Source organism: Haematobia irritans, chromosome 1 (genome assembly GCF_050003625.1).
Source record: "Haematobia irritans isolate KBUSLIRL chromosome 1, ASM5000362v1, whole genome shotgun sequence".
Lineage (NCBI taxonomy): Eukaryota > Metazoa > Arthropoda > Insecta > Diptera > Muscidae > Haematobia > Haematobia irritans.
In genome coordinates, this window is record NC_134397.1 from 106,440,736 (window position 1) to 106,512,824 (window position 72,089).

Below are 72,089 nucleotides of genomic sequence, written 5' to 3' on the forward strand. Positions count from 1 at the left end.
TAAGTTACAAGCTAAAATGAAGGATTAAAAAATTATATTTCATTACATGGTGTTAATTTTTAACAATTTTCATTATTGCTTCCATTTTTTTCCAGCAAGATATGTGAAAAAATTACCTACGATGAATAAAAAAAGGATAAGTCAAAATGTCCAAACAGCGAGTTCAAATGAACTACTCTCTGTTCCACGTGGTCATAATTTTTATTCACAAAAAACATTGTATTAAGAAATTTCATCATAAGTTTTTATAATAAAGTACTTTTGCTTAAAGAAAGTTTAATTTTAATGTATGAACATTTTCATAATAGTAAAACGATTTGTTGTTCCTTTAATTATTTAATTTCTCTGTACTGTGGAAGGATTGATCTAAAAATAGTTTAGTTGTCGACATTTTAAAGAGACTGTAAACCAATTATTATTATCGGGTTTCCCACAAAATAAGCATGTAAACCAAAATAATATTGACTTTTTAACTTGGTAGGGGTATATAAATCTTATGGTGTTGTAAAAATGAACTAAAATACAATGTTATAGATGAACTAAAATTTAAGAGAATTATAAACTAGACAAGTTGAAAAAAATCTTAAGGGCTAAATCATGGTCAATATTACTACAGTTTAGTTCATTTTGCAATGGAAATGGGTTCACTGTTTTTTCAGTGTACTTGACCACAATGATTCTTTTACAACTATCTTAAAATGGCGTCGTTCTAAATTTATCTGAAAAGGCACCTAATAATTGCACTCATACGATACTTTTTTGTAGTAACTTGGCGTGGTACAACTTCTCAATAGTGACGGCACTTTTGCGACGAGTTTTGGATATCGTATACGTGGGGGGGATTCTCAGAAGTGCCATCAAATTCGAGAAATGTTGGCAGGGCACACCCAGAGATGGAATTTGATCACCTCAAACATGTTCCAAGAGCAAAATGTTGTTTTCTCGCCAAACATAACATCCTTTCCGAAGACAGATACATACATGTAACATCCATCCAAATTTTGCTCTTAAAACTTCGAGACGATCTGTGTGTAGTTACCTTTGCTTATTCACTGTTATAAAATGCCGTGAGTCAAGTGAATTGTCGTGAATCGTGCGTGAGTCATAAAAAGTATTTCGTGCGTGAACGTGCGGGAATACTACTTTTCATTTCGTGAATGTGCGTGAGTGTGAGCAGCTACCACACATATCGTGAATGAGCGTGCGTGAATAAACATTTGGCTTCGTGAATGTGCATGAGTGTGAGTGAAATTGCATTCACACCTCTAGTTGAATTACTTTCATGAAGGAGTGAGGGGAGAATGAAAAAAAGATAACATAAAAGCCAAAGTACAAAATTGGTTTAAAAATATGTATTTTCGAAACACATTTTTGACAAATGTTTGTTTGGTACGGTTTTGATAAGGAGACAACTTTAACTAGAAAATACAAAAAATTACTTTTTTGAATTCAACATAAATTATGTCAACCTACGCGGAAAGAAGGGAGCCACCGTGGTGCAATGGTTAGCATGCCCGCCTTGCATACACAAGATCGTGGGTTCGATTCCTGCTTCGACCGAACACCAAAAAAAAAGTTTTCCAGCTGTGGATTATCCCACCTCAGTAATGCTGGTGACATTTCTGAGGGTTTCAAAGTTTCTCTAAGTGGTTTCACTGCAAGGTGGAACGCCGATCGGACTCGGCTATAAAAAGGAGGTCCCTTGTCATTGAGCTTAACATGGAATCGGGCAGCACTCAGTGATAAGAGAGAAGTTCACCATTGTGGTATCACAATGGACTGAATAGTCTAGTGAGCCTGATACATCGGGCTGCCAACTAACCTAACCTACGCGGAAAGAAGAGTTTTCTGAAGAACGAACTTTGAAACAAGCAAAGTGTTCTTTTGACACTAAAAACTTTTTCTATAAACATTAGAGAGTGTCGTTGAACCGCTTATCGTAAACTAGGATTAATTTGCTCTAAACGAAAATACTGTATACCGTTTGTCTGAAATTACGTTCTATGTTCGGTTTTTTGACCAAAAGACTAAATTAAAAGTATGTATAAATATATTTATGAAGACGATAATATTTTAATCAAGTCATGCCAAATAATGGATGGAAAAAATCCAAAGAATTGATTGTAATTAATTTTATATTTCTAACCCCCATTTTCATGAATCTCCATTAGTGCTAAATTAGCTAACGAACTTTTAAACCGTTCTATGGAACTATCTGTCATCATGTCTATATAACATATTCCATATGTCAGTTAGGAATTTAACTGCTGAAAATTTTTCAATTAAAGTTAACCGGAGGAAAGATATTTGCAATTTATTTCTTTTAACTGGTAGTTAAAGCCTAACGGAGCTACATGAAAATGGCCGTAAATTAATTAATTAAAAAAAGTAACCACACTATGTTCAGCTTGAAAACTCAGCTTATAACGATAATTGCCTTTGATAACAGCTACTGGGCCACTAGCCCAGTGGATAGTGTGTTGGCTAGCAAACTTATGGTACGCGGTTCGATTCTTGATCAGGACAAAAGGTACAATTTGAAAATTTTGTTTGTATTATAGGAAAAAGTGCTGACAAGTAACTAAAGTGAAAAATATACAGTGGGGAGCAAAAACGAGTGCATGTTGACCACTTAGGGGTATGCTTTATTTGTTCAATAAAAACCGTCTATTGAGTCCAAGTGCTACAAAATTTATTTCATTTATACTTTATTTGATGATAAACAAGACTGTACATTGCGACAAATGATATACCTATTGTAAACAAATAAAACTCCTTACACGATTGAGTGGTTGTAAGTCACTAATTTATTCTAAAAAATATTCAACCTTATATGTTAAATCTTAAACTACCTATAATTTAAATATTCTTAAAAAGTAAATATAAACAAATACTTATACAACCCTATCTTGTATTTGTTACCCCTTAGATAAGATTCTATGGCCACACATGTGCAGCACATTAGTGCGTTATCAGCCACCGCTGCATAGCCCAAAAATATTATATGCTTGGAAAAATTCTCCCCAAAGAAGATTGTGCTCATTCCCTCACATAATTTTCAATTCCACGAAATTTTTAAGTTCTTGGCACATTTATCTGTAAAACAAGTAATGTTGAAAAAATTATTCAATTTTATACATTTTTTAAATTTTACCTTTCGCCTGGACGGAGAATCGAACCGAGAACCATACAGATTGTAACCCAACACACTATCCACTGGGCTACATAGCTGTTATAGTCACCATTAGACAATTATCGTTATAAGTTACATTTATATAGCAGCGCCCACGAGCCCATGCAAACATAACATTATTTAACAGAAACATACATTTGTTGGCCACGTGGAGCAGTGGTTAGCATGTCTGCCTTGCATGCAAAGGGTCGTGGGTTCAATCGCTGCTCCGACCGAACACCATTTTTTTTTAATTTACACATTTTTATTTATATTATATTAAATTTTTATAATGAAACTTCGAAATGTGGGTTATTAAAGATTTACAGTCAGAAACCGTGATATAAAAGAAATGGACTGAGCTTTTAAATAATATATTATTTTTTTATTGCAAAAATAACAATAAAAGTTTGAAATTCTAGAAGAAATTCAAAAACTCTAACAAAAGAAGAACGTGGAGTCGAATATAAACATAAAGGGTGATTCTTTTGAGGTTAGGATTTTCATGCATTAGTATTTGACAGATCACGTGGGATTTCAGACATGGTGTCAAAGAGAAAGATGCTCAGTATGCTTTGACATTTCATCATGAATAGACTTACGATCTGCCACAACGTCGAATTTTCAGTGAATGGGCCCTAGAAAAGTTGGCAGAAAATCCGCTTTTTTATCGACAAATTTTGTTCAGCGATGAGGCTCATTTCTGGTTGAATGGCTACGTAAATAAGCAAAATTGCCGCATTTGGAGTGAAGAGCAACCAGAAGCCGTTCAAGAACTGCCCATGCATCCCGAAAAATGCACTGTTTGGTGTGGTTTGTACGCTGGTGGAATCATTGGACCGTATTTTTTCAAAGATGCTGTTGGACGCAACGTTACGGTGAATGGCGATCGCTATCGTTCGATGCTAACAAACTTTTTGTTGCCAAAAATGGAAGAACTGAACTTGGTTGACATGTGGTTTCAACAAGATGGCGCTACATGCCACACAGCTCGCGATTCTATGGCCATTTTGAGGGAAAACTTCGGAGAACAATTCATCTCAAGAAATGGACCGGTAAGTTGGCCACCAAGATCATGCGATTTGACGCCTTTAGACTATTTTTTGTGGGGCTACGTCAAGTCTTAAGTCTACAGAAATAAGCCAGCAACTATTCCAGCTTTGGAAGACAACATTTCCGAAGAAATTCGGGCTATTCCGGCCGAAATACTCGAAAAAGTTGCCCAAAATTGGACTTTCCGAATGGACCACCTAAGACGCAGCCGCGGTCAACATTTAAATGAAATTATCTTCAAAAAGTAAATGTCATGGACCAATCTAACGTTTCAAATAAAGAACCGATGAGATTTTGCAAATTTTATGCGTTTTTTTTTAAAAAAAAGTTATCAAGCTCTTAACAAATCACCCTTTACATAGATAATTTTATAATATACACATACATTTATTTAGGCGTGAACAGCTTTTTACTACCATTTAATACCATTTTAAATGCATTTAAAACTTATCGTGTTTTGTACTTAATTTTATTTTTACCTTTATTGCCGGTATTAAGTTGGCATTATCGCTTTGAAATGACCCTGTTTTGCCTTTAACTTTTCTTTAATAATTAATTTTAAACTTAAACTTTAAAAACTCGCACTTAATGCCTTACTTTATTTCAATAAATGCATTATTTTATTGCAAAAATAACAATTTTGTAACAAAAAACTGTTTTTGGTATAAAAGTTTGAAATTCTGGAAGGAATTCAAAAATTCTAACAAAAGAAGAACGTGGAGTCGAGTATAAACATATATAAACAATTTTTTTATATACACATAGATGGCGTTAGCAGTTTTTCTAGCATTTAACACCATTTTAAATGCACTTATCGTGTTTTGTACTTAATTTCATTTTTACCTTATAGACCGGTATTAAATGGGCATTACCGCTCTAAAATGACCCTGTTTTGCCTTTCAATTTTCTTTAATAATTCATTTTAAAGAAAATAAACGTTTTCAATTGTTTTAGCTGCAAAACTCGAACTTAATGCCCGCTTTTATATTTGAAGGTGTTGACGGACACCTCTCCTCTTGGACTACTTATTAATAAAGACGAACTAAACTTTGTTTTTATACATTTTACTATTTAATTTTTCACTATTTCCTCCTTTTTTCATTTTACTGTCCCAACTCATTTTTATGAAGATCCCTTTGTAATTTTTGTACGTATTCCACAGTCTTTTTTCTTTAATGTCCTTTGCCTGAATATTTTGACTTACTGCTCGTACGTTCCGATTTCTTTTAACGAACCAAGAAAAACATTGTGCCCATAATGCCAAAATGATAAACAAAACACCTATCCACTCATACATAAAATGCTGCTCTCAAGGCGAAAACACATGCTGTTTTTTCAAAAGTCTATTTTCTTGGTTCCGAATGTCTATTCTCTTTACTCCGAATACTCATTCTAATATTCAAATTAAATAATATTTAAACTTAAGCATATCAACTGTTTGGCCTTATCATAAAACAGTTTTCCGAAACAACATACAAGCAGTTTCACAGAAATTGCTCTTTTTTGATTATCTCGCTGTGTTATGTTGATATCTTTCGTCAACCCTCCTGGTTTCCATTTCTCCAATTATGGGCACACTGAAAAAAAGCATACTCGGTTCCAAAGATTTTGTCTTTACTTTAAAAAATTTGGTATTGATTCCGAGCCAAAGAAGCGGAGAATACAAGTAAGGATACTTTTAAGACACAATTCTCTTTTAAATTTAGGTTTTGTGTACTTGCTTCTAGGAAGCAAATTTTAATTTTTCGCTTTCTCAGCTTTTTTTCTTCATATGCTATCAAAGTCCTTTAAAAACGAGTTAACGGCAACTTTATTTTCCAAATTAGGACTCCACTTCCAGTAGAAATTATGCTATGTTTGAAGTAAAAAACTTCTTTAAAATAAAGTTTTGAAAAACATGTCCTATATTTGAACGATTTTTTGCTTTGTAGTAAAGATGCAAAAAGACAACAAATTTAAAGACAATTTCATTAAATTTAAAGAATTTTTCTGAATTATTAAAGTCAAGTTGACCTTAGCCTATAAATTTTTTCTTTCATGTTAAGATACCCATTTTTAAGTCAAATCACTTAATTATAAGGACAATACGACTTCATTGAAAAGTTTATCGACTTTTGGACAAGGAAAATAACTTTCTTTTAGAGAAATGCGTCTTCTATGCTAAGCAAAATTAGTATTCGTATTTTAAAGACATGAAATCTTTGACCTCACGACAATATTTTTTTCAGTGCACAATCTTTTTCTTGGTTCGTTAAAAGAAATCGGAAAGTACGAGAAGTAAGTCAAAATATTCAGGCAAAGGAAATTAAAAAAAAACAACGGTGGAAAATATACAAAAATTACAAAGGGATCTTCATAAAAATAGCGAAAGGGCACTATAACATACTCTTGTTAGAGTTGGGACAGTTAAATGAAAAAAGGAGGAAATAGTGAAAAATTAAACAGTAAAATGTATAAAAACAAAGTTTAGTTCCTCTTTATTAACAAGTAGTCCAAGAGGATTTGGCGGGCACCTTCAAATATAAAAGCGGACATTAGGTTCGAGTTTAGCAGCTAAAACAATTAAAAAAAATGAATTATTAAAGAAAAGTAAAAGGCCAAACAGGGTCATTTTAGAGCGATAATGCAAATTAATACCGGCCTTAAAGGTAAAAATGAAATTAAGTACAAAACACGATAAGTTTTAAATGCATTTAAAATGGTGTTAAATGCTAGTAAAAAACTGTTCACGCCTAAATAAATTTATGTGTATATTATAAAATTATTTATGTATGTTTATACTGGACTCCACGTTCTTCTTTTGTTAGAGTTTTTGAATTCCTCCCAAAAATTTCAAACTTTTATACCAAAAACAGTTTTTTGTTACAAAATTGTAATGTTTGCAATAAAAAAGTAGTATTTTATCCAAAAACTCAGTCCATTTCGTTTATATCAAGCACTGTTTCTGACTGTAAATCTTTAATAACACACATTTCGAAGTTTAAGGCAGACATGCTAACCACTGCTCCACGTGGCCAACAACTGTATGTTTCTGTTAAATAATGTTATACTTCCATGGGCTCGTGGGCGCTGCAAACTATGCTATATAAATGTAACTTATAGCGATAATTGTCTAATGGGGACTATAACAGCTACGTAGCCCAGTGGATAGTGTGTTGGTTTACAATCTGTTGGTTCTCGGTTCGATTCTCCGTCCAGGCGAAAGGTAAAATTTTAAAAATGTATAAAATTGAAAAATTTCTTCAACATTATTTGTATTCCAGAAAAAGGTGCCAAGATCTAAAAAATTTCGTGGAAGGGAAAATTATGTGAGGGAATGAGCACAATCTTCTTTGGGGAAAATTCTTCCAAGCATATAATATTTTTGGCCTCAAAATGCTTCCAAGCATATAATGTGTTTACATAAAACAAACATATTAATGTTTCGGCAGTATCCAATAATATATGTGCTTCCTGCAAAATATGTTTGGAACATATGTTAGAAAAGTGTTTTTTTTTTGAGGGTGTAGTAAAAATTACCACGATTTATACCTTAAGACAGTTTTACCGACAGTAAGTTCATTTTTTTATTATGGTGCACAAATTTTTACCAATTTTAAATAATTTTTTTACGATTAAGTATGTCTCCAACATTTTATGAACTAAACGTTGGTATAAAGTTCAATGAACGTACACATAAGTGATGTCAAACATCATTTTTAGTAATACTTTTAATTCATTATCGTGTTAGGTTAGGTTAAAGTGGCAGCCCGATTAAATTTCACGCTCACTTAGACTATTCAGTCCATTGTGATACCACATTTAACTAAAAGTACCTATTACATATGGGCACTTCTAGTCTTAACCACTGAACCTTCTCTATTATTAACTTTTGTGGAACCAACCAGATTGCTCCAAAAACATTAACAAACTGCTTAAGTTAACGTTTTCCAGGTCAGCCAGTAATCTAAAGCTATATGCTCCTAAAATTCGCTTACGCCTTACACAAAAAGCAGGACACTCACACAAGAGGTGTTTAATTGATTCCTTTTCCTCCACGTCATGACAGCTTATACAATAGTCATTATACTTCGCACCTATAGTTTTTGCAAATTCGCCTATCAGGCAGCGATCCGTTATAGCAGATATTAGGAGTGCTATCTGACGCCTTGAGAACACTAGCATATCTAGTGTGCGGTTTAAGTTTAAATGGGGCCATATTTGCTTGGTGTCGTTACAACCCTTGCAATTTTCCCATCGAATATTGGCCATCATAACAGCCTTCTCACGCAGTAAGAGCTTGCAGGTGGCCAGAGGCATACCAACAGATTCTAGTTCCCCTGGAATATGTAAGGTAGTTCCTAGCCTTGCTAACACATCTGCTTCACAGTTCCCCGGTATGTTCCTATGACCAGGCACCCATATTAGGTGAATATTGTACTGCTCAGCCATCTCGTTGAGAGATTTGCGGCAGTCTATGGCCGTTTTTGAGTTAAGGAACACAGAGTCCAAGGATTTTATTGCAGGTTGACTGTCTGAGTATATATTAATGCCAATATTTGTTGGAACATTACTTCTCAGCCAATTCACCACCTCTCTTATTGCCAATATTTCAGCCTGAAAAACACTACAGTGATTAGGTAATCTTTTCGCTATTCGAATTTCCAGATCTTTAGAATATACTCCGAACCCCACTTGTCCATTCAATTTGGAGCCATCAGTATAGAAATCTATATATCTTTTATTCCCCGGGGTCTGTGTACACCACGCCTCACTGTTGGGAATTAGAGTTTCAAACTTTTTGTCGAAAAGTGGTTTTGCCAGGGTGTAATCCACTACGTTAGGCACATCTGGCATTACTTTGAGGACCGAACTATGACCGTACATTTTTTCCGACCACAGCGATAGCTCGCGCAACCGCACAGCCGTTGTTGCAGCTGACTGTTTGGCCAAAATGTCTAAAGGCAATAGATGTAGCATGACATTAAGGGAGTCTGTTCCTGCCTTACTAAATGCGCCTGAGATACATAAGCTCGCCATACGCTGAACTTTATCTAAACAAGTCGGTTTCTGAAGTGCCGGCCACCAGACTACAACACCATATAGCATTATAGGTCTAACCACTGCCGTGTATAGCCAATGCACAATTTTTGGTCTTAGTCCCCACTTTTTCCCTATTGCCTTTTTGCACGAGTACAAAGCTACCGTGGCTTTTCTCGCCCTCTCTTCAATATTAAGCCTAAAATTCAGCTTCCTGTCCAAAATAACGCCAAGGTATTTTGCACACTAACCAAAGGGAATTTCAGTACCCCCTAAGGAAATGGGCCTAACCGTGGGAGTTTTGCGATCTTTGCAGTACATGACTATTTCTGTCTTTGCTGGATTTACACCAAGACCATTATCTTGCGCCCATTTCTCAGTCATCCGGAGAGCTCTCTGTATAATATCTCTGATTGTGGATGGGAATTTTCCCCTGACTGCTAGCGCCACATCATCTGCGTATGCCACCACTTTTATCCTTTCTTTTTCTAGAGAAACCAGAAGGTTGTTTATAGCAACATTCCAAAGAAGAGGTGATAGAACTCCTCCTTGGGGAGTGCCTCTGTTCACATACGTCTCTTCATTAGAAGTTCGTCTAACAGCCTAAGAATACCTGGATCAACATTCAGAGTTGTCAGTCCATTTAATATCGAGCTCGGATGGATATTATTGAACGCCCCTTCGATGTCTAGAAACGCCACGATTGTGTATTCTTTGACAGATAGTGAGCTTTCAATAAAGCTGACCAGTTCATGCAATGCGGTCTCAGTAGACCTGCCCTTCGAGTATGCATGCTATCGTTTCGAGAGCAAACCTGAATCCACGCTAGTTCTAAGATACATGTCTATCATCCTCTCCAGGGTCTTAAGTAGGAATGAGGATAAGCTGATTGGTCGGAAATCCTTCGCACTCGAGTGAGAGGCTTTTCCTGCTTTAGGTATGAAGACGACTTTTGTTTCCCTCCACTTTTCTGGAATATATGCTAAGTTTACACATTGTTTATATATCACCGTCAACCAGGGGATAATTCTTCCAGCCACTGCCTGTAACTCCGCCGGAGTAATTCCATCAGGTCCGGGGGATTTGAATGGTCCAAAGCTATTTAAAGCCCATTTTATTCTAGATTCCGACACAATTTCCTCGATAGGAAATGATCGCTGAGCCTCTGTTACACCGCCGGAACATGGTTCAACCGTCTGATTTCCAGGAAGTGTGTGTCCAAAAGTACCTCCAACGTCTCCTCACTGGACGTTGTCCAATTTCCCTCCGATGTTTTAATGAAACCTGGAGCGGTGTTAGTGGATGCTAGTACCTTCCGTAGTCTGGAAGCCTCTGACGTATTCTCAATACTGCTACAGTAATCATCCCAAGAGTTTTGTTGAGACCTTCTCAGTTCTCGTTTATATTCTCTCAGATTCATCTTGTAAGTGTCCCAATCCTTCGGAGCTCTTGTGGACTTTGCTTTGTTAAAGAGCTTCCTGCAGGATTTCCTCATATTACTTAACTCCGTAGTCCACCATGGCGGCCGATTTTTTCCCCTTGGCTTTCCTCTAGGGCATGCAGCTTTCAGTGAAATGTTGAAGGCCTTAGTAATCCGCTCCACTGCGTGTTCGATATCTTGCACAGTGCCCATATTTGTCTCCGGCACTTCCGGTATCATCAAATTGAACGATTCCCTATACCTATTCCAATCAGCTTTCCTAACATTTGGCGGAAATATGGTCTTTGAAGTACGAACAGCCAATCTGAAACTGATGTAGCGATGATCTGAGAAGCTATGTTCCCTCAAAACTTGCCACTCAGATATCTTATCATTCAGTTCCGGAGAGGTCAACGTTACGTCCAAAACCTCTTGTCTGTTCCTGGTGACGAAGGTTGGTGCATCTCCCTTATTGCAAACTACCAGGATAGTACGCAAAATAAACTCTATTAGCGACTCTCCCCTTGCATTAGTATCACTACTTCCCCAAATACTATGATGTGCATTTGCATCGCATCCCATAATGAGTTTTGTCTTTGTTTTTAGTGACTCCTCAACTAAGGTCTTAACGGCACAGGGTGGCATATCCCTATCATGTCCCATGTAGACCGAAGATACCCAATATTTGCATGTGGATATCTCTAGACTGGCTACGACAGTGTCTGCATTGCTCAATGAAGGAAGCAGAAACAAGTTTAGTTCGTTTTTAGCAATTATACATGCTCGATTTATATCGTTACCGGTATTATGCAAAAGTTTGAAACCCGGAGTGCTTAATTCACAGATCTTGTTCTTATATATGTATGGTTCTTGAATAAGAACTATATCTATGTCTCCTTTCATCAGGAGAACTTTTAAGGCAGCACAAGCGGCCTTACAATGGTGAAGATTTATCTGGAGGAACCGTAGAACCATCCAAATTTTCAACCACCGTCACATCAGCCGCTTCAATTGAGTCATCAAGGGCTTCCTCTTCACAGATCTCGGTGACTCTCGCAACAATCCGCGGTTCAGCTTTGGTGAGGCTTGAGCCTGTAGAAACTTCCCGCATATGATTTTCGCCATAGTCTGTAGGTTTTATGTCTCCTTCGGCTTCGCTAGGAGATTTTTTCACTGCTGACTCTACCGGAGGCTTGTCCGTTTCGGTATCCTTTGGCTGATCGCTTTTGTATACCTTCATATGGATATTATGAAAGCCATAACTTACGCGTCCTTGGGTCTGGGCTAGATATGGCAGCGACTCTATGTTTAATATAAACACCGCATGTCGTCTTGGTCCATCCACCTCATCCAAACGACCAACCTTCCAATCGGCGGTTGGAAGATCTGGGTTACATTCTTTTAGTCTCTCTAGTATTGACTCAGGATCAGGAGGGTTTGCCGGTATCCATGCATGTGCTCTAGGTTTAGCCGGTATGTCTTTTTTATCGACTAACTCCAAAGCGGCTCCTTCCCAAACTTCACCAATTAGCATCAATGCAGCTTTAAAGCAATCCATAGACCTCTGGTCTGCAAAAGCTATTAACTTATATCGTCCTTGATACCATCCAGCATCTTGCCGTCGAGGACTTGGTCCGGGAAACTTTTTTCGCACCTCTGAGTAGACACCAGACATCGCGTTCTCAATTTCCCCCCATTTTTGCCTTGGAATCATACCGTCCAATGCTCCTTTATTAATAATAGCCATCACAAGGCTGTCTTTTGCAACTGAGGCATACGATCTTTGATCCCGTTTAGAGGATGGTAGCTCATCCGGTGATCGTTCCCTTTTTCCAGCTTCAAGAATTCCTTGAGCCCATTTTAAGGAATCGCTTTGCTTAGCCGACAACGTGCTTGGGTCGACTGATCCTAATTTCTTTAGGATAAACAAAGCATTTCTTCGTTCCTTGAATCTCTTTCGAGAGGGATTGCCCCCTTTTGATGTCGTCACCTTAGAAAAGGTTCGACTTGCCAAAGTGTCACCGCCAGTCGACCCGTGTACAGGTCGATTAATTGGGCCTGACTCTTGGTCGCTGCCCAAATTTATAACTTCAGTCGTTACCCGTCCACTGGGCCCTGAAGTTAGCAACCCAGTGGATGACTTTGAATTTCGCTGCATGGTGGTTTATTATTTCCACCACACGTGAAATTCGTAATAAGTACTTATTACGATGAAATACTCCGCTATTAGAAAACACGTCCGTTCTGTTCGACGGTTAAATAATAATATCGTGTTAATATAAATTATTTTTTTCCAAAAATAAATGTATTTATTCCTCACTTTAATTAATCTTAAATAGTTTCAGCATCATTATTCGTTAATAACCCTAGTCTGGACTTTGTTTGAACACTGTCGTAAAAGTACAATCGAACAACGTTCCAAAAATGTGATAACATTGCTAATTTTTTTGTAAATACTCTTGGGTATATTACATGTTATCACAAGCCACGATCATAGGGGCGCTCTATTTGAATGCCGTACTCCAAATGAATATGTTGGGGAATTCTTTCCAGGTTTATAGTTTGTTCGGTCATAGGCATTTGAAGCAGGCCCATATATTTTCGCATGATAAAAGGTACGCGGTGCTAGTGAATATTCCGGAGCTCTTGGTGAATAGGTTTTCAAATTTCGGGGATTGTAATTTGCGGGACCAGGTGAAGCACTTTTAGTTTTAAGACTGGTACGCATGCCACTGTTTTGGGGAGCAAACAAAAAACATAACAGCTATTAGCCAATTCGAAAAGAGAACTTTGTGCAGACATACATGCTAAATGATGGAGCCGAAGGTTTTTTGCAAACTTATCACATATGCCATATGTGTTTGGTCCCGGACACACAATCTTGGTTCGTATTATAGTTCGACGCCCAAGCGAATACGATGGTAAACTGTTCGAATTTATATAGCGTGATTTACTCAGATCATAATTCGCTGGACCGGGACCAATATTTTTTGAATCTGTGCAAGAGAAGAAATAATGAAAACTCAACATATGCTAGTAGTATGTTCTACACACACACCTTTCATAAAAGTCCTTGGTGCCAACGTAAAAGCAAATGGCTTAGCTGGTCCATATCGTGTTAAGGCAGAAACATTATAACTTGGTCCCGGAACTATATTCTTGGTACGAAATTTCGTGCGTGCACCAAATGAATATTGTGGCATACGCTGCTTCCTCTGATCGTGATTCTCATAGCCTATAGTAGGTGACAATGTATAAACGGGACCTGGACCTAGAAAACAAAGAGCGGATGTTTTACCCTAAAAACATCTCGATATACATAAATTGTTCCGTACCTGTAGAAGCCATTGCGTCTTATTAGTCACCATATACCAACGAACATTTAAAGCGTGAAATTGATGCAGAAATTTAAATAAGAATAATTGAAAATGGAATAGAAAAAATTGCTTAACTAAAAATACAATAGAAATGAAAAATAATGTTTTTAATGACAAAAATAGAATGGTTAATGTGATCCATGGAAAAGCAAGTAGGTTAGGTTGAAAGGAGAATCCCAAGGCATATTATTTCAATATTTGGTTTTTTCCCGTCTACAAGAATTTAGTTTTTCTCTTTTTGAGGTATCTTCACAATAGCACTCGAATGTTGCTAGCTACGATAATGTTTAAATAAATTTATGTGTATATTATAAATTTATGTATGTTTATACTGAACTCCACGTTCTTCTTTTGTTAGAGTTTTTGAATTCCTCCCAAAAATTTCAAACTTTTATACCAAAAACAGTTTTTTGTTACAAAATTGTTATTTTTGCAATAAAAAAGTAGTACTTTATCCAAAAACTCAGTCCATTTCGTTTATATCAAGCACAGTTTCTGACTGTAAATCTTTAATAACACACATTTCGAAGTTTAAGGCAGACATGCTAACCACTGCTCCACGTGACCAATAACTGTATGTTTCTGTTAAATAATGTTATGCTTGCATGGGCTCGTGGGCGCTGCAAACTATGCTATATAAATGTAACTTATAGCGATAATAGTCTAATGGGGACTATAACAGCTACGTAGCCCAGTGGATAGTGTGTTGGCTTAAAATCTGTTGGTTCTCGGTTCGATTCTCCGTCCAGGCGAAAGGTAAAATTTAAAAAATGTATAAAATTGAAAAATTTCTTCAACATTATTTGTATTCCAGAAAAAGGTGCCAAGATCTAAAAAAATTCGTGGAAGGGAAAATTATATGAGGGAATGAGCACAATCTTCTTTGGGGAAAATTCTTCCAAGCATATAATATTTTTCGCCTCAAAATGCTTCCAAGCATATAATATGTTTATATAAAACAAACATATTAATGTTTCGGCAGTATCCAATAATATATGTGCTTCCTGCAAAATATGTTTGGAACATATGTTAGAGAAGTGATTTTTTTGAGGGTGTAGTAAAAATACCACGATTTATACCTTAAGACAGTTTTACCGTCAGTAAGTTCATTTTTTTATTATGGTGCACCAATTTTTACCAATTTTAAATAAATTTTTTACGATTAAGTATGTCTCCAACATTTTACGAACTAAACGTTGGTACACGCTCATAAAAAATCGCTTCTGTAACATATACTCCCAAACATATTTTGCTTCAAGCATATACATTTTTGGCTATTGCCCAAACATTTATATGTTTGATCTCTTCCAATATATAATATGTTTGAAAGCATATTGGTCTAAACAATATATGTTTCGGTAGTCAATTTCCAAACATTTTGTATTTTTGCATCCAAATTCAATAATGTTGTCTTCCAAAAAACAATATGTTATTATGTGAACATATAATATGTTTGGAAGCATATGTTTGGAAGCATTTTGCCCTAGTCTGGACTTTGTTTGAACACTGTCGTAAAAGTACATTCGAACAAAGTTCCAAAAATGTGATAACATTGCTAAATTTTTTGTAAATACTCTTGGGTATATTACATGTTATCACAAGCCACGATCATAGGGGGCGCTCTATTTGAATGCCGTACTCCAAATGAATATGTTGGGGAATTCTTTCCAGGTTTATAGTTTGTTCGGTCATAGGCATTTGAAGCAGGCCCATATATTTTCGCATGATAAAAGGTACGCGGTGCTAGTGAATATTCCGGAGCTCTTGGTGAATAGGGTTTCAAATTTCGGGGATTGTAATTTGCGGGACCAGGTGAAGCACTTTTAGTTTTAAGACTGGTACGCATGCCACTGTTTTGGGGAGCAAACAAAAAACATAACAGCTATTAGCCAATTCGAAAAGAGAACTTTGTGCAGACATACATGCTGAATGATGGAGCCGAAGGTTTTGCAAACTTATCACATATGCCATATGTGTTTGGTCCCGGACACACAATCTTGTTTCGTATTATAGTTCGACGCCCAAGCGAATACGATGGTGAACTGTTCGAATTTATATAGCGTGATTTACTCAGATCATAATTCGCTGGACCGGGACAAATATTTTTTGAATCTGTGCAAGAGAAGAAATAATGAAAACTCAACATATGCTAGTAGTATGTTCTACACACACACCTTTCATAAAAGTCCTTGGTGCCAACGTAAAAGCAAATGGCTTAGCTGGTCCATATCGTGTTAAGGCAGAAACATTATAACTTGGTCCCGGAACTATATTCTTGGTACGAAATTTCGTGCGTGCACCAAATGAATATTGTGCCATACGCTGCTTCCTCTGATCGTGATTCTCATAGCCTATAGTAGGTGACAATGTATAAACGGGACCTGGACCTAGAAAACAAAGAGCGGATGTTTTACCCTAAAAACATCTCGATATACATAAAGTGTTCCGTACCTGTAGAAGCCATTGCGTCTTATTAGTCACCGTATACCAACGAACATTTAAAGCGTGAAATTGATGCAGAAATTCAAATAAGAATAATTGAAAATGGAATAGAAAAAAATTGCTTAACTAAAAATACAATAGAAATGAAAAATAATTTTTTTAATGACAAAAATAGAATGGTTAATGTGATCCATGGAAAAGCAAGTAGGTTAGGTTGAAAGGAGAATCCCAAGGCATATTATTTCAATATTTTGTTTTTTTCCCGTCTACAAGAATTTAGTTTTTCTCTTTTTGAGGTATCTTCACAATAGCACTCGAATGTTTCTAGCTACGATAATGTTTAAATAAATTTATGTGTATATTATAAAATTATTTATGTATGTTTATACTGAACTCCACGTTCTTCTTTTGTTAGAGTTTTTGAATTCCTCCCAAAAATTTCAAACTTTTATACCAAAAACAGTTTTTTGTTACAAAATTGTTATTTTTGCAATAAAAAAGTAGTACTTTATCCAAAAACTCAGTCCATTTCGTTTATATCAAGCACTGTTTCTGACTGTAAATCTTTAATAACACACATTTCGAAGTTTAAGGCAGACATGCTAACCACTGCTCCACGTGACCAATAACTGTATGTTTCTGTTAAATAATGTTATGCTTGCATGGGCTCGTGGGCGCTGCAAACTATGCTATATAAATGTAACTTATAGCGATAATAGTCTAATGGGGACTATAACAGCTACGTAGCCCAGTGGATAGTGTGTTGGCTTAAAATCTGTTGGTTCTCGGTTCGATTCTCCGTCCAGGCGAAAGGTAAAATTTTAAAAATGTATAAAATTGAAAAATTTCTTCAACATTATTTGTATTCCAGAAAAAGGTGCCAAGATCTAAAAAATTTCGTGGAAGGGAAAATTATATGAGGGAATGAGTACAATCTTCTTTGGGGAAAATTCTTCCAAGCATATAATATTTTTGGCCTCAAAATGCTTCCAAGCATATAATATGTTTACATAAAACAAACATATTAATGTTTCGGCAGTATCCAATAATATATGTGCTTCCTGCAAAATATGTTTGGAACATATGTTAAAGAAGTGATTTTTTTGAGGGTGTAGTAAAAATTACCACGATTTATACCTTAAGACAGTTTTACCGTCAGTAAGTTCATTTTTTTATTATGGTGCACCAATTTTTACCAATTTTAAATAAATTTTTTACGATTAAGTATGTCTCCAACATTTTATGAACTAAACGTTGGTACACGCTCATAAAAAATCGCTTCTGTAACATATACTCCCAAACATATTTTGCTTCAAGTATATACATTTTTGGCTATTGCCCAAACATTTATATGTTTGATCTCTTCCAATATATAATATGTTTGAAAGCATATTGGTCTAAACAATATATGTTTGGATAGTCAATTTCCAAACATTTTGTATTTTTGCATCCAAATTCAATAATGTTGTCTTCCAAAAAAACAATATGTTATTATGTGAACATATAATATGTTTGGAAGCATATGTTTGGAAGCATTTTGCACACAAAAATATTATATGCTTAAAAAAAATTTTCCCAAACAATATTGTGCTCAAAATTTTATTTATTTATTTATATATTTACAATCATAATGAATTATGAAAATAAACAGGTAATATAGGTGCTAACAACATAGGTTTTCGAACTGAATGCTCAAAATTTTGTTTCTGCCTAATTGTACATTCCCCCACATCTTTCTCACTTCCACGAGATTTTTTAGTTATTAGCACCTTTTTCTGTAATACAAACATTTTAGAAGAAATTATTCAATTTTATGATTTTTTTATTTTAATTTTACCTTTTGCCGGACGGGGATTCGAACAGCGGACCACACAGTTTGTAAGGATCAAAGAAGTAGCTGATCAATTGCCCAAGGAAAAATAAAATGTTAATTTTGTAATAACAAGCAACAACCACCAACTTAATTCAATATCGCTCCCTGTTAAATAGCGCTCCAAGCTACTAAACACATATATGTTTATAGGCTATTTCTAAATTAATATATGTTTGCATCCAAGCATATTATATTTACAAACATTTTATGTCCCAAACATAATATGTTCTAACATATTAACATATATGTCCCAAACATGTTATGCTAGTTTATGAACATTATATGCTTGCACTCAAAAATATGGTGTTTAAAAATTTGTTTTCCAAACATATAATGTTTATAGCCAGACATATGAAAACCAGTCTTTTTCATCCGTGTATAAAGTTCAATGAACATACACATAAGTTATGTCAAACATAATTTTTAGTAATACTTTTAATTTATTATCGTATTAATATAAATTATTTTTTACCAAAAATAAATGTATTTATTCCTCACTTTAATTAATCTTAAATAGTTTCAGCATCATTATTCGTTAATAACCCTAATCTGGACTTTGTTTGAACACTGTCGTAAAAGTACATTCGAACAAAGTTCCAAAAATTTGATAACATTGCTAAATTTTTTGTAAATACTCTTGGGTATATTACATGTTATCACAAGCCACGATCATAGGGGGCGACGATCTCACGGCGGCGGGTTCTACGCACCGGATTGACCCGATGGATACCAGCCATCGGCCAGCGGCTGCCACCTCAGTGTACGTGTTGTCTCGTCCATTTTTTCGTGTTGGAGAAGGTGCATCCCGGGGAGCCTTCTCCGCCTGCTTTTGGTCCGAGCCGGGATAGAGGAAACCCCCGGACCATGGTACTGTGCCGTCTGCCGAAATCGAATTCACCATCGCTCGGTTTCGGTGAGGTGTAACCGGTGCATGGAATGGGTGCACTTCCGGAATTGCTCCGGCCTAACATCGCTGCGGGAGTATAGTCAAACTGACTTCGTGGCAGGATGCTGTGCCAATGACAGCAGCAGTGGGTCATCTGATTATGTGACCCCACCGACTTCTCCCGCACAACAATATTCTCCGCCGCAGCATCTTACACCGAATATTGTTGTACCAGTTCCGGAGAGTGCATCATTTTTGCAATTTAATTGCAACGGGCTCCGTGGTAAGATTAGTGAGATCGTAGACTTTATGAATCGGAAAAGGATAAGGGTCGCGGCGATCCAGGAAACAAAGCTGAATCCCACCTGCAGCCTACGACATTGTGATGGGTACAATGTCCTACGGAAGGATCGCAAAAGAAATGGAGGTGGTGGCCTGGCTTTCATATTACACCGTTCCGTGCAGTATAGACCTATCACGCTTGTGCTAGACACTAATGACCCGTACATGGAATGTATGGGGGTAGCAGTTAAGTGTGGGGCTGCCGAGATAGAGCTATACAATGTGTACATACCGCCGGTTGGTAGCTGTGCTCCTGGTTATAGCCCAAACATTGAGTGGTTGTTGAGCGGGCATAACCGATTGGTTCTAGGAGATTTTAATGCCCACCATGAACTTTGGCATTCTCTCCTGGGTAATGACCAGAGGGGCATAGCTTTGGCAGAGCAGATAGACGACTCCACATTTTGCACGGTGAACGAAGAGGCCCCCACGAGAATTATGGGTGACTGCAGCAGTTCGCCAGATTTATCGTTAGCATCGCCTGGTCTGATAAATGACGTCTCCTGGCAACCCGTCATTTCATTGGGTTCGGACCACCTCCCCATAATTCTCACCATCAACCGACCCTCCGATTTCATAACCTCTGAACGCCGGACGTTTATTAATCAAAAGAAAGCCAACTGGGAAGGCTTCAGAGAATACACCGATCGCCGCTTCAGTGAGCTCCCGTCCCCCTCACATGTTCATGTTGCCCAGAGGGAGTTCCGGGACATCATCAACGCAGCAGCCGCTCGCTTCATACCCGCTGGTCGAATTGCCCAGGTGAGGCCCAACTTCCCAGCCGAAGCGGCGGGACTCGCAGACGAGCGTGATGAACGCCGTCGTGCTAACCCTGCTGATCCTAGAATCAGAGAACTAAATCTAGAGATTAGTAAGATAGTCGACGAGCACAAGCGGAACACTTGGTTAGAGCACCTGAAGCAATGTAACTTAGGAACAGGAACTGGTAAATTGTGGTCAACAGTTAGAGCCCTCTCGAACCCCTCCACAAGGGATGATGGGATTTCAGTCACATTTGGCGACGTGACTGTGACTGATCCGAAGAGGTGCGCCAAATACTTCAACCGACAGTTTGTCGAGCATCCCGAGAGTGATAGAGCGAAACGGAGAGCCACCCGTCGTGTACGTGGTCTCCGAATCGATGACACACCACAATTTACTGCAGCCGAAGTTACCAATGTCATCAACAGCGCGAAACCATCTAAGGCGCTGGGCCCTGACGGAATTTCAATGCTAATGCTGAAGCATCTGGGAATACTGGGAGTTGAGTTCCTGACCAGACTCCTCAATTTGTCTTTGGAATCACACATTATACCCGATGTCTGGAAAATGGGAAGGGTGATTCCACTACTGAAACCGGGCAAAGATTCGAGCAAAGGTGAATCGTACAGACCGATATCCCTTCTTTCGCCAGTAGCCAAGACACTTGAGGCATTACTCCTCCCCAGCCTTGTGGAGAATTTTCCAGCTGCCCACCATCAACATGGATTCCGTAAGGTACATAGTACGACAACAGCCTTACATGCCATTTCGACACATATTAATAAGGGACTTAACCAGCCCAGGCCGTGTCACAGGACGGTCCTCGTGGCGCTTGACCTATCAAAAGCATTCGATACGGTCAACCATGCCACATTATTTGAGGACATCGAGAATACGTCCCTACCGGCAGGAGCGAAGCGTTGGGTGCTGAATTATATGTGTGGACGCCAGTCGTACGTGGAATTCAGGGACAGAAAGTCAAGACCGCGTAGAGTTAAACAGGGAGTTCCCCAAGGTGGGGTGATATCTCCGGCACTGTTTAACCTCTACATGTCCTCGATTCCACCCCCTCCTGACGGCGTCGAGATTGTATCATATGCGGATGACTGTACAATCTTGGCATCTGGGCCCAATGTTGATGACATTTGCGATCGGTTGAACGTCTACATAGCTAATCTTACCAGTTATTTCACTGCGAGAAACTTGAGGATATCCCCCACCAAATCCTCAGCCACACTATTTACTACATGGACGGCAGAAGTGCGCAGGCAGTTGAATATCAGAGTCGATGGAGTAATAATTCCGACCACAAATTACCCCAAGATTCTTGGGGTCACATTCGACAGCCTTTTTAGGTCATCTGCCCATGCCACTGCAATTTGTAATAAGCTCCGTGGTAGAAACAAGGTCCTCAAGTCACTAGCCGGCAGTACTTGGGGTGCGGACAAAGAAACCTTGCTAACTACTTACAAGGCAATTGGCCGGTCAGTGGTAAACTATGCAGCGCCAGTGTGGACACCGCAGACCAGTGATACGCAGTGGAATAACATACAAACCTGCCAGAACGCTGCTCTTAGAACTGCGACTGGGTGTCTCCGCAGCACACCCCTGGATCACCTTTATGTGGAGACAAAGATCATCCCTGTGCGAAGACACAACTACATGTTGTCAAAGCAGTATCTCCTGGGTTGTTATCGCAGTAATCATCCAAACCACCATCTTATGGATACACAACCACCACCCAGGAACGTAAGGGTTGATATACATAATCTAGAGCGCGAGATCCAGCGCTATAAAAGAGAGCCTCTAGATCAAGCAGCGTACCAGGCAGGTTTGAACAGGATTCATGAGGATACTGTAGCTGAAGCGGTGAGAAGCTACAAGGTTAATCCTGTTCTTGGAGTCCGACCACCGCCCATAGCACCGGAGGAAAGAGACCTCCCACGGCAGACTAGGGTAGTTTTGGCCCAATTAAGATCAGGCAAGTGCAGCCGCCTCAATTCCTACTTATCGGTGATTGATAGCAGCGTAGCTGACGTTTGTCCAATTTGCAACCAAGGGCCACACGACACGCGTCATCTTTTCTCTTGCCCAGCCAAACCAACCCGACTTACCACCAGATCACTCTGGACACACCCCATCTTAGTCGCAGAGTTCCTTGATCTGCCAACAAGCTGATGTACCAAGCGTATAACATGAAATGGATGAGATCACAATAAACTGTTACAACAACAACAACACGTGACCAATAACTGTATGTTTCTGTTAAATAATATTATGCTTGCATGGGCTCGTGGGCGCTGCAAACTATGCTATATAAATGTAACATAACAGCTACGTAGCCCAGTGGATAGTGTGTTGGCTTAAAATCTGTTGGTTCTCGGTTCGATTCTCCGTCCAGGCGAAAGGTAAAATTTAAAAAATGTATAAAATTGAAAAATTTCTTCAACATTATTTGTATTCCAGAAAAAGGTGCCAAGATCTAAAAAATTTCGTGGAAGGGAAAATTATATGAGGGAATGAGTACAATCTTCTTTGGGGAAAATTCTTCCAAGCATATAATATTTTTGGCCTCAAAATGCTTCCAAGCATATAATATGTTTACATAAAACAAACATATTAATGTTTCGGCAGTATCCAATAATATATGTGCTTCCTGCAAAATATGTTTGGAACATATGTTAAAGAAGTGATTTTTTTGAGGGTGTAGTAAAAATTACCACGATTTATACCTTAAGACAGTTTTACCGTCAGTAAGTTCATTTTTTTATTATGGTGCACCAATTTTTACCAATTTTAAATAAATTTTTTACGATTAAGTATGTCTCCAACATTTTATGAACTAAACGTTGGTACACGCTCATAAAAAATCGCTTCTGTAACATATACTCCCAAACATATTTTGCTTCAAGTATATACATTTTTGGCTATTGCCCAAACATTTATATGTTTGATCTCTTCCAATATATAATATGTTTGAAAGCATATTGGTCTAAACAATATATGTTTGGATAGTCAATTTCCAAACATTTTGTATTTTTGCATCCAAATTCAATAATGTTGTCTTCCAAAAAAACAATATGTTATTATGTGAACATATAATATGTTTGGAAGCATATGTTTGGAAGCATTTTGCACACAAAAATATTATATGCTTAAAAAAATTTTTCCCAAACAATATTGTGCTCAAAATTTTATTTATTTATTTATATATTTACAATCATAATGAATTATGAAAATAAACAGGTAATATAGGTGCTAACAACATAGGTTTTCGAACTGAATGCTCAAAATTTTGTTTCTGCCTAATTGTACATTCCCCCACATCTTTCTCACTTCCACGAGATTTTTTAGTTATTAGCACCTTTTTCTGTAATACAAACATTTTAGAAGAAATTATTCAATTTTATGATTTTTTTATTTTAATTTTACCTTTTGCCGGACGGGGATTCGAACAGCGGACCACACAGTTTGTAAGGATCAAAGAAGTAGCTGATCAATTGCCCAAGGAAAAATAAAATGTTAATTTTGTAATAACAAGCAACAACCACCAACTTAATTCAATATCGCTCCCTGTTAAATAGCGCTCCAAGCTACTAAACACATATATGTTTATAGGCTATTTCTAAATTAATATATGTTTGCATCCAAGCATATTATATTTACAAACATTTTATGTCCCAAACATAATATGTTCTAACATATTAACATATATGTCCCAAACATGTTATGCTAGTTTATGAACATTATATGCTTGCACTCAAAAATATGGTGTTTAAAAATTTGTTTTCCAAACATATAATGTTTATAGCCAGACATATGAAAACCAGTCTTTTTCATCCGTGTATAAAGTTCAATGAACATACACATAAGTTATGTCAAACATCATTTTTAGTAATACTTTTAATTTATTATCGTATTAATATGAATTATTTTTTACCAAAAATAAATGTATTTATTCCTCACTTTAATTAATCTTAAATAGTTTCAGCATCATTATTCGTTAATAACCCTAATCTGGACTTTGTTTGAACACTGTCGTAAAAGTACATTCGAACAAAGTTCCAAAAATGTGATAACATTGCTAAATTTTTTGTAAATACTCTTGGGTATATTACATGTTATCACAAGCCACGATCATAGGGGGCGCTCTATTTGAATGCCGTACTCCAAATGAATATGTTGGGGAATTCTTTCCAGGTTTATAGTTTGTTCGGTCATAGGCATTTGAAGCAGGCCCATATATTTTCGCATGATAAAAGGTACGCGGTGCTAGTGAATATTCCGGAGCTCGTGGTGAATAGGTTTTCAAATTTCGGGGATTGTAATTTGCGGGACCAGGTGAAGCACTTTTAGTTTTAAGACTGGTACGCATGCCACTGTTTTGGGGAGCAAACAAAAAACATAACAGCTATTAGCCAATTCAAAAAGAGAACTTTGTGCAGACATACATGCTGAATGATGGAGCCGAAGGTTTTGCAAACTTATCACATATGCCATATGTGTTTGGTCCCGGACACACAATCTTGTTTCGTATTATAGTTCGACGCCCAAGCGAATACGATGGTGAACTGTTCGAATTTATATAGCGTGACTTACTCAGATCATAATTCGCTGGACCGGGACCAATATTTTTTGAATCTGTGCAAGAGAAGAAATAATGAAAACTCAACATATGCTAGTAGTATGTTCTACACACACACCTTTCATAAAAGTCCTTGGTGCCAACGTAAAAGCAAATGGTTTAGCTGGTCCATATCGTGTTAAGGCAGAAACATTATAACTTGGTCCCGGAACTATATTCTTGGTACGAAATTTCGTGCGTGCACCAAATGAATATTGTGGCATACGCTGCTTCCTCTGATCGTGATTCTCATAGCCTATAGTAGGTGGCAATGTATAAACGGGACCTGGACCTAGAAAACAAAGAGCGGATGTTTTACCCTAAAAACATCTCGATATACATAAATTGTTCCGTACCTGTAGAAGCCATTGCGTCTTATTAGTCACCATATACCAACGAACATTTAAAGCGTGAAATTGATGCAGAAATTTAAATAAGAATAATTGAAAATGGAATAGAAAAAAATTGCTTAACTAAAAATACAATAGAAATGAAAAATAATTTTTTTAATGACAAAAATAGAATGGTTAATGTGATCCATGGAAAAGCAAGTAGGTTAGGTTGAAAGGAGAATCACAAGGCATATTATTTCAATATTTTGGTTTTTTCCCGTTTACAAGAATTTAGTTTTTCTCTTTTTGAGGTATCTTCACAATAGCACTCGAATGTTGCTAGCTACGATAATGTTTAAATAAATTTATGTGTATATTATAAAATTATTTATGTATGTTTATACTGAACTCCACGTTCTTCTTTTGTTAGAGTTTTTGAATTCCTCCCAAAAATTTCAAACTTTTATACCAAAAACAGTTTTTTGTTACAAAATTGTTATTTTTGCAATAAAAAAGTAGTACTTTATCCAAAAACTCAGTCCATTTCGTTTATATTAAGCACTGTTTCTGACTGTAAATCTTTAATAACACACATTTCGAAGTTTAAGGCAGACATCCTAACCACTGCTCCACGTGACCAATAACTGTATGTTTCTGTTAAATAATGTTATGCTTGCATGGGCTCGTGGGCGCTGCAAACTATGCTATATAAATGTAACTTATAGCGATAATAGTCTAATGGGGACTATAACAGCTACGTAGCCCAGTGGATAGTGTGTTGGCTTAAAATCTGTTGGTTCTCGGTTCGATTCTCCGTCCAGGCGAAAGGTAAAATTTAAAAAATGTATAAAATTGAAAAATTTCTTCAACATTATTTGTATTCCAGAAAAAGGTGCCAAGATCTAAAAAATTTCGTGGAAGGGAAAATTATATGAGGGAATGAGCACAATCTTCTTTGGGGAAAATTCTTCCAAGCATATAATATTTTTGGCCTCAAAATGCTTCCAAGCATATAATATGTTTATATAAAACAAACATATTAATGTTTCGGCAGTATCCAATAATATATGTGCTTCCTGCAAAATATGTTTGGAACATATGTTAGAGAAGTGATTTTTTTGAGGGTGTAGTAAAAATTACCACGATTTATACCTTAAGACAGTTTTACCGTCAGTAAGTTCATTTTTTTATTATGGTGCACCAATTTTTACCAATTTTAAATAAATTTTTTACGATTAAGTATGTCTCCAACATTTTATGAACTAAACGTTGGTATAAAGTTCAATGAACATACACATAAGTTATGTCAAACATAATTTTTAGTAATACTTTTAATTTATTATCGTATTAATATAAATTATTTTTTACCAAAAATAAATGTATTTATTCCTCACTTTAATTAATCTTAAATAGTTTCAGCATCATTATTCGTTAATAACCCTAATCTGGACTTTGTTTGAACACTGTCGTAAAAGTACATTCGAACAAAGTTCCAAAAATGTGATAACATTGCTAAATTTTTTGTAAATACTCTTGGGTATATTACATGTTATCACAAGCCACGATCATAGGGGGCGACGATCCCACGGCGGCGGGTTCTACGCACCGGATTGACCCGATGGATACCAGCCATCGGCCAGCGGCTGCCACCTCAGTGTACGTGTTGTCTCGTCCATTTTTTCATGTTGGAGAAGGTGCATCCCGGGGAGCCTTCTCCGCCAGCTTTTGGTCCGAGCCGGGATAGAGGATAACCCCGGACCATGGTACTGTGCTTTCATATTACACCGTTCCGTGCAGTATAGACCTATCACGCTTGTGCTAGACACTAATGACCCGTACATGGAATGTATGGGGGTAGCAGTTAAGTGTGGGGCTGCCGAGATAGAGCTATACAATGTGTACATACCGCCGGTTGGTAGCTGTGCTCCTGGTTATAGCCCAAACATTGAGTGGTTGTTGAGCGGGCATAACCGATTGGTTCTAGGAGATTTTAATGCCCACCATGAACTTTGGCATTCTCTCCTGGGTAATGACCAGAGGGGCATAGCTTTGGCAGAGCAGATAGACGACTCCACATTTTGCACGGTGAACGAAGAGGCCCCCACGAGAATTATGGGTGACTGCAGCAGTTCGCCAGATTTATCGTTAGCATCGCCTGGTCTGATAAATGACGTCTCCTGGCAACCCGTCATTTCATTGGGTTCGGACCACCTCCCCATAATTCTCACCATCAACCGACCCTCCGATTTCATAACCTCTGAACGCCGGACGTTTATTAATCAAAAGAAAGCCAACTGGGAAGGCTTCAGAGAATACACCGATCGCCGCTTCAGTGAGCTCCCGTCCCCCTCACATGTTCATGTTGCCCAGAGGGAGTTCCGGGACATCATCAACGCAGCAGCCGCTCGCTTCATACCCGCTGGTCGAATTGCCCAGGTGAGGCCCAACTTCCCAGCCGAAGCGGCGGGACTCGCAGACGAGCGTGATGAACGCCGTCGTGCTAACCCTGCTGATCCTAGAATCAGAGAACTAAATCTAGAGATTAGTAAGATAGTCGACGAGCACAAGCGGAACACTTGGTTAGAGCACCTGAAGCAATGTAACTTAGGAACAGGAACTGGTAAATTGTGGTCAACAGTTAGAGCCCTCTCGAACCCCTCCACAAGGGATGATGGGATTTCAGTCACATTTGGCGACGTGACTGTGACTGATCCGAAGAGGTGCGCCAAATACTTCAACCGACAGTTTGTCGAGCATCCCGAGAGTGATAGAGCGAAAAGGAGAGCCACCCGTCGTGTACGTGGTCTCCGAGCCGATGACACACCACAATTTACTGCAGCCGAAGTTACCAATGTCATCAACAACGCGAAACCATCTAAGGCGCTGGGCCCTGACGGAATTTCAATGCTAATGCTGAAGCATCTGGGAATACTGGGAGTTGAGTTCCTGACCAGACTCCTCAATTTGTCTTTGGAATCACACATTATACCCGATGTCTGGAAAATGGGAAGGGTGATTCCACTACTGAAACCGGGCAAAGATTCGAGCAAAGGTGAATCGTACAGACCGATATCCCTTCTTTCGCCAGTAGCCAAGACACTTGAGGCATTACTCCTCCCCAGCCTTGTGGAGAATTTTCCAGCTGCCCACCATCAACATGGATTCCGTAAGGTACATAGTACGACAACAGCCTTACATGCCATTTCGACACATATTAATAAGGGACTTAACCAGCCCAGGCCGTGTCACAGGACGGTCCTCGTGGCGCTTGACCTATCGAAAGCATTCGATACGGTCAACCATGCCACATTATTTGAGGACATCGAGAATACGTCCCTACCGGCAGGAGCGAAGCGTTGGGTGCTGAATTATATGTGTGGACGCCAGTCGTACGTGGAATTCAGGGACAGAAAGTCAAGACCGCGTAGAGTTAAACAGGGAGTTCCCCAAGGTGGGGTGATATCTCCGGCACTGTTTAACCTCTACATGTCCTCGATTCCACCCCCTCCTGACGGCGTCGAGATTGTATCATATGCGGATGACTGTACAATCTTGGCATCTGGGCCCAATGTTGATGACATTTGCGATCGGTTGAACGTCTACATAGCTAATCTTACCAGTTATTTCACTGCGAGAAACTTGAGGATATCCCCCACCAAATCCTCAGCCACACTATTTACTACATGGACGGCAGAAGTGCGCAGGCAGTTGAATATCAGAGTCGATGGAGTAATAATTCCGACCACAAATTACCCCAAGATTCTTGGGGTCACATTCGACAGCCTTTTTAGGTCATCTGCCCATGCCACTGCAATTTGTAATAAGCTCCGTGGTAGAAACAAGGTCCTCAAGTCTTTAATATCTTTAATATCAACATTGTTACATTGTTGGACGTGTTTTCAAGTTGCTCCAATTAAAATTAAAATTTCATTGTGAATATCTCGCTTAACTTGTGCTAAAACCGGTGCTTAACGTGATCTAAAGCTTTTGCATTCTGTTCGACATATTTCGTTTGAGCTGTTTTGTGTTGAAAGCTGTATTTTTATAAAGTTTTATAAAACTGCAAACCATCGAAAGCAATACAAATATTTCAGTTTTTGTTGTTGTTTCAAGGTTTCTGTAAACAAAGAGAAAAGGCGCTTTGACCTGTGAGTACACAAATTAGAAACGTCAGCTTACTCCTCACTCAATAGTGTTGGCCAGCGAAACGTCATTCCACTGTTCTCCTTCTGTTTTGATTGATAAAAGCTCACTTCAAAAGTTTTTCTGTGGTTGTTGATCAGGCTAAGTACTAATCACTGGTTGTTGAAATAGCTAAGTACTGAATTTGCTAACCTAAACTCAACTCTGATTTTGTATATGCCTAGAAGTATACTTTGGATTTTACGAATTAAATTTCACATTTGATTTCAAGTCTGAATCATATATTTATTCATTGCGAAATTGTTGGAAATATATTTGCATCCACATATTAAGAAAAATTGAAAAATGGCTTGCCCTATACCATCGTGTCGTATCACTAAATTGGATGAACAAATGATTTCGTGCTGGATTTGTTCAACAAGTTACCATTCAAAATGTGCGCAATTAGCAGCACGCACAATTGACAACTTACGTGAAGATAAGGGTTTGCGGTGGTGCTGTGAAAAGTGCAAACATATTGATGGCGAGTTTTTTACCTTTTTTAAAAACTGTAGAGCCAGACTCGATGATATTTCGAGGGATTTTGATTTGATCTCAGATCGCTTTAAAAAATATAAGAATATTCTTGATAATTCTTCAAACTTGGACATAGTGTTACAATCACCAACTGAAAACTCCAGAAAAAGGAAGAAATCTAAATCTAACAAGAATTCATCTAACAATGAGATTGAAACAATTTCTCCGACACTAGTTAACACCAATAATAATATTCACGATTCAGAGACTGTTGTCATTCCTACTAACAACGCTGAAACTGCACCTTTACCTATTCCACCTATTATTATTACCCCGTCGCATTCGAAATCACTGAACACTGGAACAGTAGTGGCACCAGCTACTGTGTTAACTGATACTAATTCATTCTTTTCTCCTTTTAATACACCTACAAATCAATCGCCTGCTGGTTCATCTCCAAAACCTTTAAGGGTCTTACCCCCAATGAAAACCATTTTTGCTGCCCGTTTTGCTCCAGAAACAACTGAGGATGATATTCATTTCTACATAAAATCAAAACTGAATGCAAATGTAGACATTAAGGTATCTAAACTGCAATTTGTAGAGAGGAGGAACAAGTCGTCATTCAAAATTTTCGTACCTGAGGACATTTTTGACACAGTGGTCAATCCGGAATTTTGGCCTTACAGAGCTGTGGTGCATGAATTTGTTTTTAGAGACAGAGTTGCCCGTTTACCTGCACGTCCCGTTGAGCAATCAAAAAACTGAATAAAACCCTGTCTGATACGAATTTTACTTTAGTTTATCAGAATGTTAGGGGACTTAACACAAAATTATGCAACCTATATACGGATAGCCTTGGTTTTGATTATGATTTGATTATATTTACTGAAACCTGGCTTCAAAGTAATATCTTAAATACTGAAATCTTATGCGACAAGTACCAAATTTATAGATGTGACCGCACAACTGGTTTGAAGAAATCTGGTGGCGGCGTCCTAATTGCTGTTTCTTCGAAAGTTGCTTCATCAAAAATTGATATTCCAAATGAACTTCAAATTGAATATATAGGAGTGAAAATAAGGTGCGGCCATAATTCATTGTTTGTGACTTGCTCCTATATTCCTCCTGGTTCTTGTAACGTTGTTTATAATGCTCATTTGACTGCTATCCAATCGGTCCTATCTACTGCGAGACCCTCTGATTTGATTGTTTTGTCTGGTGATTTTAACATTCCATCTATTACATGGAAATATTGTGAGGAAATGAATTACTCCGTACCAATGCTAAGAAATGGATATCAATCTGAATTTGTTGAAAACTTGTTAAAAGATGGTCTTTTTCAAATTAGCAACATACAAAACTCGAATAATAAATTACTTGATTTATTTTTTACAAATGAACTAAAAGATGTGTTTTTATCACGCGTCAATGCCGTTGTAAATCCTGAAGATGTTCATCATCCCACTGTCTGTATGGATATAAATATGTCTTTTTCGAGATCTATGCGAAATAAACTCGTATTGAAAACTGATAAAATATTCTCTTTTAATAGAACTGATTATGAAAAACTGAACTCATTACTATTAAATGTGGATTGGAATAAAATTTTACCAGCGAGAAATCTTGATGAATCAATAAATACATTTTATGAAACTTTGAATTCATTTATAGCCCAATCTGTTCCATTAATTCGAATAACTTCTCACATTGGTCCACCTTGGAATGACAGTAAATTACGTAACTTGAAGAATAGAAAGAATAAACTTTATAAAAAGTATAAAAAATCTGGATCTGTGACTGACTATGCAAACTACTCAATTGCTCGTTCAGAATACAACCTGTGGAATAAACAATCCTATAACAATTATTTATCGAAAATTAAAAATGAACTGAAGCTTAATCCAAAGTCATTTTACAGATTTGTTAATTCTAAACGTCAATCAAATGTGTATCCAAGAACCCTTCACTATGATGCTGTTGAAGGGGATGATAATGAATCTATATGTAATTTGTTTTCAAAGTTCTTTGCAACAACTTACTGCCATAAGGATTTCAAGCAATCTGATGCTTACCCATATAAGATACAGGAATACTCGACATTCACTACTCCATTTATTTCTCCTGATATTGTGATGAGTTATATGGAAAAGATAAAATGTTCATATCGCCCGGGCCCTGATGGGATTCCCAGTAACATCCTCAAATATTGTGCTCATTCTCTTTCGACTGCTCTGTCATTTCTGTTTAATGAATCTTTGCGCACAGGTCACTTTCCTACGTTGTGGAAGAATTCATTTATCATTCCGCTTGTTTAAGTTCAAATGCCGTTTTCTTAGCTTTTGTTAAATCATATAATCATTTTCAAGTGTAATCCCTCCGTTAGGATTTGTCTATACCTTCTCTGCCTTTCGGTACGAAAATGAGGACATTTTCTAACGTCAAATGTCATCAACCCCCGCCTTTCGGCATCCAAGCTTTTTGTCATTCACTTTTGAGACTCTCTCGCTTCTACGAAGGAAAATATTGTTTGACGAACAATAATTGATTAAATAAAGCCCAAATATTTTGGTTCAACTTCTAAACCAGTGCCTTTTTATTTCTTTTCTACTTTTATGCCACGCATTCATTGGTCCATTCGAGCCGAATATTAATTGGAAAGAATTAATTCGCTCTTTTTATTTCTTCTTCGAAGGCAAAGGCTACGCCAATCAACAACAACAACAAACGATCGACGATCACCATCCTCTACGAGGCATTTTCAATTTATTACACAAATATTTTTATTATCAACAACCAAGGTATGTACTTTCAGTGATAATTAAAAAGTGAGCATATCCTTCGGTGTAAATATAAATAAAACAGAAATAAACACTCGCCTACGGTCGCTTTACAACTCGTATTTTATATCGGTTGTACATTAAATCTCTACGAGAAAAAATTAAATTATCCGTCGGTCTTTAATACCCGGTTACATTGTCATTAAAGTGTTGAAAAGTGCGTTTAATTCCACTTTGTTTTCGTCCAAATATTCTACGTCAAAGTTGAATTCAATTTCGCTGTATTTCTCCATTTGATTACATTCATATTGTTGTGTTTTTCTTTTGGTTTTTGATCTTCGATCTGCATAGAAAAAAAACAAAAACAATTGCATTGGTTGTAAGCATTGGTTTGCCAATAGACATCAATAGTAAAGTGTTATACAGTTGCCATTCAACTTGCTATACACACGTACGCACACAGGTGTTACATCCAACATACATTCGAACTGCATACACGTTGGTTTAATAGCGTGGGTCGCTTACGGCGCTAAATTATAAAAATAATTTTTTGCAAGTTCAATTGAGAGAAGTATTTATTGTTGACTCCTACGGATATCGGTCGTTTACTATTATCGTTCGTGTTACGTGGTAGTGTACCCTACGGTCGGTCGATATAAACAATAAAATAACAGTATTTGTTATATATTATATTATCGTAATACTGACATATTTGAGTTTCCACGAAACTTTTTTATTTTTTATATTATTGTTGTTGTTGGACCTTACTGTTTCTTAGTGTGCATCTTACAGTCCGTGCACCCTACAATCGGTCAAGTTGACATTTTACAATTTGAAGTTCACGACTTTTCATTGTCTTGTAATTTTTCAATTTGGCAAGTGATATTCACGATACACTTGCACAAATTTTGTGTATCTACGTACACTGGGAGAAATTTTGGATAATATATACACTGAGAGAAACTCTCTCGTAATATATAAAGTTTTCAATTTTTTCGATAATTCGCCACGCGAAAATTATTCTTTGTATTCTACGATACACTGAAAATATTTTTTGTATTCACGATACACTTGCAAAAATCTTTTGGAACACAGGGTACACTGGGAAAATATTGTAATATTTTCCAAATAAAGATTTTGCATATATTTCGCCACGCGAAAAAGGGTTTCTTGTATTTACGATACACTGGAAGAAACTTTACGTGTTTTCATACACTTGGAGAAATTTTTCGCCAATTTTTACAAAAAGTTGAAATACTTATAATTTACCTTACAGAGCTAATTTTAGCTGGTATTTCCAATACACTGTGAGGAAATTGGTGTATCGACGATACACTGTAAAAAATTGGTTGTACTCCGTACACTGTGAGAAATTTTCTTATCTCATTTTTTGTGTTTTTGTGGTAATTACGTTACCTTGTTCACATTTGTGGTACTTTCGGTACACTGCGAAAAATATTGTGTGTTGACGATACACATTTCGCATACACTGGAAAAAACTGCATTTTCATTTGTTCGACGACGAATCGAAGTAGCGTTTGGATCGATTTATACTCTTTTCGAGAGTTTTGGACATCACGTGTCAATTTTTTCGCCCTTTAAGTTTGACAGTACTTGGTCATGATGACTACTACACCACTGACTGCTTTCACGAGAGCAACTGACGCAGTAGTCCGATTTGAAACGAAGTTTCACAGTTTGCGAGACGATGATTTAACCGCCTATAGACTAGAATGTCATGGTTCCGAGGCTAAGTCGTTGTGGGAAAAAGTTAAGAGCTTATTCGACGAATGTCTTGACTTTATGTCCACACAGAGCAACGCAACCGAGGCAGTCGCCGCTGCTGGCAGCAAATATGACGTGGCTTATAATTGTTATCTGAATGTCATGGAGTCAATTCAACGTAAATTGGAGGCACTACGTGCACCATCTAAGCATTCTGCTAAATCGCCTCGGTTGGAGGACCAAACCTCACTTTTGAATGTTTCCCATAGGTCCGATGAGTCACGCGGCTCTTCTATCAGCTCTAGGGGAGACAATAGTTCCTCCCACAGTCTCAATCTGCCGCCTTGTGATATAGATGTTTTTGACGGCGATTTTCTCAATTGGCCGACATTTAGAGATTTCTTCACAGCGGTATATATTAACAATAGCCGACTGAGCGATATTGAAAAATTGTGTCATTTACTCAAGAAAACCAGTGGTGAAGCTCGCGATGTGGTTTCGAAATTTCCGCTCACGCATAGAAGCTTCGCTCTTGCGTGGAAGGCGCTAAAGGGTACTTATGATAATACCCGCCTCTTGGTGAACCACCAACTCAAATTATTATTTGATTTGCCAGTCTTGGAGTCTGAGACCAGTTCAGGACTGAAGAAACTACAACGTGGTATCTCGACATGCATTTCGACAATGTCCATCTACGATGTGGCCACTGACGATTGGGATCCCATCCTCGTCTTTTTATGCCTTCAGAGGTTGCCGAAATGTACTGTTACACTTTGGGAACAGAGTATTAAGGACAAGTCTGCTTTGTCTTCTTGGTCAGATTTGGACTTCTTTCTCACGGAAAGAATCCAGACATTGACATGTCTTCGCGATATCTGCGGCATTGACGCCAGGCCTCCGGCCAACAAAAGAATTCGCTCGCATTTCACGAATGCGAAAGCACCTCGTTCCCCAACAAGTACGCCTCGTTCCTCCCAGTCCTCTCCTGACAGATTATGCGTTCTCTGTCGACGACAGCATCACCTCAGAACATGCTCTAGGTTTCATAATCTTTCAGTTCCTGAGAGGATGAATGTGATTAAGCGCCATCAGTGTTGTATGAATTGTCTGTCACGCAGACATGTGACAAATGATTGTCCCAGCGCATATGATTGCGGTAGATGTGGTAGAAGACACCACACTCTTTTGCATAGTGATATGTCGAATAGCCCTAGGACTACTCCGGTCGTTTCCGCACCGGCTACGCGAAATACCGAAGTGACATCACCGGATGCCGATCAACCTTCTACGTCGACTGGCATTGTGTCAGGGACGTCGAGTAGACAGGTATTCCATACTTCGCGTACTGGAAATGTATTATTAGGAACTGCAATGGTGAATATCGTTCACCAGGGTATCACGTATCCTGCTAGGGCCTTAATAGATCCCGCTTCGGAATCATCCTTTATTACGGAAGGATTGGGGAACCGACTTGGACTGAGTACGTCTTCGACTTCGGCTACAATTTCTGGTGTGAATCAAAGTGTTTCGATCACGTCGAGAGAACTTTGTTCACTTTGCATTGGTACCCCACTAGATGAGTCGCTCCTACTGGAGACTACAGCGTATGTTCTTCGGAACATTTCCGGCAACCTGCCATCTTTTTCTCTAGATCGTGACATTGTGTCTAGTATGCCAAATCTACGTTTGGCTGACCTCAATTTATTTGTTTGTCGTCCTGTTGACCTTCTGTTGGGCGCGGATCTTTATCCGAAAATTTTGTTGGACGGTACGAGAACGAATATTTTGGGATCATTACTAGCGCAAAACACAGTCTTCGGCTGGGTTGTCACGGGTCCTATCCCTGCTTCGAATATTTCAGTCTACACGACTACTGTGGACCTCTCCGAGGGAACTAGTCTTGACGAGACACGTCAATGGACACGGAGAATGGGTTTCCTCTTTATGTACAAGTCCTACGGAAATGCATGTACGTTGACGACGTATTGACGGGGTACCATAATTTGAATAATGCGTCTGGTTCAAGGGGCAATATACACCATAATTCTGAGCTGTCTTCTCACATAGAGCGCGACGCTATTTTACCACTACTGGTTTTGACAATGGGATTATGAGGAATGCTTTACAGGTCACGCCTTGATGATAACCCACGGTTATATTTACAAAACTGTCTGCTTTTCTACGAAAGCGGTAACTTTACATGCTACCTTTGATTTGTCCACGACATTCTCGACGAGAACTATTACTCCCCACTACGTGGAAATTATGTCGTCTTCGCGATGTTCATCCGGGTACTAACGGTCGTCGTTTGTTCAAATGGATTACATCCTTGTCTTTTAGGGAGTTAACATAGGTCTATCTGTCGCGTTATGCTCGCGTCCTCCCTAGTTTTTGTTACGTGAAAAATCTTTGGGTTGATGGCCGCGTTCGAATCGCAATAGATTGGACTACAAGTTGTAAGGCGACCTACGGGTTCTGGTCACCCTGACCATTATGTTAATTTGGTTTTCCGTTCCGAAATCTTTCTATATTTTCATAGATAGAAAACATAGCAAAGATGGCTGCTACCCTTCCAGAGTCTGAGGACGACGTCCCCATGTTGGATGAGGAACGGGAGATTAATTCTAGCATCGCACCCCTTGCCGATGAACATACCATCAGTACGACTACTGATTCTGCCATTCTGGCCGACAATGTTGCAACAGCAACCAATAAAAAACCGTTGACGACGGCTTCTGGGGTTCCTCCAGGAGAATTGTTTGTGGCTTCGCCACCCCATATCACACTTGGGTGTAAGGTAGTCTTCAACTGCCTTCTGACTTTACGAGTCCTCGACACCCGGCTCTTCCGAGTCAAATTTATTTGAAATTTAAAAATCGATCGGGCGAGCACATTTGTAAATAATAATATGTTTTGGAAAAAATGAAACATGAATTGGAAACCATAACAAGAGAAAAAAAAAAGAATTGAACTAAAATAAAATGCTCATTTTTGTTAACTGAAATGTACATTCTGTATACTTTCATTAGTTCATTATTTCATTATTTAAATTGTACATATAATTAATATTACTTTAAATTTTGCAACATGGCTGGATGTTGCAAGGCGGGCGGCAATGTTTAAGTTCAAATGCCGTTTTCTTAGCTTTTGTTAAATCATATAATCATTTTCAAGTGTAATCCCTCCGTTAGGATTTGTCTATACCTTCTCTGCCTTTCGGTACGAAAATGAAGACATTTTCTAACGTCAAATGTCATCAACCCCCGCCTTTCGGCATCCAAGCTTTTTGTCATTCACTTTTGAGACTATCTCGCTTCTACGAAGGTAAATATTGTTTGACGAACAATAATTGATTAAATAAAGCCCAAATATTTTGGTTCAACTTCTAAACCAGTGCCTTTTTATTTCTTTTCTACTTTTATGCCACGCATTCACCGCTATTTAAAAATGGAAGCAAGTCAGATATTACGAATTATAGAGGCATTGCTAAATTAAGTGCTATTCCAAAACTGTTGGAGAAAATTATTTCTGATAGTTTGAATCATCAAGTCTCCTCTCTTCTATCGCCTAAACAACACGGCTTCCGTAAATCTTGTTCGACCATAACAAATATCTTGGAATTGACTACAATGGTTAATGAAGGCTTTAGAGATCGTTTACAGACTGATGTCATTTATACTGATTTTAGTAAGGCGTTTGACAAAGTAAACCATTCACTTTTACTGTACAAACTGCATCGCATGGGCTTCAGTGAATTAATGGTATCCTGGTTTGAAAGTTATCTAAAGAATCGTACACAATTTGTAGTATTTGATAACATTATTTCAAAATCAATACATGTGCCTTCTGGTGTTCCACAAGGCAGTCATCTTGGCCCTCTATTGTTCTGCCTATTTATAAATGACCTTCCATCAGCCATTAAATATGGTTACACTCTCATGTATGCTGACGATGTTAAAATTATAAAGGTTATTCGGAATAGTGATGACCAATCCTTACTCCAATCTGATCTGAATAGCATGTACAGATGGTGCTCATCAAATATGATGGAACTGAACATAAGGAAATGCAAGCATATCTCTTTTTATAGATTAAATTATATCGACACGAATTATAACTTGAATGGCACAACGCTTGAAACTGTTGAATCCTTTAAAAATCTTGGAATACTTTTGGATCGCATGCTAAATTTTAGATCTCACATTTCTATGACTGTAAATACGGCCTATGGATCATTTGGATTTGTCAAGCGCTGGAGTAAGGAATTTTCTGACCCATTTGTTACAAGAAACTTATATACTTCACTTGTGCGTCCTATCCTGGAATATGGATCTGTAATTTGGGACCCACAGTACCAAATTCATTGCAATCGTATTGAATCTGTTCAGAAACAATTTTTACTGTTTTGTTTACGTCGGAATAACTGGACACCTCAAACCTTGCCGTCTTACAAAGAAAGACTATCGCTCATCAAATTACCTACACTGAAAAGTAGACGTACCATGCTGAATATCTGTTTTATGGTTGATTTAATTAACGGAAGATTTAAATCTGACTTCCATATTAACAGCATATCATTCAATGTACACTTTAGACCTACCCGCAACTTTGAACTGCTCCACATTGAATACTTTCGAACGAACTTTGAAAACAACGATCCACTTCGCCGTCTTTGTAAAGAATTCAATAAATTTTATTATTATCTTGATTTGTCAGAAGAGAAATACAATGTAAAGAAAAAGATAACATTATTATTAAATACTTGATATATTAACAAACAATATGTATATAATGTAATATATTACTGTTAGTCTGTAAGGGTTTAATCCATAGATGAAAATAAAGAAAAAAAAAATAAACAAAAAAAAAAAAAAACAAAAAAAGTCACTAGCCGGCAGTACTTGGGGTGCGGACAAAGAAACCTTGCTAACTACTTACAAGGCAATTGGCCGGTCAGTGGTAAACTATGCAGCGCCAGTGTGGACACCGCAGACCAGTGATACGCAGTGGAATAACATACAAACCTGCCAGAACGCTGCTCTTAGAACTGCGACTGGGTGTCTCCGCAGCACACCCCTGGATCACCTTTATGTGGAGACAAAGATCATCCCTGTGCGAAGACACAACTACATGTTGTCAAAGCAGTATCTCCTGGGTTGTTATCGCAGTAATCATCCAAACCACCATCTTATGGATACACAACCACCACCCAGGAACGTAAGGGTTGATATACATAATCTAGAGCGCGAGATCCAGCGCTATAAAAGAGAGCCTCTAGATCAAGCAGCGTACCAGGCAGGTTTGAACAGGATTCATGAGGATACTGTAGCTGAAGCGGTGAGAAGCTACAAGGTTAATCCTGTTCTTGGAGTCCGACCACCGCCCATAGCACCGGAGGAAAGAGACCTCCCACGGCAGACTAGGGTAGTTTTGGCCCAATTAAGATCAGGCAAGTGCAGCCGCCTCAATTCCTACTTATCGGTGATTGATAGCAGCGTAGCTGACGTTTGTCCAATTTGCAACCAAGGGCCACACGACACGCGTCATCTTTTCTCTTGCCCAGCCAAACCAACCCGACTTACCACCAGATCACTCTGGACACACCCCATCTTAGTCGCAGAGTTCCTTGATCTGCCAACAAGCTGATGTACCAAGCGTATAACATGAAATGGATGAGATCACAATAAACTGTTACAACACAACAACATAGGGGGCGCTCTATTTGAATGCCGTACTCCAAATGAATATGTTGGGGAATTCTTTCCAGGTTTATAGTTTGTTCGGTCATAGGCATTTGAAGCAGGCCCATATATTTTCGCATGATAAAAGGTACGCGGTGCTAGTGAATATTCCGGAGCTCTTGGTGAATAGGTTTTCAAATTTCGGGGATTGTAATTTGCGGGGCCAGGTGAAGCACTTTTAGTTTTAAGACTGGTACGCATGCCACTGTTTTGGGGAGCAAACAAAAAACATAACAGCTATTAGCCAATTCAAAAAGAGAACTTTGTGCAGACATACATGCTGAATGATGGAGCCGAAGGTTTTGCAATCCTATCACATATGCCATATGTATTTGGTCCCGGACACACAATCTTGTTTCGTATTATAGTTCGACGCCCAAGCGAATACGATGGTGAACTGTTCGAATTTATATAGCGTGACTTACTCAGATCATAATTCGCTGGACCGGGACCAATATTTTTTGAATCTGTGCAAGAGAAGAAATAATGAAAACTCAACATATGCTAGTAGTATGTTCTACACACACACCTTTCATAAAAGTCCTTGGTGCCAACGTAAAAGCAAATGGCTTAGCTGGTCCATATCGTGTTAAGGCAGAAACATTATAACTTGGTCCCGGAACTATATTCTTGGTACGAAATTTCGTGCGTGCACCAAATGAATATTGTGGCATACGCTGCTTCCTCTGATCGTGATTCTCATAGCCTATAGTAGGTGACAATGTATAAACGGGACCTGGACCTAGAAAACAAAGAGCGGATGTTTTACCCTAAAAACATCTCGATATACATAAAGTGTTCCGTACCTGTAGAAGCCATTGCGTCTTATTAGTCACCGTATACCAACGAACATTTAAAGCGTGAAATTGATGCAGAAATTCAAATAAGAATAATTGAAAATGGAATAGAAAAAAATTGCTTAACTAAAAATACAATAGAAATGAAAAATAATTTTTTAATGACAAAAATAGAATGGTTAATGTGATCCATGGAAAAGCAAGTAGGTTAGGTTGAAAGGAGAATCCCAAGGCATATTATTTCAATATTTTGGTTTTTTCCCGTCTACAAGAATTTAGTTTTTCTCTTTTTGAGGTATCTTCACAATAGCACTCGAATGTTGCTAGCTACGATAATGTTTAATTGACAATAAAAATTCAAAACAAAAATTATTTTATACCAAAAATTTTGAAATATTCAATTTGTTTTAAATTTATGACAGAAAAGTATCAATAAATGGTCCTCATAATTGATAGTATGAATTACTTCAATTATTCATGCAAACCGTAACACATTTATTCATATTTCGAAGCATCATACATCGATACATTCCCAGATTTTCTCTATTTTAAATTAAATCAATTTGACTGACAATCAAAGTTTCAATATGGCGACTGACAGTTTTGTTACAATTTTTTCATTGGTAGAATTTTGATAGTCAGTATTTGTTTATACTCTAACATATTTTATTTGGGGGACATTGCTAGTTCCGTCAATATTTAACTGATAATTGTGACAAATCAAAATTGATAATAAAATTATTTTATAAAAAAAAGTGAAATATTCAATTTGCTTTAAAATGACGATCGAAAAGAGCCGGAAAAATGGGCCTCATCATTGATGGTATGAATTACTTCAATTATTTTTGCGAACCGTAACATATTTCCTCATATTTTAAAGCAATCATAAATAAATTTTCTTTCTTTGACTAAACTACAAGTGTAGCTTAACCAACAGAGGAAAAGATTGTTTGTCAAATTTATTTGGGCAAAGCCCTACACAGAAAAGTGTCTCATAAATTTAAGAACATTTTTACAATAATTTATTACAAGAATTTTCCAGAATTTTAGTTCATTTTTCGTATCTTCAACGAAAATTAACTACTCGAAAGGAAATTTTACAAATTCTAAGTAGCAATCGTTTAGTTCATGGCCTACAAAATACGATGGAAATTTCCTTAAAAAATTTCTTAACTGGTAGTTAAAAATTCGTTTGTCATGCTATAAAACTACTTGTGAAATGTAAAGTATTTTCTAAATAATAAGTGCAATTTACTATAATATTTTTTTGTAGGAGAAAATATTTTTTTACGAAAAATGAACTTGAAAGTGGATAGCAATTTCTTACTGACTATTACTATTGTTAACAATTGTTGGTAAAAAATTACCCAATGAAATATTTTTAGTTCACATGTAATTAAATGTATAGACATTTTCGTCAAAAATGGTAGATAACATTTCATGAAAATTTTGCAAATTTTAAGTTAAACGTTTCGTCGTTCATAAACTGGTGTGCCTTTACAAATATTATTCTTAGAGTAAATTGTCAGCAGATGCGATGAACTAATGCATAGTACAGAGATCTTTATCGGCATAGTGGAATTTGATTAATGTAAAGATTATGTTACTTGAGTTTTGTTGTGTTTACATGACCGTGGGGATGTTTTTATTTTTATTCATTTAGTAGTTTGTGTGTGTGTTTGTTATTCGCGGATGGTTTATTTGGCTGGATGAGGTGTTGTTTTCAATAAAGGCACATGTGTTTTTGTTGTTGTAGGAATGTTTTGGCTTTGCTTGGTTTTGTTTGGAATGCTTCAGTTGTATAGTTGGCGTTGGCGTGGGCTGTTGCATCTTTTAATGATGTATGCAACAAGGGAATATAAAGGCATGGAATATTTTGGATTTGTGAGACATATATTGCTGTTTGTTTATTAAACCTTTTAAATGAAAGTTATTAATATTTTATTGGTAGCTTATAAAAAAGTTATTAAGAATATTTAGGAAAATATGTTGAAATTGAAAGTGTTTTGAAATTTTGATTATTCTATGTAAAAAATGAATATTCAATTCCAGATGTATTTGGAAAATTTTTGTTATATCTCAGCGTATAGTTAATTCATAAATTGGTAAGTATTTTTTTAATATGACTTTCTTGTAAAAAGAATATTTTTTATGTATATTATTATTTGTTAATTAATTTTTTTTTTTTGGAAACCAGTTTAATGTTTTTCTTTGTTGTAAAAACAATATTTAATTTCAGAGCAACTCCAGATGGATTCGAACAAATTTAAAAAATAGAGAATTGGTATGTTTTTTTTTGTTTAATTGGCTTTATTTCAACTAGAATATTTACGTTTTTGTGACCTTTTTATCATCACAATTACAGGTTTCTAATACCTTATTTTAGTATTTCTTTAATCATATTTTTTGGAAAGCAATGTAATATTTCTAATGTAAAAACAAATATTGAATTTCAGAATAACCCCTTAAAAATTTGGACAAATTTTTAGTACTCCTTTGCCTGTAATTTAATAGTGAATTGGTAAGGATTCTTTAACTTTCTTTTAACCTTGGACAGTCATCCTTATTTTTTGTACATTAACGCCATCCTTCGTCATTTTGACTACGGCTGATTTCAAGACGCTATAATTTTCATCGTGAGCGAAAAAGTGAACCAAACTTGAATTTATTTTCTTATTCAATTTGGTTTTAATTAGTATAAAACAAAAATTCATAAAACAGTCTAATTAGTATAACTTAAATTTACCATTTCCCAATAGACTAAAATGCATTTTAAATCGAAAATGAAATTATGTGTCGTCATTTTGACGAATGATGACTGTCTAAGGTTATCATTAGATTTTTTGAAAACCTATTTGATAATTTTATTTAATGTAAAAAATAAATATTTAATTTCAGAGTAACCCAAATAAATTTGGACATCTTTTTATATTTCCCCTCAGCCTGCAATTTAATAGAGGATTGGTAAGTTTTATATTAAAACTTTGGCTTTCTTGCAACTAGAATATTTATTTTATTATATCCTTCACATCGATAACAACACAGTTTTATGAGTTTATTTAGAATACTTCATTATTTCTCTAATTGTTTCAGGTACACATTTTATGACATACGTTTTCCAAAGAAAAGTTGAATTCCTTACACCATTTGATAAAATGCCCCCAAATATGGTAAGTTACAAGTTAAATGAAGAATTAAAAATTATATTTCATTACATTACAATTTTTTTTCCAGCAAGATATGTGAAAAAATTACCTACGATGAATAAAAAAAGGATAAGTCAAAATGTCCAAACAGCGGGATCAAATTAACTACTCTCTGTTCCAAGTGGTCATAATTTTTTTTTTTCACAGAAAACATTGTATTAAGAACTTTCATCATTAGTACTTTTGCTTAAAGAAAGTTTAATTTTAATGTATGAAAATTTTAATAATAGCAAAACGGTTTGTTGTTCCTTTAATTATTTAATTTCTCTGTACTTCGGAATGATTGATTTAAAAATAGTTTAGTCGTCGACATTTTAAAGAGACTGTTAACCACAAAATAAGCAAGGAAACCAAAATAATACTTACTTTTTAACTTGGTAGGGGTATATAAATCTTATGGTGTTGTAAAAATGAACTAAAATACAATGTTATAGATGAACTAAAATTTAAGAGAATTATAAACTAGACAAGTTGAAAAAAATCTTATGGGCTAAATCATGATCAATATTGCTACAGTTTAGTTCATTTTGCAATGGAAAAGGGTTCACTGTTTTTTCAGTGTATAGACTGCAAGATAGTTGGATGGACGCACGTTTCGGAAATACCACATTCCTCATCAGCATCCTCTACTTGCAGCAAAACTATCAACCAATTATCAGAATAAATTCAGGCGCCCACGAGCCGATTAAACAAATTATATTTAACAGAAACATACATTTACCTGTTTTCCAAACTTTTCTTTTTTTGCGTGCACATGTTTCCTACCTATGCACATAGTAACCGAAATGTTCATCTAATTCCCCTAAATGTGGAATTTATTGTTATTATGAAACCTTATTTTATCATATAGGCCTCATACAGATCGATCTCACGATTTTATTTGATGAGCATATGATAACGATTTTTTTTTCGATTAGCCGATCTCCTTTTTTTACTGATTAAGCGAAAATTATTTCAGCAGTATGACCTTAGATATGCCTTTTAGAATATAATTGAGCTGGCACTCAAGAAAAAATGTGGAAGTTCTTCTAAAGACACAACTTTCAAAGCACTTCCAGAAATGTCCTCCCAAAGATGTTCTTTATTGTAAATAAACAGGAAGTTCTTTTAATTCAATTTTTTATAACTCGCTTCTTTCATATTTTAATGGGTAATTTTAACTAGTTAATAAGAAACTAAATGTGTAATAAATAAAAAATAGACAAACATAAAAAGTAAAATTGGTGATTTTGTTTTTCACGTTTTTTTATACCCTCCACCAGAGGATGGGGGTATATTAACTTTGTCATTCCGTTTGTAACACATCGAAATATTGCTCTAAGACCCCATAAAGTATATATATTCTGGGTCGTGATGAAATTCTGAGTCGATCTGAGCATGTCCGTCCGTCCTTCCGTCTGTTGAAATCACGCTAACTTCCGAACGAAACAAGCTATCGACTTGAAACTTGGCACAAGTAGTTGCTATTGATGTAGGTCGGATGGTATTGCAAATGGGCCATATCGGTCCACTTTTACGTATAGCCCCCAAATAAACCGATCCCCCGATTTGGCTTGCGGAGCCTCTAAGAGAAGCAAATTTCATCCGATCCGGATGAAATTTGGTACATGGTGTTAGTATATGGTCTCTAATAACCATGCAAAAAATTGTCCACATCGGTCCATAATTATATATAGCCCCCATATAAACCGATCCCCCGATTTGGCTTGCGGAGCCTCTAAGAGAAGCAAATTTCATCCGATCCGGCTGAAATTTGGTACATGGTGTTCTCTAATGACCATGCAAAAATTGGTCCACATCGGCTCATAATTATGTATAGCCCCCATATAAATCGATCCCCAGATTTGTCCTCCGGAGCCTCTTGGAGGAGCAAAATTCATCCGATCCGGTTGAAATTTGGTACGTGGTGTTAGTATATGGTCTCTAACAACCTTGCAAGAATTGGTCCATATCGGTCCATAATTATATATAGGCCCCATATAAGTCGATCCCCAGATTTGTCCTCCGGAGCCTCTTGGAGGAGCAAAATTCATCCGATCCGGTTGAAATTTGGAACATGGTGTTAAAATGTGGTCTCTACCAAACACGCAAGAACTGGTCCATATCGGTCCATAATTATATATAGCCCCCATATAAACCGTTCCCCAGATTTGATCTCCGGAGTCTCTTGGAGGAGCAAAATTCATCCGATCCGGTTGAAATTTGCAACGTGGTGTTAGTATAAGGCCGCTAATAACCATGCCAAAATTGATCCATATCGGTCTATAGTTATATATAGCCGATCCCCAATCACACAAAAATTGGTCCATATCGGTTCATAATCATGGTTGCCACTCGAGCCAAAAATAATCTACCAAAATTTTATTTTTATAGAAAATATTGATAAAATGTTATTTCTATAGAAAATTTTGTCAAAATTTTATTTCTATAGAAAATTTTGTCAAAATTTTATTTCTATAGAAACTTTAAACTTAATTATATAAGTATTTAAACGGCCTTTTTTAGTTTAATATATACCACGTACGAACTATGTGGTATATATTACGGTGTTAGGAAGTTTTAAGATACCTTGCCATCGGCTTCAGTAGAAGTTTTTACGCAATAATTGGTGGGGGGTACATAATCTTCGGCCGGGCCGAACTTACGGCCGTATATACTTGTTTGTTTTTTTTAAGTTCTTCATTCAAATTTACTTCCATGGTATAACTTCTAAAGCATTGCAAAGGATCCAAAAACGGAATACTTCCGTCCTATGATAAGCCCATGTAAAATACATTGGAGATGTTCCAAGTTTGCACCACTTTTGTTGAACTTCCTGCTGATCTGAATAAAATTAAAAATTTTCTCCGGTATATTTGGCAAGAGATTTACTGTTGCAGTCGGCCCATGTGAGTACCAATGAAAAACTTCAAATTTTAAAAAGCAATTAGTAGTCTGAATTATGCAAAATCATTTAATATATGGCCCCTAAGGAATGTCATAAATTTGATTTTAGTTGAAATATTAGAAAAAGTTAGGTAAATATCTAGCTTTAAATCTAGGCTCTATAATATTAGGATACTGATCTCATTTATAGTATTTTCGTTCTCTTGCGATATTTCAACAAAGGTATTTATTTACAAATAAACGAATGTTTAAAAATCCAAATTATTACAGATAATTCAAAGTGAAAATTTTTAAGCCAAAAATGCAAAATCCTCAAAATAAGTATTATCTTATTTTTGATGTATTTTATCTTAAATCTAAAGATGTAATATCTCAGTTAATTAAAAGATTATTTTGTTTTAATCAAAAATGTTTTTCTTTACTTTAACCATTTACTGCCGATGTCCACTACAGAGACCATTCGAAAACGACACCAAAATTCAACTTCTTACTTAGGTTTTTATTAATTCTTCGATGTCATTTTAAAGAACAGGCTGTTATATAACTATGCTATATATATTTTCCATATTAGTGGGCACTAAAATGTATTTTTATAAACTTCTTTAACAATTAACGAAAAATACGCAATTTTAATGGAAATTCATACAAAACTATAGGTGATATTATTTCAGATTCTGTTTTGAATTTTTCTGAAACTTCGACCAATATTATATGTCAAATAGCGCTTATTTTCGTAACGCCATTTGGTCAAAATTCAAGAATTAAGTTTTCAGAGCACACTCATATACAATTAAAAAACAGTGAACCCACTAGGAAGAACAATTTTGGTTAATTTTAGAAAACTTAGATTATTTTTAGAAAATTTCAACAAAACAGTATTACAAACGCTGAGATCACGCCGATATCACAAAAATAAGTAAATATTTTTCGACAAATTCAACAAAATTTATTAGACATAATTAATTTTTTTCACTTGCTAAAGAAAATTTTGTAGTTTGAAGGAAAAATTTGGAGTTCAAAATTGCAAAATTGTCTTTAGTGCCATATGAAGTTTAAGATGGGCGCATTTGTAGTAATGAACTATTTTGTTATATACATAACAGGTTGGCTGATAAGTCCCCGGTCTAACAAAGAAAAAACACATTTTTTGTCAAAATTCGAATTTATTATTCAACATAGTTCCCTTCAAGAGCGATACAACGATTATAACGACCTTCCAATTTTTTTGATACCATTTTGGTAGTACTCCTTCGGTTTTGCTTCAAAATAGGCCTCAGTTTCGGCGATCACCTCTTCATTGCAACCAAATTTTTTCCCTGCGAGCATCCTTTTGAGGTCTGAGAACAAGAAAAAGTCGCTGGGGGCCAGATCTGGAGAATACGGTGGGTGGGGAAGCAATTCGAAGCCCAATTCATGAATTTTTGCCATCGTTCTCAATGACTTGTGGCACGGAGCATTGTCTTGGTTGAACAACACTTTTTTCTTCTTCATATGGGGCCGTTTTGCCGCGATTTCGACTTTCAAACGCTCCAATAACGCCATATAATAGTCACTGTTGATGGTTTTTCAATTCTCAAGATAATCGATAAAAATTATTCCATGCGCATCCCAAAAAACAGAGGCCATTACTTTGCCAGCGGACTTTTGAGTCTTTCCACGCTTCGGAGACGGTTCACCGGTCGCTGTCCACTCAGCCGACTGTCGATTGGACTCAGGAGTGTAGTGATGGAGACATGTTTCATCCATTGTCACATATCGACGGAAAAACTCGGGTGTATTACGAGTTAACAGCTGCAAACACCGCTCAGAATCATCAACACGTTGTTGTTTTTGGTCAAATGTGAGCTCGCGCGGCACCCATTTTGCACAGAGCTTCCGCATATCCAAATATTGATGAATGATATAACCAACACGTTCCTTTGATATCTTTAAGGGGTCTCCGCTATCTCGATCAACTTCATTTTACGGTCATTCAAAATCATTTTGTGGATTTTTTATGTTTTCGTCGGTAACCACCTCTTTCGGGCGTTCACTGCGTTCACCACCCTCCGTGCTCATTTCACCACGCTTGAATTTTGCATACCAATCAATTATTGTTGATTTCCCTGGGGCAGAGTCCGGAAACTCATTACCAAGCCAAGTTTTTGCTTCCACCGTATTTTTTCCCTTCAGAAGACAGTATTTTATCAAAACACGAAATTCCTTTTTTTCCATTTTTTTTTCACAATAACAAAAGTTGCTTCACAAAAGACGCTCTATCTCACAAACTAATTGACTTACAGATGTCAAATTATGACACGAATCATTTGAAGGTTGGTACTATATAATAATAATATGCATTTAGTACTAGCGACGCCATCTATTTGTCACACCGGGGACTTCACCTGTTATGTTTCGGTGCTGGCAAATCCACATTTCCATAGTCTCTAGTAAGATCTGGCTGGATGAGGTGATTCAATTGGGGTCTTATATGCTAATTTCTTATGGAAATTACACACGAGAATCATTTCTCCCAAGTTGAATCATTTTTTCACCATCACTGTGCATCATCTTCTCATATAGCTACAATCCCTTAATCTTATTTTTTCGATTTCAATTTGTTATTACATTACTGCAACAACAGATTGAAATCAATTTTTAGAGGCATTGCTGAATTCACCTGATTGGTGAATGATCACCCAATGTCTTATTCCTAGTCAACAACAACTACTGTGATAACTATTTGAAACTGGTTTCAAGGACACAACAACAATTCTAACGACAACATTAGTAGTGTTTTGTTTACCTTTTACGACGGGCTCATCGTAGCTTACTATTTTTATGTTAGCCTGATATCAGCGCAGGCTGGTTTTTCGTCCAAATCAATTACTTTATATTAATTACAATTTTAAATGCGAACTAATTGGACATGAAGATTAAGGAATTGGTATTATTATGCTATTGAAAAGAAAATGCCAGATACCCATCTTACAAGCCTGACTCTACATATCTTTCAGTGTTGGCTAATCCACATTTCCATAGTCTCTAGTATCAATAGCATAATAATACCAAAACCTTAATCTTTATGTCCAATTATCTCGCATTTAAAATTGTAATTAATGTCAAATAAATAATTTTTAAAATTTTTTTTTTATGATTTTTGATGCATTATAACGCTTGTCTGGAACTTTTGTGATCAAAGATTTACGTGATTATATAAACATTGGATACATTTTCCTGTACTATAATTATAAGAATCTGTTGTTCTTGTTTTACAGGTTTTATGAAATAAATAAATAAATATTTTCAAAAATTCGAAATTTTTCTACAAAGGATTAAGCATTTTTTTCGGCTAAATTTAAATAATTTATACCATTTTATTAATTCTTAATCTGTTTTTAACCTATTTGAAACACACAAAAAAATAAATTTCCCATTAAAAATATGAAAAATGCGAGTTATAAAGAAATTTACTCAAATGAACTTCCTGTGCAGTTAAAATAAAGAACATCTTTGGGAGAGCATTTTTGGAAGTTCTTTTAAAGTTGTGCCTTGAGAAGAACTTCCACATTCTTTTTGCTGGGTTATAACGATAACTTGCTAATGATGGCTATAACAGCTACGTAGCTCGGTGGATAGTGCGTTGGATTACAAACTGTATGGTCCTCGGTTCGATTCTCCGTCCAGGCGAAAGGTAAAATTAAAAAAAAAAATTATAGAATTGAATATTCCTTCTACATAGTTTGTATTACCGAAAAAGGTGTTAAGAACTAAAAAACCTCGTGGAAGTGAGAAAGATGTGAGGGAAAACAAGTATATACGGCCATTAGTTCGGCCCGGCCGAAGCTTATGTACCCTCCACCATGGATTGCGTAGAAACTTCTACTGAAGCCGATGGCAAGGTCTCTTAAAACTTCCTAACACCGTAATATATACCACATAGTCCATACGTGGTATATATTAAACTAAAAAAGGCCGATTAAATACGTATATAATTAAGTTTAAAGTTTCTATAGAAATAAAATTTTGACAACATTTTCTATAGAAGTAAAATTTTGACAAAATTTTCTATTGAAATAAAATTTTGACAAAATTTTCTATAGAAATAAAATTTTGACAAAATTTTCTATAGAAATAAAATTTTCACAAAATTTTCTATAGAAATAAAATTTTGACAAAATTTCCCGGAGATCAAATCTGGGGAACGGTTTATATGGGGGCTATATATAATTATGGACCGATATGGACCAATTCTTGCGTGTTTGTTAGAGACAACATTTTAACACCATGTTCCAAATTTCAACCGGATCGGATGAATTTTGCTCCTCCAAGAGGCTCCGGAGGACAAATCTGGGGATCGATTTATATGGGGGCTATATATAATTATGGACCGATATGGACCAATTTCTGCATGGTTGTTAGAGACCATATACTAACACCATGTACCAAATTTCAGCCGGATCGCATGAAATTTGCTTCTCTTAAAGCAAACGCAGTCCAAATTTGGGGGTCCGTTTATATGGGGGCTATACGTAAAAGTGGACCGATATGGACAAATTTTTGAATGGTTGTTAGAGATCATATGCTGACACCATATACCAAATTTCAGCCGGATCGGATGAAATTTGCTTCTCTTAGAGCAATCGCAAGCCAAATTTGGGGGTCCGTTTATATGGGGGCTATACGTAAAAGTGGACCGATATGGATATGGTGTTAAGAACTAAAAAACCTTGTGGAATTGAGAAAGATGTGAGGAAAAACAAGTATATACGGCCGCTAGTTCGGCCCGGCCGAAGCTTACGTACCCTCCACCATGGATTGCGTAGAAACTTCTACTGAAGTCGATGGCAAGGTCTCTTAAAACTTCCTAACACCGTAATATATACCACATAGTCCATACGTGGTATATATTAAACTAAACAAGGCCGATTAAATACGTATATAATTAAGTTTAAAGTTTCTATAGAAATAAAATTTTGACAAAATAAAATTTTGACAACATTTTCTATAGAAGTAAAAATTTTGACAAAATTTTCTATTGAAATAAAATTTTGACAAGATTTTCTATAGAAATAAAATTATACAATTATTTTTCGAGTTTTATGGACAGATACAGATTAAGGAACATGGTTAATAGAGCCATTGAAAAGAAAACGCCAGATACAAATCTATACACGCCTGGACTGTACATGTTTCGGTTCGGGCGAATGAACATTTCCACAGCCTTTAGTATAGATCTGGCTGGGAGAGATAACTCAATTTTGGGCCCTTTATGCTAACTCCTTATGGAGAAAACATTTGGGAATTTTTCCTCTTACAGTACAGGCGTGTATAGATTTGTATCTGGCGTTTTCTTTTCAATGGCTCTATTAAAAATGTTCCTTAATCTATATCTGTCCATAAAGCTCGAAAAATAATTGTATAATTAGATATAATGCATTTGGACGTCAATTGCCTGTTTCGGAATCAGGCTAACATGAAATATAAGAAATAAAATTTGGGGGTCTGTTTATATGGGGGCATTACGTAAAAGTGGACCGATATGGCCCGGACGGACATGCTCAGATCGACTCAGAATTTCACCACGACCCAGAATATATATACTTTATGGGGTCTTAGAGCAATATTTCGATGTGTTACAAACGGAATGACAAAGTTAATATACCCCCATCCTATGGTGGAGGGTATAAAAAGGCCGATTAAATACGTATATAATTAAGTTTAAAGTTTCTATACAAATAAAATTTTGACAACATTTTCTATAGAAGTAAAATTTTGACAAAATTTTCTATAGAAATAAAATTTGGAAAAAAATTTCTATAGAAATAAAATTTTGACAAAATTTTCTATAGAAATAAAATTTTGACAAAATTGTCTATAGAAATAATATTTTGACAATGTTTTCTATAAAAATAAAATTTTGGTAGATTATTTTTGGCTCGAGTGGCAACCATGATTATGAACCGATATGGACCGACTTTTGTGTGATTGGGGATAGGCTATATATAACTACAGACCGATATGGACCAATTTTGGCATGGTTATTAGCGGCCTTATACTAACACCACGTTGCAAAATTCAACCGGATCGGATGAATGTTGCTCCTCCAAGAGGCTCCGGAGATCAAATCTGGGGAACGGTTTATATGGGGGCTATATATCATTATGGACTGATATGGACCAATTCTTGCTTGTTTGTTAGAGACCACATTCTAACACCATGTTCCAAATTTCAACCGGATCGGAAGAATTTTGCTCCTCCAAGAGGCTCCGGAGATCAAATCTGGGGAACGGTTTATATGGGGGCTATATATCATTATGGACCGATATGGACCAATTCTTGCTTGTTTGTTAGAGACCACATTCTAACACCATGTTCCAAATTTCAACCGGATCGGAAGAATTTTGCTCCTCCAAGAGGCTCCGGTGGTCAAATCTGGGGATCGGTTTATATGGAGGCTATATATAATTATGGACCGATGTGGACCAATTTTTGCATGATTGTTAGAGACCATATACTAACACCATGTACCAAATTTCAGCCGGATCGGATAAAATTTGCTTCTCTTAGAGCAATCGCAAGCCAAAATGTGGGGTCCGTTTATATGGGGGCTATACGTAAAGGTGGACCGATATGGACCAATTTTTGCATGGTTGTTAGAAGCCATATACTAACACCATGTACTAAATTTCAGCAGGATCGGATGAAATTTGCTTCTCTTAGAGCAATCGCAAGCCAAATTTGGGGGTCCGTTTATATGGGGGCTATACGTAAACGTGGACCGATATGGACCAATTTGTGCATGGTTGTTAGAGACCATATACTAACACTATGTACCAATTTCAGCCGAATCGGATGAAATTTGGTTCTCTTAGAGCAATCGCAAGCCAAATTTGGGGTCCGTTTATAAGGGGGCTATACGTAAAAGTGGACCGATATAGACCAAATTTTGCATTATTATTAGAGACCATATACTAACACCACGTACCAAATTTCATCCGGATCGGATGAAATTTGCATCTCTTAGAGCACTCGCAAGCCAAATTTGGGGGTCCGTTTATATGGGGGCTATACGTAAAAGTGGACCGATATGGACCAATTTTTGCATGGTTGTTAGAGACCATATACTAACACTATGTACCAAATTTCAGCCGGATCGGATGAAATTTGCTTCTTTTAGAGCAATCACAAGCCAAATGTGGGGGTCCGTTTATATGGGGGCTATACGTAAAAGTTGACCGATATGGCCCATTTGCAATACCATCCGACCTACATCAATAAAAATAGCGTGATTTCAACAGACGGACGGACGGACGGACATGCTCAGATCGACTCAGAATTTCACCACCAGCGTTGCCAGAATTGTTTCACAAAAAACCGCTAGATTTGTCCAAAAAACTAGCCAAAAAAAGCTAAAAAATTTTAAAAAATAGCTAGAAAAAAAGCTGAAATTTTTTGTATCAAAAGTCACATTTTTGATTGAAATTTAACAAACTTAAAGGCTTTATTTCACTTAAAATGCATATTATTTTAATTGTATTAATTTTAATTCAATTTCTGTGAGACTGTAAGAAAATTTAAGTCATATTAGCTCTGTTTGCGTACTCGATACATTTTGATTACTATCACAAATTTTTACTGGAAGTCCTTCGTTTATATTTCCTAGTAAAAACATTTTTCCCAGTAAACTTGCAATTGCCAGCTGGTTAATCATCAACAAGTCCAATGTGCGATATATTGCATAATGTCACATAGAACTGCATTAGAAAATATCAATATATGTCGTTTTAACTGAATTAATGATAAATTCGTGAACGTGAACACTTCTCCTAATTTTACCCAAGAGAATAAAACCCATTCTAACTGTCTTGCAAGTTTATATTGAATAACTTTTTTTCGAAAATTTCCCATACAAACCTATTGTTGTCCAATTTTCGTAAATGTAAATCCATTCCATTAATATATAGCAGATTTGTTTTGATCCTATCACTACGAATTTTTTCATTGCATTTTTTGATGTTAAAAAAATAATACCACATTCAAAACTTTATTTCCTTAATTATTTCTATATTCGGTTCCAAAGATTTTGTACACTAAGGATTTTGGTATTGATTCCGAGTCAAATTTGAATTTAAATATTCGTTTTTTTTCAGCTTTTTCTTCATGAGCTATCACAGTGCTTTAAAAACGTGCTAACGACAACTTAAATTTCCAAATTCAGACTCGACTTTAAGTAGAAATTATTCTATGTATACGTTTTTAAAATAAAATGTTGAAAACCTCTTCTATTTTTGAACGCTATTTTGGTTTGTGGTCAAGATACAAAAACTCCACAAATTTAAAGACTATTTCATTAATTTTAAGAATTTTTTAGAATTGACCCTAGCCTTCTTTCATGAAAAGATACCCATTTTTAAGTTGAATCACTTAACTATAAGGACAAAAAGAATTTATCGGCTATTGGACCATGAAAACAGTTTATATAAGAGAAATTCACAAATGCTATTATAACCGAAATTCGCGTTCGTATTTTAAGGAAATGAAATCTTTGGCCTCACCACAATATTTTTTCAATGTACAAAGCAATTCGCATCTACTATTTTAATCTAGTAATATCATAATAACTTTAGAATATTATAATAACATAAAAAGGATAAACGAGTCAAATGCTAATATTCCTAATAATTTATTGACAGTTTATATAAGAAATTGAAATATGTGGAAAACCTTATTCTGGCAGCAAGATAAAAACGAAGTTTTATCCATATTTCAATAGGAACATGTCGAAAATAAAAAAAAGCCAAAAATAGCTAAAAGGGTCATGAAAAAAAGCCAGAAAAAAAGCTAAAAGCTAAATGCATTTTTTTCCCGCTAAACGTCTTCAAAAAAGCCAAATCTAGCGGGGAAAAAGCTAAATTGGCAACGCTGTTCACCACGACCCAGAATATATATAATTTATGGGGTCTTAGAGCAATATTTCGATGTGTTACAAACGGAATGACAAAGTTAATATACCCCCATCCTATGGTGGAGGGTATAATAATGTTGGAAAACGTGTACCAAAAACGCTATTCTTTTGTTAGAGTTCTTTGAATTTATTCCAAATTTTTAAACTTTTAGAATCATATTTTTTTTTGTACAAAATTTTTATTTTTGCAATAAAATAATTACTTTATGATCCAGAAACACAGTCCATTTCGTTTATATCATGCACTGTTTCTGACTTTAATCCATTACCACCCTCTGTCCCCATAACAACTATGAGCTTCCCGTTATTTTTGTAATTTTAAATACACATATGACAGCTTAATACTGCATCTGATCTATAAACAAAGACACTTGGTCACATTTGTTAAACAAATGTCATATTCAGTGCGTTATATTTTTGTGATTATTCGGATAATTTTCGTAAAATACTTTCAATAGTTTTATGTGTACCAAGTGATCTAAAATCTATAATTCTTCGCATATAATATATCGATTGTGTGTAAATAAAACTTTTAAGTTTGTTGTAGTAAAAAGTTTAAGATTTTACTACCAGGTAATGGAGATTTTTGGAGAATTTCGTAATTAATCTGCCAAAAAAGTGGGGGACACTCTTTATTTAATGTCAAACGACATTAAATAAAAATCATTTGTTTTTCTTATTTTTTTATTTTCATTTCATTGCCATTTTTCGTTTTCATTTGAATTCTTGTTCTTTCATATTTTGTTTACTTTCTATTACTTTTTAAGATTATTTTATTTTCAACATTTATTTGATGTTTGTTTTGTTTTCATTTTTCATATTGGAAGGACTGTTAGGAAAAACAATAACAACACTCAACATCATCTACATCCAGTGTAGAGAGTGAGTGTTGGGATTGTTATTGTTGTTGCCTGTGATCATTTTTTTTTTTTACTTTTGCCCTTGACTGATATAAAGGGAAACAAGAAAGTTAGTTGATTAACGACTTGCTTTATCAAACGGTAAAAGACGAACGGGTAAACTAAAGCAACAAAACCATTGAAACATTAAAATCAACAAACATAAAAAATATATTTAAACAAATTAAAACAAAATAAAAGTGGTACAAATTTTGCTCCCACTCAAACATTTGGTCCTAATCGAACCGAATAAGTGTTTTAGTTAAATGTTCAAGTGACCTTTGTGAACAATAACTATTGAAATTTGTTTGTGCAACAAGTGTGACCTTTGGTGAAAGGCAGATTGACCTAACTCCATTAATAAAAAATTAAGTCAAATAGTTTAAACTTAATTTTTCTTTTTTAAATCAAAAAGTGTGTGATATTGACATTTATGTGATTTAACGACAAAAACAAAACCTGTGGTGAAAGACATACTATAGTAAAAAATATAATAATAAAAAGGAAAAAATATTAATACTGTTACGAATGTGATATTTCTAGATTTAAGTTTATTTAATTTAAATTTAAAATTGTAACGATAAAATTACGTCATAACTTGTTAGAGTCATTTCTTTATTTTCTAGTAGTTTCCTAAACATCCTTTGTTTTCCAATCGTTCATTGTAAAAGCAACGCCAATTAGCGAGAACATTCGAAATCGTCATATCTAGGTTATAAACCCCTAACGGAGAGAGCTGTCAAGTCAGTCGTAAGCTAAAGTTTATACAGTACACATCGTAGAGCAAATAAGTGAAACCAATCAGCTAAACAAATAAATTGTAGATTGTCGTTATTTGAAAAGAACTGTGCTTTAACTATCGGGTAATTAAATACGCCTCAATATAAAACCGTAACAATTGGTGTCGGAAGTGAAATAACGAAAAAAATCTAAAATTAAGTTTAATGAGCTTCGAGTGGAAGACTTAAAAAAGGAATTGAGCAAACTGGAGCAGCCGACTACAGGAAACAAAGCTCAGCTTCAAAAGCGTCTACTGGAAGAGTTCGAACGGCGCAAAATGGATATCGAGACACATGAGTTTTATTATAAGGAGGACGTTGACGAATCAATACTCGTCAATACAAGCAGTGTAGAAAATCCATCTGTGGCTTCAAGTGTTGTGTATTACACCTCAATGCTCAATGTTTTGGGCAAAATGATGGAAGAAAAATCAAGAAAGCTGCTGGAAGAAAATGCTCTAAAAATGCAAACTCTAGAAAATTGGAAGAAAAATTGGACGAAAATTCTAGAATCCTCCATGAGAAACTACAACAAATTTCTGAAGGTGTTGAGATGCGTGTGGACCAAATAGAGAGTCAAATTGTGGAATTATATAAGAAAGTCCTTTCCGTGGATGAAAAAATTGTGGTTTATGATGAGAAACTTCTACACCTTGAGAAAAAAATGTCAGAACTAGAAATAAAAGGTGGTCCAGTGCGCGTTATCGAGAGCTCCAAAACCAAACCTCCTGTTTTCGATGGATCTACTTAATTTGATGTGTTCAAATTCCAATTCGAAATGTATACGATTAATTAAATATAACTCAATCTGCTGCACTGCACTAGTAGGTTAGGTTAGGTTAAAGTGGCAGCCCGATTAAGATTCAGGCTCACTTAGACTATTCAGTCCACCGTGGTGCAATGGTTAGCATGCCCGCCTTGCATACACAAGGTCGTGGGTTCGATTCCTGCTACGACCGAACACCAAAAAAAAAGTTTTTCAGCGGTGGATTATCCCACCTCAGTAATGCTGGTGACATTTCTGAGGGTTTCAAAGCTTCTCTAAGTGGTTTCACTAGAATGTGGAACGCCGTTCGGACTCGGCTATAAAAAGGAGGTCCCTTGTCATTGAGTTTAACATGGAATCGGGCAGCACTCAGTGATAAGAGAGAAGTTCACCACTGTGGTATCACAATGGACTGAATAGTCTAAGTGAGCCTGATACATCGGGCTGCCACATAACCTAACCTAACCTAACCTAGACTATTCAGTCCACTTTGATACCACATTAACTAAAAGTACCTATTACATATGGGCAATTCTAGTTTTAACCGTTGAACCTTCTCGATTATTTTCTTCTGTTGAACCAACCAGATTGTTCCAAAAACATTAGCAGATTGCTTAAATTAACGTTTTCAAGGTCCGCTAGTAATCTGAAGCTATATGCCCCTAAAATTTGCTTACGCCTTACACAAAATGCAGGACACTCACACAAGAGGTGTTTTATTGATTCCTTTTCCTCCGCATCATGACAGCTCATACAATAGTCATTATACTTCGCACCAATAGTTTTTGCAAAATCGCCTATCAGGCAGCGACCCGTTATAGCAGATATCAGGAGTGATATCTGGCGTCTCGAGAACACGAGCATATCTAGTGTGCGGTTTAAGTTTAAATGGGGCCATATTTGCTTGGTGTCGTTACAGCCCTTGCAATTCTCCCATCGAACATTTGCCATCATAACAGCCTTCTCACGCAGCATGAGCTTGCATGTAGCCAGGGGCATACCAACAGATTCTAGTTCCCCTGGAATATGTAAGGTAGTCCCTAGCCTTGTCAACTCATCCGCTTCGCAGTTCCCCGGTATGTTCCTATGGCCAGGCACCCATATTAGGTGAATATTGTACTGCTCAGCCATCTCATTGAGAGATTTGCGGCAGTCGATGGCCGTTTTCGAGTTGAGGAACACAGAGTCCAAGGATTTTATTGCAGGTTGACTGTCTGAGTATATATTAATGCCAATATTGCTTGGAGCATTACTTCTCAGCCAATTCACCACTTCTCTTATTGCTAATATTTCAGCCTGAAAAACACTACAGTGATCAGGTAATCTTTTCGCTATTCGAAGTTCCAGATCTTTAGAATATACTCCGAAACCCACTTGGCCATCCAATTTGGAGCCATCAGTGTAGAAATCTATATATCTTTTATTCTCCGGGGTCCGTGTACGCCACGCCTCACTGTTGGGAATTAGAGTCTCAAACTTTTTGTCGAAAAGTGGACTCGCCAAAGTGTAATCCACTACGTTAGGCACATCTGGCATTATTTTGAGGACCGAACTGTGACCGTAACTTTTTTCCGACCACAGCGATAGCTCGCGCAACCGCACAGCCGTTGTTGCAGCTGACTGTTTGGCCAAAATGTCTAAAGGCGATAGATGCAGTATGACATTAAGGGAGTTTGTTCTTGTCTTGCTGAATGCACCTGAGATACACAAGCACGCCATACGCTGAACTTTGTCTAAACTTGTCGGCTGGTGAAGTGCCGGCCACCAGATTACAACACCATATAGCATTATAGGTCTAACCACTGCCGTGTATAGCCAATGTACAATTTTTGGTTTTAGTCCCCACTTTTTCCCTATTGCCTTTTTGCACGAGTATAAAGCTACCGTTGCTTTCCTCGCCCTTTCTTCAATATTAAGCTTAAAGTTCAGCTTCCTGTCCAAAATAACGCCAAGGTATTTTGCACACTCCCTAAAGGGAATTTCAATACCCCCTAAGGAAATGGGCCTAACCGTGGGAGTTTTGCGATCTTTGCAGTACATGACTATTTCTGTCTTTGCAGGATTTACCCCAAGACCATTATCTTTCGCCCATTTCTCAGTCATCCGGAGGGCTCTCTTTATAATATCTCTAACTGTTGATGGGAATTTTCCCCTGACTGCTAGCGCCACATCATCTGCGTATGCCACCACTTGTATCCTTTCTTTTTCTAAGGAAACCAGAAGGTCGTTTATAGCAACATTCCAAAGAAGAGGTGATAGAACTCCTCCTTGGGGAGTGCCTCTGTTCACATACCTTTGTATGTTTGCTTGTCCTAGTGTGGCTGAAATGCGTCTCTTCCTTAGAAGTTCGTCTAACAGCCTAAGTATACCTGGATCAACATTCAGAGTTGTCAGTCCATTTAATATCGAGCTCGGATGGACGTTATTGAACGCCCCTTCGATGTCTAGAAATGCCACGATTGTGTATTCTTTGACAGATAGTGAGCTTTCAATAAAGCTGACTAGTTCATGTAATGCGGTCTCAGTAGACCTGCCTTTCGAGTATGCATGTTGTCGTTTCGAGAGCAAACTTGAATCGACGCTAGTTCTAAGATAAATATCTATCATCCTCTCCAGAGTCTTAAGTAGGAATGATGATAAGCTGATTGGTCGGAAATCCTTCGCATTCGAGTGAGAGGCTTTTCCCGCTTTAGGTATGAAAACGACTTTTGATTCTCTCCACTTTCGTGGAATATATTCTAAGTTGATACATCCTATCTATATCGCCGACAACCAGGATATAATTCTGTCAGCCACCGTTTTTAACTCCGCCGGAGTAATTCCATCAGGTCCGGGGGATTTGAATTATCCAAAGCTATTTAACGCCCATTTTATTCTAGATTCTGATACAATTTCCTCGATACGAAACGACCGCTGAGCCACTGTGGCACCGCCAGTTCATGGTTCAATCGTCTGATTTCCGGGAAAATGTGTGTCCAATAGTACCTCCAGCGTCTCCTCACTGGTGGTTGTCCAATTGCCCTCCGATGTTTTAATGAAACCTGGAGCGGTGCTCGTGGATGCTAGCACCTTCCGTAGTCTGGAAGCCTCGGACGTATTCTCAATGCTGCTGCAGTAATCATTCCAAGAGTTATGCTGAGCCTTTCTCAGTTCTCGCTTGTATCCTCTCAGATTCTTCTTGTAAGCGTCCCAATCCACAGGAGCTCTGGTGGACTTTGCTTTGTTAAAGAACTTCCTGCACGATTTCCTGATATTACCTAACTCCGTAGACCACCATGGTGGTCGATTTTCCCCCTTGGCTTCCCTCTAGGGCATGCAGCTTTCAGTGAAATGTTGAAGGCCTTAGTAATCCTCTCCACTGCGTGTTCGATAACTTGCACAGTGCTCATATTTGTCTCTGGTATTTCCGGTATCATCATATTGAACGATTCCCTATACCTATTCCAGTCAGCTTTCCTAACATTTGGCGGAAATATGGTCTTGGTGGTATGAACATCAAATTTGAAACTGATGTAGCGATGATCTGAGAAGCTGTGTTCACTTAAAACATGCCACTCAGATATCATTTCATTCAGTTCTTGCGAGGCCAAGGTGATGTCCAAAACCTCTTGCCTGTTTTTAGTGACAAAGGTTGGGGCATCTCCCTTGTTGCAAACTACCAGATTAGTACGCAAAATAAACTCTATTAGCGACTCTCCCCTTGCATTAGTATCCCTACTTCCCCATATACTATGATGCGCATTCGCATCGCATCCCATAATGAGTTTCGTCTTTGTTTTCAGTGACTCCTCAACTAAGGTCTTAACGGCACATGGAGGCATCTCCCTGTCATGTCCCATATAGACCGAAGATACCCAAAATTTGCATTTGGCTATTTCTAAATTGGCAACGACAGTGTCTGCATTGCATATTGAAGGAAGCAGAAACAAGTTAAGCTCGTTTTTAGCAATTATACAGGCTCGAATTACATCATTACCAGTATACTGCAATAGTTTGAACCCCGGAGTACTTAATTCACATATTTTGTTTCTATAAATATATGGTTCTGAATAAGAACTATGTCTATGTCCCCTTTCATCAGGAGAACTTTTAAGGCAGCACATGCAGCCTTACAATGATGAAGATTTATCTGGAGGATCCGTAGGACCATCGAGATTTTCAACAACCGTCTCATCAGCCGCTTCAATCGAGTCATCAAGAATGTCCTCTTCAGAGATATCGGTGACTCTCGCAATAACCATAGGTTCAACTTTGGTGAGTTCTGATGCAGTAGAAGCCTCCTCACGCATACGGTATCTATCCATGTCTTCAACTTTGGTATCTCCCTCGACTTCGCAAGAGGATCCGCTTATTTCTGATTCAGACAGAGGCTTGTCCATTTCTGAATCCTTTAGCTGATCGTTTTTATACACCCTCATTTGGATATAATGAAAGCCATAACATACACGGCCCTGAGACTTTGCTAGATGTGGCAAAGACTGAGTGTTCAATATAAACACTGCATGCCGTCTTGGCCCATCCACTTCATCCAAACGGCCAACCTTCCAATCAGCTGTTGGAAGATCTGGATTGCATTGTTTCAGTCTATTTAAAATAGATTCAGGGTCAGGAGGGTTTGCAGGTATCCACGCATGTGCTCTTGGTCTAGCCGGTATGTCTTTCTTCTCGACTAACTCTAGAGGAGCTCCTTCCCAAACTTCACCAATTAGTATCAGAGCAGCTTTAAAACATTCTATAGACCTCTGGTCCTCAAATGCGACTAGCTTAAATCGTCCTTGACACCAACCAGCCTCTTGGTGTCGAGGATCTGGGCCGGGAAACTTTTTCAGCACCTGTGAGTAGACGCCAGACAAAGCATTCTCAATTTCTCCCATTTTTTTTTGGAACCATACCGTCCAATGCTCCTTTATTTATGATAGCCATCACAAGGCTGTCTTTAGCAACTGAGGCAAACGATCGTTGATCCCTTTTGGAGGATGGCAGCTCATCCGGTGATCGTTCCCTTTTTCCAGCCTCAAGAATTCCTTGAGCCCATTTTAAGGAATCGCTTTGTTTAGCCGACAACGTGCTTGGGTCGACTGATCCTAATTTCTTTAGGATAAACAAAGCATTTCTGCGTTCCTTGAATCTCTTTCGTGAGGGATTACCTCCTTTTGATGCCGTTACCTTGGAAAAGGTTCGACTTGTCAAATTGTCGCCACCTGTCGACCCGTCTACAGGTCGACTAATTGGGCCTAACTCTTGGTCATTGCCCAAGTTTATAACTCCAGTCGATACCCGTCCACTGGGCCCTGAAGTTAGCATCCCAGTGGATGTCTTTGAATTTCTCTGCATGGTGGCCTAATATCCCACCACACTTGAAATTCGTAGTAGGTACTTATTACGATGATTTTATCCGCTATTAAAAAACACGTCCGTTCCGTTCGACGGTTGAATAATGAATCTGCACTAGTAAGTCCGTACTTTATTGATTCGAGAAAAACCATTCACTTATGTTCTATCCCTAAATTATAGTTAGAGATGAACACCTGTGTGTCTTACTTCTTTCGAATAATCTTCTGGGTTGTACAAGGGCTGAATATTGTTACTTTGATTGAACACCTTAAACCCATACGGAATTCTTCCGAATAGTAATTCAAAAGGACAATATCCATGCGAAGTAGATGGTGTTGTATTATAACAATAGGTGCACACCTGTGAATATGCCTTGTCAGCATATTCACACGGTTGCACGTAGCGAGTGTACATATGCGTGAATCGAGTTACACTTGTGGACGTCTGGCTTATGCATATGCGTGAGTCTAGTTACTGTAGACGTCTGGCATATGCATGAGTCGAGTTACAAATGTAATCGTCTGGCATATGTACACTACACCTCCCTTAAAAAAAATGATTATATCAGTTTTTATGTTGTTTTTACAAAAAGATTATTACATAAGTAGTTATTGTTACTAACATTATTATTTAATTGTTACTAACAGTATTATTAAACATTATTATATTCATTATTATATTCATTCTGTTACTGCCCAAAAAACACAAACGTTTGAAGAATGCTAAACCTCAACAATTTTTCAAACTTTTTTTCAAAGGATTAGTATAATATACAAGTTGAGAAATTGTTGAGAAAATCGCGTTCTCAACAAAAAACAGACATTACCCTCAACAGTAAAATTCAACACATTACCAATAATTTCTCAAGTGTTATTCTCAAATTGAAATGCATCGCTACTCAATAATATCTCAAACAATTTTCGATGCGAGTCAAATTAAAAATTAACATCGTTGCAAATACTTTTCAACCAAAATTTGTATGAATGATATCCCCACCTCAAATTGAAAGTCAAAGCCAAAATTCTATAAATTTTGTATAATTTTCGTCAAAATAAAATATATAATAATACACTACACCACATAATACACTACAATACCAATTGAAAAATAGTAATCTTATTAAACATATCAACAAATAAGAACAAAACAACAAACAATAAAACTTTAAATATCTTAAACATTTAAACACTTTTGCATTGATAATTCGATTTCCTGTTGGTTTCATAAAACAGCATTAAAATTTATTAATATGCGGGCAATTTGAAATTAGAACGTGCTGGACCGCGCGTTAGAATTGATTTCCAGCAGAAGGAATTCACAAAATATCAATTTTAAACTGATAATAGGATGGAAATTAAACTGACGATGTGATGCACATTTTCATCCAGAAGTTGTTGATTTTAACAATTTGTTGTTTTTAACAATTTTAATTGGTTGCACTTTGAAATGTTTCTGGAAACTTTTTCTTGTCGATAAGCCACTGATGTGTTATTGGTCAGCTTCTTAATGTTTGCAAGAATGTAGCACCAAAGATTTTAGTTTTCTGTAAAGAGATTTAGATATAGACTAACCAATTATTATAAACTATTTGAAGCAGTTTCAGTCAACTGTCCAACATTTTTTCATCGGTCAAATTTTTAATGTTTTCTGCAAAGAGATATACATTTAGTTACTTCCTTAAAGTTTTATTTCAATGTTTTAATTTCACTTACCTATTATTATAAACTATTTGGAGTAAATTCAGTTATTTGTCTAAAATTTTCAAATTTTTTTATTTCTTCCAATTGACCACGAACTTCCTTGCACAAATAAGTATTGAAAACCATATGGTTTTTTCGTTGCAGTTTAGGGTAGTGTTTTGTCAGAGTTTTCTTCAACAATTATCTTCAACACCTTTTCAAAGATTTCATCAACATTTTGGCAAATTGGAAGTAATTCGCAAACAATCTGAAGATGTATTGAAGATGAGCTGTTTCAAGTCAAGTTGAATTTATGTTGAAAATTATGAAAAACGCTCATCCTGTGTTTATTGGGTGACATTTCAATAACAATGCTATTTCAATTATATCAGTTTTTATTATATATGTTGTTTATATGTTGTTTTTTTACATAAATAGTTATTGTTACTAACATTATTACTTAATTATTACCAAAATTATTATTGAACATTATTATATTCATTATTAAATCATTCTGTTGCTGACATTTCAATTACACGGAAGTTTTATTAATTATTATTCTTATAACATATATATTTATATATTCGGACCCTTTTTCTAATCTCTATACATTTTTAACATATCACTGTGCACAGTATTCTTTTTCCCATTGCTACCTCTTATTATTACATTCCCATTACTACCTAATTCTTCTACTCTAAATGGTCCTACATATTTATGATCTAATTTGTGACCTGCCTCATTTCTAAGTAGCACAGAATCACCTATTTTAAAAGTTGGTACGTACTTTTTCGTATCATACCGCTCCTTTCTTTTCATTTTTGAAGTTTCAAGGAGTTGACGAGCTCTTTTGTATGCCACTTCTAACCTGAATCTTACTTCTTTCGAATAATCTTCTGGGTAGTACAAGGGCTGAATATTGTTACTTTGATTGAACACCTTAAACCCACACGGAATTCTTCCGAATAGTAATTCAAAAGGACAATATCCATGCGAAGTAGATGGTGTTGTATTATAATAATAGGTAAAATAGTTTAACCACACATCCCAATCGTCTTTTTCAACTGATATGTATGACCTTACATATTCGTTAAAAGTCCGATGACTTCGCTCTACCGTCCCAAGGGTTTGGTGGTGATAGGCTGTGGACGTTATATTATTCACTATTAAATATTTACATAGATGTTCAATCAAACTATTTTGATATTACGTGCCCATGTCAGTGACAAGAGTTCTCATAGGCCCGTATGTTAATATATGAGACTCAAAAATTGCCTTGGCCACAGTTTTTTGCATTCTTGTCCAGTATTGGCAGAGCAACTAAGTATTTTGTAAAGTCACATCTGAGTGTTACAGCATATTCGTTGCCTTGCTCGGTTCGGAAAAGGCCCAATGGTATCAACGAAAACGATATCAAAGGGTTTTGGTGGCGTAGGCGTCAGGGTCATTGGAACCTTTGTATGTCGGGTAACCTTTGAAAGCTGGCAATTTTTGCAAGTTTTCACATGCTTGGTTATGTCCCGAACCATACCTTTCCAGAAAAAATGCCTTTTAATTTTGGCGTATGTCCGAGTAATTCCCGTATGACCACCTTCAAAAGGATCGTCAAGATACCTCTTCAAAATATCCTTTATTTCTTTTTCATTATTTTTGTTTATGATGGTCACCATGGGTAGTAGCGCTACACTTACGTTTTTTAAAATCTTATTGCCCATTATTTTGAAATATTCAATGGGAACAAATTCAAATATTTGTTCACTTGGTGCCATTTGTAATTGTGAATATTAAGTATGCCGGCTTCTTTATCAAGCCTGTGGAAGAATTGAATAATATCAAAATTTCTATTAGCATACAAATCCACAATATTTATTCGTTTTAAAATTGTTTTGCCACGTTTTAAAGATGACTGGCTGATGGACAATTTTAATTTAACGTCATTATAATTAATGAATTCATAAACATTGGGCTTTTTTAAAGGTTTTTCAAGGATATTGTTATCCGTGAGAATTTTACTATTTTGACGAGTCTCGGATCTGGTCATAACTTTATTTATTTTATTAGTTTGGTCAATTTGTTCTCTCAAATCGTTGAGAGTAATTCGGGATAGAGCATCCGCTACAATATTTTTCCCTTGAGGTTTTCTACAGAAAAATCATATTCCTCTAAATCCAATCGTATTCTACTTAGTTTCGAACTTGGATTTTTAAGGGAGAACAGATAAGACAAGGGCTTATGGTCTGTGTTTAAGTTCAAATTCGTATGGTCAAAATTTATTCGTTAGATGGGGACTTAAAATATTGTAAAATGATAATTTCCCCCTCGTTAGAAAATGTACCCTAAGCTCTGGATGCAGCTCTGTGCTTTCAGCACAATTCGTTACATTTTTCTAACGAGTCGCGCCATCACTGTCTTGCGGCGTCTAAGTTTTTTGTTATTATTCGTTACTGGATTACGTCGGTCCAACGATTGTTTTGTAAAAGGTAAATTAATCTCCCAAAAAATTCAATAAAATTACGTTTTATTGAAACATTATTGAAAAGAAAAACTAAATCCTTGTGTTTTTATTTATTTTATTTCTCGGTGCTACGCATTCATTGGTCCAATCGAGCCGGATACTTGCTTACAGCAATTAATAAAGGATTTTGTTTTGTCTTTTTTTCAAAGGAAAGTGCTGATATTGTGAAGCAACAACAAAAAAGCAGCCACTTTGCAGCCATATTTGTGGAAGATTTCAATTGAAAAATTATTTAAATAATCATATATCAACACACAGGTGCGTATGTCAGTGTTTTATTAAAATAATTGAGCAAATCGCGAGTGTTTTAAATTTAAACCGCGGTCGTTTTACAACATCGATTCAATTATTTCATTTTGCCGACGGCAAATTGCATTTCAAAAAAACACACATTCGTTGCTACATACGTACGTACGTTTTTTTCGTTTGTTTAATTTCGTTTTGCTAAAAGATATTCAAGTGAAAGAATAATCAAAATATAAAGTGAAAAAATCTATTGTATATATTGGTGTTGTGTGGTGAATTTAAACGTTGACAGTGCTTATTTACTTCAAAACATTATTTGCAATTACGTTGCCTTTAACTTGAAGTAAATAAAACAATAACAAAATACACGCAGACTCCAAAGGCTCTGTTGGTCGTATTACCATTGTAAACAAACATCAATCGTCACTGCAGTCAACGTTTGAATTATATACCTACGTATGATCAGTGATACACACACGTATATACATACATATTTTTTTGAGCTGTGTTTCTTTGGTTTATTTGTTAACCCTCACGGGGCCGCGAGTTGTAAATATTTTGAAGAAAATTATAAAAATTTTTGAAATTGAGTTTTTTGGGTTATCGTGTTGTATGACCCATTAGCGTTACGCGCATTAGTAAAAATTATCGTTTTGGTCACTGTGCACCCTACAGGCGGTCCGGTACGATCGTATAATTTTTATTTTATCGTATATATTACGTATATATTTTTATTTCTATATTTTTTATTATTTGTGATTTTTAATTTTTTTTGGGAGATTATCTGTCGTGGAAGTGTAGAGGTGTATTTTACAGTCCGTGCACCCTACATGTGGTCTTACAGACATTTTTTATAATTTCTTATAAGTTGTTGAATTTTTTGATTATTTGGTTTTCGTGTGTGAAGTTTTGATACAAATTGGCGGCAGTCAGTATTCTTCGATACACTGAGCGTAATTTTCGTAAATTCATTCTTACACTGAGAGAAATAGTTTGAAAATTTTAGGAGAATTTTGAGATTTTTTGAATTCAACTTGAATAATTGGCCTATTTTTTGTACAAGGGGAAAATATTTTGTGATTCGGTACACTGAACGAAAATTAATTGTTTCTACACTGAGAGAAAAATAGTCCAATATTTTACAAATTGTTTGGAATTTTTGATTTTAAGTTTGAATTAGTTGTTTTACGAACAATTGTTTACACTTCAAGAAATTTTGTGGTAATTTCGGTGCAGTGTGATAATTTGATACACTGAAAGAAAAATTTTGTTAATTTTTGTTTTCGCATTTTTGGGCATTTTGGGCAAATTTATTGATTTTTCGGCCAGTTTTCGCTGTCGATAAGTGCGTGTTCACATACTTTACGAGTTTTTGTGAATTTTGGTGACGCTAAATTATTTTCAATATGCCAGTTAATACATTCGCGCGATTCATTAGAGCCGCTGATGCGGTTGTGAAGTTTGGGACACGGGTTAGCTCTTTGAAGGAGGAGAATTTAGATGTTTATTCTCTAAGGGCTCAGGTCGAAGAGGCGAAATCACTCTGGGAGAAAGTGAAAGAGAGGTATGAGGAGTGTTTAGACGATCTTCAGGAGGATTCAGATAAGGGAAAGGTAGAATCTGCTGACGGCAAGTATGAGGCAACTTATGATGCCTATATTCGTATTGTTTCCTCTATCGAAAGGAAAATAGACGGTCTGAAAGCCGTTCATAGGGCGTCAACTCCTATACAGCAGGCCGATGTGGCGGATATTTCTGCTCGTTCTGGTAATGTGGATATATCGGGAAATTCTCTTTTGTTAGGTGTTGACCATGGTGCGGTCCATAGTTTGGCTTTACCACCATGCGATATTGAGGTTTTCGATGGTGACTTTCAGTCTTGGCCAACATTTAGGGATTTGTTTACTGCTGTTTATGTAAAAAATTCCTGTCTGAGTGATATTGAGCGCTTGTGTCATTTGCTCAAAAAGACTAGTGGCGACGCCCGTGAAGTTGTAAGAAGATTTCCTCTCACTGATAGGAGTTTCGAGTTAGCTTGGAGGACGTTAAAGGAAACTTATGACAACTTGAGAATTTTAGTCAGCAATCAGTTGAAGCTTCTTTTTGACCTTCCGGTCTTAGACACCGAGACAAGTTCTGGGTTGAAGAACTTGCAGCGTGGTATAAATGCATGTATTTCGGCGATGGCTGTGAATAACGTTCCTACGAACGATTGGGATCCGATTTTGATATATTTGTGTGTGCAACGTCTACCGAAGATTAGTGTTACTTTGTGGGAACAGGGTATAAGTGATAAGTCTGCGTTGCCGTCTTGGGTGGACATGGATCGTTTTCTTACGGAAAGGATTCAGACACTCACGTGTCTCCGCGATTTGAAGGTTATCGATGCTTCGAAGAAAACTGATGGCAGGAAACTGCGAACGCATTTTACGAATGCAGCTCCGAAATCTTCGCCATCTAGGTCGCGTAATTCGCAATACACTTCTCATTCTTCTAGAGATTCCGTCGATAAGATGTGTGTTCTTTGTCCACGACAAAGCCATCATCTTCGTGTTTGTCCGAGATTTAGGAATCTTTCTGTGAATGATCGGTTGACTGCTGTGAAACGGTACCGCTGTTGTTTCAATTGTCTATCTCGTAGACATGACGTTAACAACTGTGCTACATCTCGCAGTTGTGAGAAGTATCAAGGAAGGCATCATACTTTGCTTCATCGCGATTCTTCCCATTCTACGAATCTGGCGACTACGTCTTCGACGGTTTCGGCCGCTCGTCCTACGGATTCTAGCGGTTTGATTGACCCGCAGCCTTCCACTTCGTCTGGAATCGTGTCTGGTACTTCGGCCAGGCAAGTGTTTCATGTTTCCCAGAACAGGTCGGTACTATTAGGGACGGCTATGGTGAACATCGTTCATCAGGGTATGACGTACCCAGCTCGGGCTCTTATTGACCCAGCATCGGAAGCCTCCTTTATTACCGAAAAAATGCAAAAGTTGCTTAGGATTTCGATAACGAGTGCGACGTCTTCAATATCGGGCGTGAATCAATCGGTTTCGATAACTTCTCGCGGTATTTGCCCTCTGAGTATAGGGTCACCCATAGATGGATCGGTCTTGGTAGAGGCGACTGCGTTGGTCCTGCCTAAGATTTCTGGGAATTTACCGTCTTTCCAAGTGAGTCGGAATTATATGTCACGTTTGCCAAATTTACGTTTAGCTGATCCTAATCTGTTCGATAGTCGTCCGGTTGATCTATTGTTGGGGGCAGACGTGTATCCCGGAATTATATTACAGGGGGTTCCGTCTGGTATTTTAGGGTCGTTGATTGCTCAACAGACAGTCTTCGGTTGGCTCATTACTGGTTCAATTCCCACTTCCAGTGTGACAGGTTTTTCAACGACTGTAGAATTTATGGAGGAAGATGGTCTTGAAAAGACTCTTCTTCGCTTTTGGGAATTAGAGGACTTACCAAGACGGGCAATTTGTTCTCCCGCAGATAAATTTTGTGAAGAAAATTTTAAGAATACCACATATAGGGATTCCGATGGAAGATATGTAGTGACTCTTCCGATAAAACCCGAATTAAAGGGACAAGTCTTGCTTGGACATTCGCGGACAAGTTGTTTGAAGCAGTTTATTCGTGGTGAGGCTTCGCTTTTACGAAAGCCTGAAACAAAATTAATGTATGACGGGGTGATTAAAGAATATTTGGACTTGCAACATATGAGACCAGTGTCGTCGACTTCTCCTGCAGATCAAACTGTGTGTTATTTGCCACACCACCCGGTAATCAATCCGGACAAATTGACGTCCAAACTTCGAGTTGTCT

General features: G+C 36.7%; 7 protein-coding genes across 12 annotated transcripts in view; 3 read left to right on the plus strand and 4 right to left on the minus strand.

The window, feature by feature from the left end:
* Positions 1–13,155: 13,155 nt before the first annotated feature.
* Positions 13,156–13,867, minus strand: LOC142230411 (uncharacterized). The gene is made up of 3 exons (XM_075301057.1): positions 13,723–13,867; positions 13,504–13,660; positions 13,156–13,396 (listed from the first exon to the last, which is right to left on the minus strand). The coding sequence occupies exons 1-3, from the start codon at positions 13,865–13,867 to the stop codon at positions 13,156–13,158; spliced, it is 543 nt and encodes a 180-aa protein (XP_075157172.1).
* LOC142221585 (uncharacterized) lies at positions 13,760–16,609 on the minus strand. Of its 5 annotated transcripts, XM_075291326.1 has the most exons (6): positions 16,493–16,609; positions 16,216–16,428; positions 15,964–16,153; positions 15,631–15,891; positions 14,000–14,017; positions 13,760–13,935 (listed from the first exon to the last, which is right to left on the minus strand). In XM_075291326.1, the coding sequence occupies exons 1-6, from the start codon at positions 16,503–16,505 to the stop codon at positions 13,893–13,895; spliced, it is 738 nt and encodes a 245-aa protein (XP_075147441.1). In that variant the 5' UTR covers positions 16,506–16,609; the 3' UTR covers positions 13,760–13,892. The 5 variants fall into 5 exon arrangements, with proteins under 5 accessions (XP_075147441.1, XP_075147442.1, XP_075147444.1 ...); XM_075291327.1 differs by lacking the exon at positions 14,000–14,017; XM_075291329.1 differs by lacking the exon at positions 13,760–13,935 and having other exon boundaries at positions 14,000–14,115.
* LOC142221586 (ciliary microtubule associated protein 1A-like) lies at positions 16,526–25,501 on the minus strand. Of its 2 annotated transcripts, XM_075291332.1 has the most exons (5): positions 25,327–25,501; positions 25,050–25,262; positions 24,798–24,987; positions 24,465–24,725; positions 16,526–16,609 (listed from the first exon to the last, which is right to left on the minus strand). In XM_075291332.1, the coding sequence occupies exons 1-5, from the start codon at positions 25,337–25,339 to the stop codon at positions 16,606–16,608; spliced, it is 681 nt and encodes a 226-aa protein (XP_075147447.1). In that variant the 5' UTR covers positions 25,340–25,501; the 3' UTR covers positions 16,526–16,605. The 2 variants fall into 2 exon arrangements, with proteins under 2 accessions (XP_075147447.1, XP_075147446.1); XM_075291331.1 differs by lacking the exon at positions 16,526–16,609 and having other exon boundaries at positions 24,220–24,725.
* Positions 25,502–29,790: 4,289 nt separating this feature from the next.
* On the plus strand, positions 29,791–30,729 carry LOC142230421 (uncharacterized). Its single transcript, XM_075301066.1, has one exon. The coding sequence runs from the start codon at positions 29,791–29,793 to the stop codon at positions 30,727–30,729; it is 939 nt and encodes a 312-aa protein (XP_075157181.1).
* Positions 30,730–34,364: 3,635 nt separating this feature from the next.
* LOC142230431 (uncharacterized) lies at positions 34,365–36,455 on the plus strand. Its single transcript, XM_075301074.1, has one exon. The coding sequence runs from the start codon at positions 34,365–34,367 to the stop codon at positions 36,453–36,455; it is 2,091 nt and encodes a 696-aa protein (XP_075157189.1).
* Positions 36,456–40,144: 3,689 nt separating this feature from the next.
* LOC142221587 (ciliary microtubule associated protein 1A-like) lies at positions 40,145–41,148 on the minus strand. The gene is made up of 4 exons (XM_075291334.1): positions 41,014–41,148; positions 40,737–40,949; positions 40,485–40,674; positions 40,145–40,412 (listed from the first exon to the last, which is right to left on the minus strand). Exons 1-4 carry the CDS (start codon positions 41,024–41,026, stop codon positions 40,145–40,147), a joined length of 684 nt encoding a protein of 227 aa, XP_075147449.1. The 5' UTR covers positions 41,027–41,148.
* A 26,599-nt stretch (positions 41,149–67,747) lies between these two features.
* Positions 67,748–72,089, plus strand: part of LOC142221588 (uncharacterized) — an 8,698-nt gene continuing 4,356 nt past the window's right edge. The window contains exon 1 of the mRNA XM_075291335.1: positions 67,748–68,273. The gene's annotated coding sequence lies outside the window, so the exon portion shown is untranslated. The remainder of the gene's footprint in view (positions 68,274–72,089) is intronic.

Bases quoted from the DNA above. Each gene is read 5' to 3' on its own strand.
- LOC142230411 (XM_075301057.1), bottom strand. From the start codon at position 13,867: ATGCCACAATATTCATTTGGTGCACGCACGAAATTTCGTACCAAGAAT. The intron at 13,661-13,722 runs GTGTGTGTGTAG...TCTCTTGCACAG, and splicing joins ACCAAGGACTTTTATGAAAG to ATTCAAAAAATATTGGTCCC. The intron at 13,397-13,503 runs GTTTGCAAAAAA...TCCCCAAAACAG, and splicing joins ACATATGGCATATGTGATAA to TGGCATGCGTACCAGTCTTA.
- LOC142221585 (XM_075291326.1), bottom strand. The intron at 16,154-16,215 runs GTGTGTGTGTAG...TCTCTTGCACAG, and splicing joins ACCAAGGACTTTTATGAAAG to ATTCAAAAAATATTTGTCCC. The intron at 15,892-15,963 runs GTATGTCTGCAC...TCCCCAAAACAG, and splicing joins TCGGCTCCATCATTCAGCAT to TGGCATGCGTACCAGTCTTA.
- LOC142221586 (XM_075291332.1), bottom strand. The intron at 24,988-25,049 runs GTGTGTGTGTAG...TCTCTTGCACAG, and splicing joins ACCAAGGACTTTTATGAAAG to ATTCAAAAAATATTGGTCCC. The intron at 24,726-24,797 runs GTATGTCTGCAC...TCCCCAAAACAG, and splicing joins TCGGCTCCATCATTCAGCAT to TGGCATGCGTACCAGTCTTA.
- LOC142230421 (XM_075301066.1), top strand. From the start codon at position 29,791: ATGGCTTGCCCTATACCATCGTGTCGTATCACTAAATTGGATGAACAA.
- LOC142230431 (XM_075301074.1), top strand. From the start codon at position 34,365: ATGACTACTACACCACTGACTGCTTTCACGAGAGCAACTGACGCAGTA.
- LOC142221587 (XM_075291334.1), bottom strand. The intron at 40,675-40,736 runs GTGTGTGTGTAG...TCTCTTGCACAG, and splicing joins ACCAAGGACTTTTATGAAAG to ATTCAAAAAATATTGGTCCC. The intron at 40,413-40,484 runs GTATGTCTGCAC...TCCCCAAAACAG, and splicing joins TCGGCTCCATCATTCAGCAT to TGGCATGCGTACCAGTCTTA.